The following is a 72,089-nucleotide window of genomic DNA, read 5'->3' on the forward strand; positions in this document are numbered from 1 at the left end:
GCATGTAGTGTCGGCAGGGTTGGTATTTGGAAGGATCCGACCATGGTTTTAGCAGCATTTCTGGATAACTTTAAAAGTTTTATCAACCTGATTACGTATTGATGGGATCTGTTCAGTCCCAATCAAGGTATGGGATCTTGTTTCGATCATTCATGAGGATGTTCTGTTAATGATTGTGGTTCATCATTTCATTAGATCTACTGGAACTTCATCCTTTGTGTAAGGCTGTGAGGAGAAAGGAATGCAGTAGATCTAGGGTTGCTTATGGGTTCCCTTAAGGGTGTGTATTGTGGTAAGTTCATTAGATATTGTTGTGAGGGTGTATGTGGACTAGACAATATCGCAATGGAGGATTTGGTTTGATTTTTATGCATGGTTCTTATTTAGGTTATAGCCTTTGAATTGGAACAAGAGTGCGACCGCCTATCTCATTTTCTAGTTGTGTGCGATCATGTTTTTCGTCTGATTCTGCATTTGTAGTAGCATGTGCTTTGAAAGGAATTGTGCATGATAAAGGGTATGGCTCGTGTTGTGTTCAGTTAGCGTTAAGATGGATGTTGTTTGGGTTCTTATAAGATGGTGGATTGATGGTCGAGTATCTTTAGGTCATGTGGTGTTGGTCGTGAGTCTTCAGGCAAGTGATGGACTGACAGCAAGTTCAGAATAGTACCATAAGCTTATCGTTTTAGTGGTTAGAAAGTGTCACGATGTATTGTGAACCAGTGGTTGTATTATTCATATGGATGGGACCGATACTCATTTGATTGAGACTCTTAGGTCTCATATCATTAGTCTTAGTGGCATGTTTGGGTGTTAGTGCATTGTTGGGAGTCGACAGAATCAATGACCAGCTGGTTTGGATCTTAAGGATAGTATAAGTTTTTTATGTGGATGTACACCTAAGCTAATGAGGGATTTGGATGCAACGTGAGATCTTTGAATTGACCATCACTATGATCGTGGGGGTAGCGGGTTGGTGATGACTTGTCAGAAAGTTAAGTATGTAGTGAAGTTTTTTGGGAACAATTTTCTGATTTGGGATTGGGAGAAATTCACAATTGGGATATCATGGGTATTTTCCTGCATGGTTTGGTGGTGTTCCTAGTCAGGAACTAGGTGCAGGTACGACAAATGAATGACCATCAGTCATAGATCATGGCTTTTGGAGTTTAGACTGACGAGTTCCCGGCTTTGGGAGTTTATTGATGGAATTAGTTGTAGTTCCATTTTTTTAGAAGTCTTCCGGTCTAAGTGGTTTTCACTTGAAGTTTGGTCTTTCATTTAAGGAGAGAAAGATAGTTGTTTCGGATGAGTACTTTTAAGTTATTGGGTTGTTGTTAGCAGCTATGGGTTTTTGAGTGATCTCTCGACTTCTCTGTATAGATGCCTTGATTTTGAAGTGGTTTGAGGGAGTTGTGGAATATGTTGTCGTTTTCAGTGTTCCAATACGACGATTATTTCGCTGAGACTCGTGTTGGGAGTCGCCTTTGTTTTCAAGTAGCGGGTTCAACAAGAATGAATAGTCAAAGGTTTTGTCTTCTATTGGTATCAGCAATATAATTCGGGGTCGGAAGGGTTTCGTATGGTTCAGTTTGTAGAGTGAAGTCATATTGACTATGTTCTGGGATGGTTTTGCCTACTTGAGAGTCAGACAAGGATTTGGATTTCCAAATTTTTGGTAGAGTAGTGATGATTATTCTTTATTGGTTAAAGTTAGTGGGCCAGGGATTCATTATTTGTCAGGTTATGTCAGTTTCACTAAGATTGGATTTTGATTGTAGTATGGAGGGCAGTCACCTGTATGCGTTGATTTCTTAGTTCGGATCGGGATTATGGAAGGATTGTATGAATAGTATAGGGTGTAGTAGGAAGCGATTTCGAGGACGAAATCTAACTTAAGTGGGGGAGAATTGTAACACCCATGTTCCAAGTTTGTTAAGCTAACTTTTATCAGGGACCAAAGATGAAGTTTTGGAGGAAATCTTGTGCCACGACATGGCCAAAGAGGGCCACGACGTGGAAATTATTTAATGGATTGTGTGTTATTAGATTGTCATGGTATGGCCAATGGTTGCCACGACGTGGGAGTTGTCCTGGCCCAAGTCTATCATTCTTTAGGGTTTGCTTCATATTTAAACCCCTCTAAGTCATTTTTAGGGATCCTTATCAACCTTCATCACCCTCAAGTTTCAAAAACCCTAACCCTAATTCCTCCTTGAGAGTTGTGCGTCCATTGTGGTGACCTTGGGTGCTTGTGAAGGAAGAAGAGGCATTGGAAAGGATTGTGGTGCTTTTTGGATGAAGTGAAGATCTCTTTTGGGTATCTCTGGACTTTTGTAAGTGTCCAATTCCTTGCTTGATGGCTTAAAGTGGTTAGATCTTGATTATTGTCCCATCTCCTTCATATTTAAGTAAGTTTGGAAGGAAGAAACTCATAAAGTTGGCAACCTTATGACTCTCCTAAGTCCCAAGAGCATCATATGTTGTAGATTTAGTCTTTGGTGGAAGTTCTCGTCATTTGCTTGAGTTTTGGTCTTTAGAGCTCATTTTGACCTAAAATAGATTCTAGTCATGTATTGAACATACGTGTCTATAAAGCTTCTATCTTTATGATGGATCTCGTATTAGAAAACCCTTCTGAAGTGGTTGGATTAAGGACTTTTCAGATTAAGGGATTAATGATTTAGTCATGGTGGTATTTGGCTTTATTTGGGCTTAGGGTTGGAGATCTGGATCTAGTTGGATGTCTTAATGGATAAAGTTGGAAACTTTATCCATTTAGACCACATAATGGACCAGATATGAGCTTTGGAGCTCTTGAAATCGAGGAAACCTGCTTAATCCATCAAACTATTGGAAACTCGGTGCCCACGCCATGGCCATAGACCGCCACGGCATGGCGACTGGAAATTTCCCTTATTTTTGGTTATATGAGGCCCACGACGTGGAGGTTGGCTAAAGTCAACATTGGCCGTTGAATTTTGGTATGAGTTGACTTTTGTTCAAATTTCTATTTTTAGCAGGTAGACCTAGGGTTTGCCTTGTGTGAATTGATTAGAAAAGTTTAACACCCATCCTTGGCGGTGAGATATGTTAGTTGTGCTCAGTGTGACATTGAGCTGGGTTTTAGTCGACTTTGTGATCCAGGTGAGTTTTCCTCACTGTACTTATGGATCGAAGGCACCAATGCCAGCCCACTGGATTATGTATCATGGTATAATGGATAATGTTATGCTAGTTATATGATAGACTGGTAGATCTGTATGATTACCTGTGTTACTGGATATGTGATAGATTAGTAGATATGTATGATTACTTATATTTGCTGGCTTTTGAATGTTACTATATATGTCGACATGTTATTGTTATTGTTGGGTTGAGGCAGTCCTACTTTGTGTTAAAGGCCAAGATACACGGGGTGGTCTGGATAGAATGTAGGCCCTGTGTGGCCGTCCAAACAAGTCGAAGGCCCAGAGAACGGTCAAGATAGGTTGTAGGCCCTGCAAGGCGGTCCAGTCATGTTGAAGGCTCGGATAGTGATCCATATAGGTTGTAGGCCTAGTGAGGCAGTCCAGTCATGTTGAAGGCTCATGTATGCATGTTGTTATCTGTTTGGTTGTGTGTGGTATTTTGGAGGAATTTACTAAGCTTTGACTTACAGTTTGATTGTTGTGGTTTCAGGTATTTCAGAGGTCAAGGGCAAGACACATGTTTGATCATGCACATCATCCTAGTTTTCATGTGTTTTACAATTTTGGGATACTCTGATTCATAATAACGACTTTTGTAAACTATGTTTTGTAAACATTTATGGTTTTTTGATTCGTTTCGAAAATGAAAATTTTACCTTGATTTTAGGATGTTATATCTCTTTTGTTATGTTACTATATTAGTGCATCTTCAAAGGCTTTTACAGACATTTCAATATTCCTTGATGCAAGGTTTACCCGGTAACTTGCATTATCCAGGTAAAGACAACTATGTAGTATGTTTGGTACTTTATCATTGTTAGGATGTGTACTTATATGCACCTCCTATGATGTGTCTTTTAAGGAAATTTTTGCTCATCATATAATGGTATTGTTTTGTGGGTAGATTATTTTGAACCGCTACACTTTTGTCGTTTATGCACCGCCTTATTGTGACTGAGTCGGTATCGGTCTAGCAGGCCGACCCGGATACACCATTAAAACTCATGTCACATCTTTCACACTCCGCTCTTACATTCTTATATAGAACACTCTTAGTTGTTATCAACAAACTTTTTAGCATTCGGTAACATCAATCACATTTGTAAAATATGTTTGCAAATAGTTGTTATCAACCAACTTTTCAATGACAATTAATTTTTTCTTTCCAAAAAATTTAATGATAAAACTACAGCTGAAGGGTATAAACATAGATCGTTAGCATTTATTTTCCTTTTTCTATTCTTTTCAAGTCAAGAACATGAAAACCGAATATTACACTTGTTTATTTCTTTCTATACTCTTAACTTTCACTTTCTATTCCATTGAAAATTGAAACATGGCGTAAGGGTGCATCAATCTTTTTATATGATGATATTCTTTTTTAGTTGAGTGTGATTTTTCCAATCAACGAATTTGATTAGTAATGTTTCTATTGGCAAGAGGGCCATTGTATTTGTATACATGGGCTCATCAATAGAAGATGGATGATTCTTGATAGGCGTACTACAAACAAAATAACAAATCCAAAGCCCTTCTTGATTCATAAAAGATAAAAACCCCTTTAATCGAATCCGGAATTCGTCAACTACTGAACAACTGCAACAATGGGTCTTTCCAGTTCAACCCAGAAAGATGATCAATCCACCACCACCACCGTCAAAAAACAGATCTTCATCTTATCCGGCCAGAGCAACATGGCGGGTCGCGGCGGCGTTAAGAACAAACGTTGGGATGGGGTAGTCCCGGACGATTGTAAACCTGATCCTTCCACTATCCACCGTCTCAACGCTAACCTAATCTGGGAAACTGCCCAGGAGCCACTCCATGCCGACATCGACACAAAGAAGACCTGCGGTGTTGGCCCCGGAATGTCATTCGCTAACGCCGTAAAGGATTACATCCCCGGAGTAATAGATCTCGTGCCGTGTGCAGTAGGTGGCACCGCCATCAAGGAATGGGCTAAAGGGCAAAAGTTATATGAAGACATGGTGCGGAGGGCGAAATCGGCGGCGAGTAGTGGCGGAGAGATCAAAGCGATGCTTTGGTACCAAGGCGAGAGCGATGCGCCGTCGCAAAACGCTGCTGGGTCTTATAAAACGAACATGGAGACTTTAATCCACAATGTTCGATCAGATCTTGGACTACCATCACTGCCAATTATTCAGGTCAATTACTATTTACTAATCTCACCGATCTTACATCTAATCTCCATGATTCGTTCAGTGAATTGATTGGGGGGTTTTGGGGGTAATCAGGTGGCGCTAGCATCGGGTGATGGCTACATAGAGGTAATAAGAGAAGCACAGAAAGCAATTGATCTACCAAATGTGGTGTGTGTTGATGCGAAAGGATTGGAATTGAAAGAAGATAACCTCCATTTAACGACGGCAGCTCAGGTTCAACTTGGACACATGTTGGCCGACGCATATCTCGCCCATTTCGGATAGGCGGCTCCTCCGCCGGAGCTTAACTGGATACTGTCTGTAATTCAGATGTTTAAAGTATCATTCACCAATCACTAGCAATATTTACTATCTATCTGTTATTATTGGTTTGATGTTCGTGAAAACCAAATGTGAAATCGGTATTGTTTATCGATTGAAGGATTGATATGTTTTTCTATTGTGTAATGTTATATTTGATACATCGTACTCGCTATTTATAAAGTGTAATAGGTAAATAGTTTTCTTTAACACATATATGTATAATTTTTTTTTTTTTGCTATGGGTTTTCTGAGTGATTTCATGGGTTACTTTTTTATGCAGTGATAATGTTTTGGGTAAATTACACCAATGGTCCCTTTTGGGCATATCAGAAAGCGTGTTTGGTCCCTATTAAAAAAAATTAACTTGGACCGTTCCTGAATTTCTTTTTTCTTGCACGCTTAGTCCCTATTGACATGAAATGACTATTTTACCCTTAATAATTTCTTTTTTCATTTTCTTTTATTCATTTATCAGTTTTAGATTATAAAATAAATTAAAAAAAAAATTCATATATATCCACCCCTCCCCTTCTCTTTCCCTTTTCCTTCTATCTTTCTTGGACAAGATCCACCATCTACCACCACCGACTACAACCGGAAACCACCCGTCCTCCTCCTTTTTCGACAAGATTAACTAGCCAAAATTCGTTTGTTTTCCCTGCCTTCATATCACCATCATCCAGCTCAAACAACCATTGATGAACATACCTGATTTTCAAACATCAAATATTCAACCCAAAACCTGCATTCTAATCTGAAAATCAAACCCCTCATGAATCTCAAACCCATTCAGATCTACATTTATATTTGAAACTCAAACCCATATCAGAAACTCGAACATCAGAAACCACACCATCTCATTCTCTTCACGTGATAGTTAGGGTTTCATGCGGTGATGTTAAAGTTTCTACACAAATCTATGGTGGCAGGAGACTCACAGCGAGTGATGAGGAAGAAAGCTCCAAGGAGATTTGCACCTGCACACCAAACCCTAGGTGTCTCTCGTTGTTCCAACGAGACGATAACGGATCTTCACCCTGGTTCAAGGGTACCATATATGCACTTCTCCTTAACCTTCTCCTTACTATTCAGATCTACACTCTTGTTTGGATCCTTCGTATGAAGAAACGCAGGACGAAAAACAAGTGCTTGAAAAGATTTAGAAGATTAAATTGGAGCTTGGTCAGACTTTTGGTGATGTTTTTGTGGAGGTCGTCAGAGTTTTATAAAGAGTCAATGGAGATGCTTTGAACTGGGGAGTGAGATGAAGGGTGAGTTAAGCGGTGACAGTGGTGCTCTATTTTCCAATGATTGTATAGATTATTGGTAGTGGTGGTGTGGATTACCGATGGCGGTGGTGGTAAAGTATTCTTCAACAACATATAAAAATAATTATAATGCTTTTTAATAATTAAAAATAATTAAATTGATAAAAATAAATGAAATTGAAATTGAAAAGGGCATTATAGTCCTTTCATGTCCCACAAGGGATAAGACGTGCAAAGTTAAACTAACGAGGGACGAAGTGTGATACTTTTAACAACATAAGGGACGGTCCGAGTTAATTTTTGAAAATAGGGACTAAGTACACTTTTTGGCATATACACGAGGGACGATTGGTGTAATTTACCCTAATGTTTTGTTGGATCAACAAGAAATGGGTTCAAGATTAGACCTTTCAGATAAGTCCAGTCCCTGAAAATGAACCTAATGTGACTCATAGGTAACATAAAAGCAACAACAACAAACCCTATTTATCACATTCAAATGGGGTAAAGCCATAAAGGTAGGTGGACCTCAGCAGTTATACCTCATAAGTCATAACTCATAGAAGAGCTACTGCATCATATTAATGACCTTCGGTATATGACAAAAACCATGTATATAAATGACCTTCGATATATGACAAAAACCAACATGCAAGGAAACAACATCAAGACACCAAAGAGTTGGTAGCTATTGAAAGCAAACAAACATTTAAAAAAAATTGCAACATGTATAACAGAAGAAAGTCAATACCAACAATATGGTGAAAGACAAATACATGCAATATGGTACAAGAAGAAACATATTACACATGGTACAACATAAAAAAGGGTTAGACTTAGACTATCCTAATAATAAGGCTATGTGGAATAGTCCTTACGGACCTTGTGTATGGGTGATTTGGCATATGTTTGATGCGTGAATACCATTTCTAGCTAGGAGTAATTGTGGTGTCGAGTTGGTGGTTTTACGTGAGAGAGAGAGAGAGACCTATTGTAATGATAAACGGCTTGTCTCGTCGTGGCCTCTTGAATTCTCAAAACTTCTGTCGCTTCATCCCCGCAGGGGCAGAGAACCCGTCGCTGTCTCGGCTGTGCTACCGAAGGCTCTGGGAAAGTAGGAACAGAAGAGCACTCATCTTGAGGTGGGCTTACTACTTAGATGCTTTCAGCAGTTATCCGCTCCGCACTTGGCTACCCAACGTTTATCGTGGGCACAATAACTGGTACACTAGAGGTGCGTCCTTCCCGGTCCTCTTGTACTAGGGAAATGTCCTCTCAATGCTCTAACGCCCACACCGGATATGGACCGAACTGTCTCACGACGTTCTGAACCCAGCTCACGTACTGCTTTAATGGGCGAACAACCCAACCCTTGGAACATACTATAGCCCCAGGTGCGAAGAGCCGACATCGAGGTGCCAAACCTTCCCGTCGATGTGCGCTCTTGGGGAAGATCAGTATGTTATCCCTAGAGTAACTTTTATCCGTAGAGCGACAACCCTTCCACTCGGCACCATCAGGTCACTAAGGCCGACTTTCGTCCCTGCTCGACGGGTGGGTCTTGCAGTCAAGCTCCCTTATGCCTTTGCACTCGAGGGCCAATCTCCGTTCGACCCAAGGAAACCTTTGCACGCCTCCGTTACCTTTTGGGAGGCCTACGCCCCATAGAAATTGTCTACCTGAGACTGTCCCTTGGCTCGTACGTCCTGACACAAGGTTAGAATTCTAGCTCTTCCAGAGTGGTATCTCACTGATGGCTCCGGCCCCCCGGAAGGAGGCCTTCTTCGCCTTCCACCTAAGCTGCGCAGGAAAAGCCCAAAGCCAATCCCAGAGAACAGTGAAGCTTCATAGGGTCTTTCTGTCCAGTTGCAGGTAGTCCGCATCTTCACAGACATGTCTATTTCACCGAGTCTCTCTCCGAGACAGTGCCCAGATCGTTACGCCTTTCGTGCGGGTCGAAACTTACCCAACAAGGAATTTCACTACCTTAGGACCGTTATAGTTACGGCCGCCGTTCACCGGGGCTTCGGTCGTCAGCTCCCCTATCATCAGGTCACCAACTTCCTTGACCTTCCGACACTGGGCAGGCGTCAGCCCCCATACATGGTCTTACGACTTTGCGGAGACCTGTGTTTTCAATAAACAGTCGCCTGGGCCTGGTCACTGCGACCCCCTTTGTGAGGAGGCACCCCTTCTCTCGAAGTTACATGGCTATTTTGTAGAGTTCCCCAGAGAGAGTTGTCCCACGCCCAAGAGAGAGAGAGAGAGAGAGAGAGAGAGAGAGAGAAAGAGAGAGTCTTTTTGACCTTTTCATGCATTTAAACAAAAAAATTGATATTAAAAAATACAATATCTTATTTTACTTTCACACTACAAATACCATATCTTTTTTACAAAAATTGCTATACATGCTACACAACCACAATTAAATGATGATCAATTTTTTATCTTCATCTTCATTGGACGGGGATGATATGTTTCTTCACTCATTCCTATAAACGTCAGTTACCATGTTGGATCAACAAGCTGAAACTTCAAACGCCATCAGGAATATTAGAATTTAAATAAGCATGGATCGTAACATCACACACACACACATTTTTGGTACGTGATTACTTTCCGATGATTGTTTATACAAACATATTCAATCCAAACGTCGTTTTCGTATCAGTAGGTGTTTATTCCTACGTATAACTAATAATTTGGAAGGTATTTACGAATATTCTCAACTAATATGGGATGCTAAAAATAGACGAGGTTTTATAATGTTAAGAAATTCTTATCATCTCGTAAATTTAATTTTGTAATATTTTATTTTCAGTACTAGAAGGCAACATTATTTTAAATATTTTAACTTAATTTTAATTTTGTAATTTATTTATTGTAAATTTGTATGATTTTAATTATATAATATTATATTAAAATAATATATATATATATATATATATATATATATATATATATATATATATATATGTTACAACCCATGGAGCAATTTGTATGATTCCCACCTTACCCTCTCATCAGCCGTTGAAGAAACCCTACTAATATTAGCTAACTACTTCATGAATAGAATGATGGGTTTTGAGCACTACATCAATCCTATGGTGTACAACTATACATGCAAACCCTAAAGCTTTGGATTTATTTTGTCTAATGAACATGCAGTAATCATCCAAAGCTCATAAACCCTAGATCTAGCATACAATAACCGAATTAACATATGAATTAGGGTTTAGATCTTACATTGATTGTTATGTAGCACTAACAATCTTAATTCCTTTTGATGTTGACTTTTGAAAGCTTAGTGCCTTAAATGTTGCACCTCTAATGGAGTCACAAACACCATATGTAACAAGACGAACAAGGAGAGAGGGAGGAGGCACCAAAAACGTCCTAGGGTTTATCTTATAAGGTTAGGGACGTTTTTGGCTTGCCAATGGTTCCTTCTATACTTAGGCTATTAAGGTTTTCAACCACGAAACTCTAATCTGACTGCTTAGGCCCTAAGCCCTTGGACGAAATCCATATGGGCTTCCCATAGATTTCGTCCAATCCTCTTTCCATTAGGAATCTATAGCCTAAGTACAACTATCATATAATTGCAATATCAGTCCCCTGTATTTAATTAATCTCTTTTAGCCACAAAATTAATTCTTGACTAATATTAATTAAACAATATGATTTCTCTTTTAATATATTATTCATATAATATATTAATAAATCATACTTAATCTTCTTTCTCCTTAATTCATCCTATCAGTTGCTATGACGAAGGCAACCCAAAAGGACCATGCTCACAATCAGGTCAAGTACATACCAAAATAGTTATGGGCTTAGACACCTAATCCAACAGTCTCCCACTTGGATAAGTCTAATAACTATTTTTCATATGACTTCGGAACCTGATCAGCAATCGTAGCTTTCAAAAGCCGCTGTCGAACTCTGATCTTATCAGAAGTGATCATATATTCCTCCATTCTAGATATCGTATAGACATGAGACATGGATTTTAATCATTCTCTCAGTCTATGTGTTGTTTCATGGTTTCCGATTTATGACGACTAACAACAGACTACAATTGAATGCATCAACTTAGTCCCGGCTTGGCCAAGCACTTAGGGTGTCACCACTGAATCATCGAGGGGCCCACAGATATCGCTTTTATCCCACTTTGGGTAAAGGGAACAGATAAACTTTGACTCAATGCTCGCTTGTACCTACTCATCAAATCACACACAACAATATGTTTAATAACACCAAGTTACTGGTGCGTTTACATATTATCAATGTGCAACCAACTTGCAGAATACAACTCACACGTCTCGGTTTTAAGAATATAAGATATTATTATCTCACCAATCACTCGTGATAAAATCCATGAAGCGATCCAAGTGAGCGTGGGTTTAATCCAATGCTCAAATCATATTCATAAGCACTCATAAACGTTGCAGCAACCCTTTGCTATGTCTAATACACTTTAGACAATCTACAAACCAATTCATGACAGTCTTCTTTCATACCTACTTCCAAAACATGAGCGACTGGGGAACGTTTGAATAATCTTATTATTCGGGAAGTCAAAACATGAAAAGTGAAACACAAGAATGATCGAATCCAATATGGCCCCAAACTTTAGAGTATAAATAAAACCCCTTTTATTTAATCACCATATTGATTACACATTATTCATTGTATAATGTTTCGGATAACCAACTTATTACTTGGATTATAATAGCAGTTGTCCCATGCACTAAGCATGCATACTCTGTTTACATGTGTTCCATACTTTGTGAAATAGATCAATTGAAAAACATTTCCAATGATGCTCATTTCACAATCCCTAATCCTTATCATTAGTGTAAGAACACAAAATTCTCGCCACTACTAGAATATGTTAGATTCTAACATTTTATGCAATGATCCTTTTGTAATCTTATTGCACAAAAGTCACCAAGACTTTGCCAATGATATTACAAAGTGCTCTATTGGGAATGTTACAATACAATTCCATAAATGTGAAGTTTCACATTCAAAGTACATTCCTTTGAACATCCTTGTTGCATAAAAGTTTCTAATCTAGACATAAATTCTTAACGTCCAACTCCCGATATGGAAACATTTCCATATTTTCCATATGACAACTTATTGTGAATAAAGTCTTATCTATTCATAATAATGTCGATATGGTCCATTCATTACTAAACTTCCAACTGCTCACAAGCGACCAATCCTTAGCGAGCCTTAGATTGTCATTGACAATTGTTCAATTATTTTTAGTCAAACCGGTTCTAGTCCTTTTTCCCTCTTAATGCCCTAGGCATTTGGAAAATTTTAGAACGGTCGAATATTACAGCATATGCAATCGATCCTACACCCGAAGCGTATGGGACACGATTCATAATGAAAAACATGATACTTTACCAGTTTCTTACTATAATATTGTCATATATAGAATGCCCATATGTTAAACCTTTTCAACATAACATTCATGTATATCTTTTGACTAAATTCAATTAAAATTTCTTGATTCAAGCTCTTGGATTTCGAAACTGGGTATAATATTCTCTCCCTTAATTATAGCGTAACACTTATTCAACCTCAATGAGTTGGTGGCTGATTAAGAAACCCTAATTTTTAGGGTGTTACACCCTATTTAAAGGCCTTATACCCTTTAGGTGGCCTCCTTACCAGTCTCCTCTGTCCAGAAACCCTAGTTCGTGCATCCTCTCCCATATTTGTGCGTGTGTGAGCTTGAAGAGTGATTTTTTGGTGTTCTTTTGAAGGAGCTTGAAGTTTGAGGTGGCTTAAGTGAGAGGAAGGCTACAGATCCAGAACCTACTCTTTTGTTGCAGTCATTTTGAGGTATAAAGTTGACACCTTGCTTATCTATTGCTTAGATCACGTCCTTGGAAGTCTATTGTCATATTTGGCTCATTTTTTCGATTGTTCATGGGTTGAGTATTTCATGAAGTTATCACTTTAGATCCGGACATTTTATGGCCTCGTTGGACTTAAAGTTTCAAGCTTTATCAAGTTCTAGGTCTCCTTCATGCTTTAGGTCCCTTGTTAAGCATTCCTTAAGTTTTGGAGCCACTTTATGATATACATGGATGTAAAGTTAGCAACTTTACGTGGTTTTCTAGCTATTGGGTATCAGATCTATATTTTAAAGCGTTAGACTTGATGAAAAAGGACTGAATGTGTTAAGCTAGGAAAACTCGGCGAGTTGGCTTAGGGTTTTCCCGATTCTTTGAATACTGTGGGAACTCGACGAGTTGGTAGGTACACTCAATGAGTTGGATCAACATAGACTATTGACCTTGACTGTTGACTTTGACTTTGACCATGGTTGGCCAAGTTTGACTCTTAACGGCATTTTGGGTATTTTGGGGTTTTGATGGAGTTGGTCACATGGTGGTTGTAGGTATCTGAGTCCGGAGTTGAGTTTTGGATTTGGATTTTATCAGTTCATCACTACTTGTGATGTGAGTGTTCCTTACTGTACTTGTTAGGTAAAAGGCACCAAGGCCGACCCTTTTGGATTGTTATCCTGATTATTGCATGATTGAGTATTGTAATGATTTCTTAGATTTGTATCTTGGTAATAGGTTGATGCTATGCTTAGTGAGCTGTAAAATTTGTATGTTTGTATGTTGACTGGTTATGTGTTTAATTGTTATGTATATGTTGACATGTTATGTGTCACACCCCAAAACCAAGAACGGCGGAAACGTTCTGGGGCGGAGGACGTCATGTACAGTATCACAACACAGTAAAATGTAAATAAGCAAACAACATCATCCATTGCATTAAATATATAATTTTAATACAAGCGTGTTCTGTACAGTTTTAGACACCAAAAATATAATGTAAATCAAAATAATATGATGAGTCTTGAAGGTGCTTCATCTTCTCAAAAGCTGGCATCGGTACCTGTCTACTGATGACTTGAGAATACAAGTTATTTTGAAAGAGTTTATCAGCATTAAGCTGGTGAGTTCATAAGTATTTTAGTGTCGATGTTTCTTATCAAAACGTTTGAACGTGTCTCAAGTATAAGTTTGAAAAATGTATGTAAGTGTTTGTAAAAGTTTGAATCTCTCAGAAAAACCTATATTTTCTATTAAAGTAGCCTTCTACCAAGGCTTAACTATTTTGTATGCTCGTTTGTTGTAAAAGTGTGTAATTTCCCAAGTGTAACTATCATTTAACAAATATAGTTTGTACATTAATGTTTAAGTGAGGTTATCACTAAAAATATGTAATGGGTAAATCATTGTAGTATTGTAGTTTTGTATTATAGGAACTACTGCTGTACTAACTACCTTAAACCGGATTTATATTAAGGTATAATGTGATAATTGCACCATACTATCGACTGGTAACAACGACATACAAATGGTCGTAATAACGGAATGACGTTTGGCACCCGCAGACCTGCAGGTCCGGCTGTAGCTAGCAGCAAGGTGTAGGATAGTCAATCCAGTGTAGATCTATACGCAAACTCACACTCTCCCTCCAAGAGAATTCTGGCTACAACTCGGGCCATGACATTTAAGGCATGCTCCGATCCAGTGGATCACAATTATTAACGTATTCTTGTATATGTAGTGTAATGTTTCTCGTTCCAGTATAGTTGTATATGTTCTCCTCCTAGTATAGTTGTATATGTTCTCTTTCTAGTATAGTTGTATATGTTCTCCTCCTAGTATAATTGTATATGTTATAGTAGTAATGTAATGTATAGACTCATGAATGAACTGACTCATTGATCTAGCAGTTGTAGTAGTATGATCCTGTGTTACCCCGATGGTAACTTACTAATGAAGTGTATAGTACGTATGAATATGGAAGTACTTTTATGTCTATATATGTATAATTGATATATAACTAATATTGAAACGATCTTCGGACGGTCACCCGAAATCCCACCAGACCACATCCAAATCGAGAAAAAGGAAATAGGGCGGATGGCCTTCCTAAGCCCTTTAAACATTGCTTATATATCTATACATATATGGGCATGCAATTTATAAGAAGTATAACAAAGTTTAAATAAAAGAATTTGATAAGTAAAAGAGTTTGTAAAACATTTTGAAGTAAAGCAGTTTGATAAACAGTTTGAACAGTGATAAAATCATTGGTTTTCTAGTTATTAATCACATGTGATTAATGTAATCACATGTGATTGATGCAATAAATATAAGCATTTAACTTGTATCCCCCCCCATAAAGAATTTAAAACATTTAAAGTATTTCAAAGGTTAATTAAAGGGGTATGAACTCACTTGTGGTGAGTGGTTTGGATTGTAGTGTCGGATACCGTGCTAGATGGCAAACGGAGACTTGTTCACACGCACGAGCCTAGTTATCATATAATGAGCATATATATAACTAATTAGCCAAATAATAACTTAATGAAATTAGTTGGGACACTTAGGAACATGTAAACACTTTGTATATGTGTTATAGGTCCTAATGGTTGCATCTAAGTTGTTATGGGACAAGCTAAAGGGGTTTAAAGCTTCCAAGAACCTTGCATAATAGTTTACTACCCATAAAACCCCACCCAAGGAGTTTACGGTCGTAAACCCTTGATTTTATGGCCGTGAACTCCACTCTTGGTGGTTTTGGGTGTTTTAAGGTGCTAAATGATTTCTAGAATAAGCCTAGCTTGGTGGTTTAATCCTTTGGGTAGTTTAGGCATAGATAACACTCCTTTGAGGATTTTACTGCCAAAAGACCATATCCCTTAGAGTTTACGGCCGTAAACTCTCATGGGATGGATGTTTTAATTCTTTTAAGTCTCTTGCACAAGTAGGATAATTTCTAGGCTTTTGATTTAGGCTAAGGGGGACTTTAGGCACACTTTGGTGCCCTTACTTGGAGTTTACGGCCCAAGAGCATTTCTTGGCCGTAAACTCCCTTTTAGGGATGATTTTGATGTGTTTTAGTCCCCATTTTAACTACAAGTAATTGAGGGTTAAAGTCTAAAGCCTTAGGGGGTGATTAGGGCTCATCATGCCCTTGGAAATGGTGTTTACGGTCCAAGAAATTCTTGGGCCGTAAAATCCTAAAACTTGGTGTTCTTGATTGATTTCTAGCCTCAAATGATCCTATATATTATGCTAAACTAGTTGCCTAACAAGGAATTGGGACTAGATAGCCTTAAAGCTCCATTTTGGAGTTTACTCCCCAAGAACGTTCTTGGGCGGTAAACTCCCGGATCTCACATATTAGACATGTAATCTATGTTAATAAGCATAAAACAAACATTATAACACAACTAGAGAAGTGTACTCACGATTTGGGATGAAAACCCGAAGATCCGTGAGAGAGAATATGGCTTTTCTCTAGTTGGAAATGTGAATAATGAATGAATTTAGTTCAGAAATCTATTTATAGTCCTGAAATATTTTGGCAGAAAATATTTTTATTCTGGAATTGGACTTTAACATTATGAAGTGTTGATATGCTCAAGTTTCACAAACCCAAGAGCATCCACTCTCCTGATACCTCCTTAAATGTAAACCCTAGTGTACACAAACTTATTCGGAAAAGTCTGAAGTTCATTGAAACTGGACTAGCTTCTATTGAATAGATAATGTTCGTACAACTGGAAATTTCGGGTTGTCACATTATGTGTGGTTGGGTTGAGGTGGAACTGCTTTGTGCTGAAAGCCAACAAACCCAGGGTGTCCCGGATAGACCGAAGGCTAGTGGGGTACCAGTTAGGCCGAAAGCCTGGAGAAATTTCTAGATAGGCTGAAGGCCCGAGGTGGCGTAACAGTCATATTCTAGGTTCTGTGAGCGTATGTGACATCCCCAATTTCACGGCCAGAAAAGACCGATTTGTTTATGCTTGTTTTTAAAATCAGAGTAATCTTTTAAAGAAAATAGTTGCGGAATTTGTTCCCAAAATATGATAAAGATTTATCAAACCATTTCTTTAAAGAAATGTATTTTTATTATATAACAAAATCTCGGGATGTCATGTTTCGATACAGACACATAAGCATAAACAGAACTTACATTATTTACACTAAAGATTTACATCTCCTTTAATCTCTCAGTGCAAAGCAGCTTCGTATCGATACCTGTGATACAATTAAACTGAGTGGGTCACGCTTGGGAGCCTGGTGAGCACATAGGGTTTTCGACCCACAATAATATAATTATTATATTCAACCATTAAACAATCAACCCAATTACCCATCACCATTATCTTCTTTATTTCTTAAGGTTTTACCCTATTAATCAACTATCCTTCCTTCATTCATTCCTAAGGATTGACCTAAGGAATTAGCACAAACTTCCATTTCTACATAAGGCGCATCTGCCAATATTATCCTTTAAGCGCCTCTGCCAGGATTACGTCATACATTATGAGGCGCGAATGCCAGGTTTATGACATTCTCTTTTAGGCGCATCTGCCGACATTATCTTATAAGCGCATCTGCCAAGATTATCCTATAAGCGCATCTGCCAAGATTACCCTATAAGCGCATCTACTATTGTTACGACAATCTCTATTTGGCACGTCTGCCAAGATCACGACATTTACTACTTGGTGCATCTACCGATATTATTCTCGAGCGCATCTGCTAGTTTTATGACATTCCTTAATTGGTGCATCTACCAATATCATTCTTAATCATCTTTCATACCTCATCATTTTATCACATACCAACTATCTCATCTACCCATGTTCTACCCAACATATTTGTAGATATAAAATACATATACAGTTTAACTCATTTAAAAACTATATAAAACATTCATTCCATACTCATCTCAAATAAACAACAATATATAAACACATAGCACATATTTTATAACAAATACTTCATATTTATGTGTTAGAAGAAAGTAACCACACACTCTCCCAAACATATACTTAATACATTCAAACAATACTTGTATTATACCCGTGTTTATGAAAGGGACTATACACCCACACGTATAAACAACTTTATATTATACACATAGCACGTATTTTATAGAAAATACTTAATATTTATGTGTTAGAAGAAAGTAACTACACACTCACTTGATCAGAAGATGATCGGACAACACTACGGCTTGTAGAAGTAGTATCTCTCCGCAGATCTGGAAGATCTTCACAAAAATCGAACTTCTCGCAGGCAGAGCTTCGGCTCGGGAATCACGCTCTTCGGGATTCTCGGGGCTTCGGATCTTGCTTCGGGACTCAGGAATGATACCGGGGCTTCGGGGTACTTCTGGCACGCAAATCGAGGTAAAACGGGAGAGAGAAGAGAGAAAATAGCAACCCTAAACGTCTGGCCCTTCAAATCTATTTATAGGGCAAATTTGGCCCTTGCCACGTCGTGGCAACCTTTTTCCACGTCGTGGGCTTGGTTGTCACTGCATGCGTCACCCCAAGTTGCATCTGGGGGCCTCCCGGAGGTGTCAGGAGACTTGCCACGTCGTGGCACTGCTTGCCACGTCGTGGTCTCTGACAGTTTTGGGGTTTCGCGCCCCGAACTTCAGAAACTCATAACTTTCGCATACGAACTCCGTTTTCGACGTTCTTTATATCGACGCGAAGTTGAGATTATGCTCTACAACTCTTGTTTAGACTCTATTGGCTAATTTTGACTTTATTTTTAATATATTATAAGTATATTACTTATATATTATCTTTAGTAGGCCGGGATAGGAAAACTCCGTTCGAAATTCATAACTCCTTCATCTGAACTCCGTTTTCGTCTGTCTTTTTATCGTTGGACTATTATCGAAGAAATCTTCAACTCTTGTTTAGATCACTAAGGATAGATATCTATCTACCTTAAGTTCACTATTTACGTCGCGTTGGGTCGTGCCGGTTCTGTCGCGAAACTTCGACCGGTCATAACTTCTTCGTTATAACTCGGATTTTGGCGTTCTTTATATGCACGGAAACCTTGTGACATATACTAAAACTTAGTTAAGATTAATACTTCTAAATAATCTTCCATCAAAAATTCATTTTTGATTCTTATCATCTCTAATTGACTAGCCCTGATCTACGGGCGTTACAGCGTACCAGATAGACTGTAGGCCGGTGGGGCATTCCAGTCAGACTGAAGTCTCTGAATGCATCTTGTTTGTGATATTATTATGGTTTTTATATTGTGTTGGTATTATGGGGGAGCTCACTAAGCTTTGGGCTTATGGTTTTGGATTTTGTTTCAGGTACCTCAGAGGATCGTGGGAAGGCGAATGCATAATCATGCACCTCCTCATATTTTGTTTCATGATTTCTGGGATTTCTTTGAGGTCTAACTTATTTTGAAAACAATTTATACACAATGATGGCTTTTGGATTTATGTAAAAGTTTTAAAATTTTCAAAATTTTATGAATGTTACAAGTTGGTATCAGAGCTTTGGTTTGAGTGAATTGGAGGAACACTTGTGTGAATCCAGTCTCAAACTAAAGAAAAGATTTTCAAATGGTTTTCAAAATACTCAAGGAGGATGCGACGTGTATGATCAGCCGGTGCGAGTAAGTAGACCCGAAATTACCATACTGTTATTGTGATATGTTATAACAGCATGCTAGTGATAAGTAAGGGATCTTCAGGAATTGCATGATAGAATTGCCTGATTATATGATGCCTAATATCCTAGGGTCTTTCCTTTATGAAATTGACATCGTTACGGTAATTGCTTAGTGTATGCATCATGGTTACATATAACTAAGATCTTATAGCCTGAGAATGTTTGGTTTGGCCTTATTTCATGTTCTTGTTTAATGAAGGGCTTAAAGTAGGATCATGTATTCGAATGTCTATAGGGTCTAGTGTTATGTATGGCTAGCATACACGAGTGTTGCAGAGTTGGTGGAAGTTTCATGGATGAGTCGTAAGGGGTCAGTCGATCAGTTGTGAGATGTTTAGCCTTTCCTCTAGGGAGTGACGACTGAGTGTTCATCTATGCTTATAAGTATTGTTAGGGCGAGGTGATGATCCTTGAGACAAATAGGAATAGGTGTGGAAGGTAGTATGGGCCCGTACTACTGGAAGCACATGACCCGTATGCGTAGCAAGGAAGTCACAACCCCTAGGGATTTGTTGGGAGTTGGTTCCCCGTTATTTATGTGGATTATCTAATATCTTCCTAGTGTATTTTCAACATGGTGACTACGAGGCGAGTTGAGATTGGATCTGGTTCAGGATAAGGGACTGACAGTCAGATGAGATCAGATGAGTTGGATGTCAGGATCAGGAGGATTCTCCATGAGGAGGTTGTGGCTATAGTCCAGGATTAGATTCCGTAGATGTTCGGGTCTAGCAAGACCGCAATGATGGAGTTCTTTGATGATCGTTACGCAGCCATTGCTGAGACGGCTGCTGCTGCAACCTCTGCAGCCGTGGCGGCTACAGGTGTTAAGACAGGGCAGGATTTTCAATATAGGGATTTCAATAATATGAAGCCCCCCAACATTCGATGGAGTCCAGGACCTGATCGTAGACATGAGGTGGCTATCTAATGTGGAGGGGTTTTTCTTCACGTGTTCATGCCCTGCTGACCAGAAGGTCAGGTGCGCTCTAAACCTTCTGAGGTCCGGAGCGAAAGATTGGTGGAGACTTGTTACGGGATCGTAGTTTGATGAGCAGAGGGCTGCGGTATCTTGGGATCAGTTCAGAGAGATGTTTCGTACCCACTACATTCCATGGGTTGAGCGGGAGAGGTTGGCTCAGAAGGTTTTAGACCTGAAGCAGGGATCAGAGTCGGTGACGGAGATCACCTGGATGTTTACTGAGAGGGCGATGTTTTTCCTTAAGTTTTCTTTAGAGCAATCTCAAATGACTTGTTATCTAAGCATGCTCAAGACGGACACCAGGCAGTTTGTTTCTACTCAATGGTGTGATACTTTGCTGGAGTTACAAGAGGCCGCCAGGCAGCGTGAGCTTAAGATAGAGCTTCAGTTGAGAGAGTAGAGGCAGGCCCTAGTATAGTCGCAATCGGCGCCGAAGCAGTACAAAGTCGTCGATTCTTGGTCTAGAGGTCAGCGAGGCCGCACTTGTGGGAAGTACGGGAAGGTTCGTGTCAGAGCTTGTCGATCTAGTGGTGTATGCCACAAATGTGGCAAGGAGGGGCATTATGCGAGGGACTGCTGCCAGTTCGCCCTGGTTCAGAGTATGAGGATTTGCTATCATTGTGATCAGGTTGGCCATGTGAAGGTCAACTGTCCGTTGCTCGCCGCCAAACCGACGCAGGCTCCCATGCCAGCTACATTGAGGATCGCTGACAGGAGTTAGGGCAGGGCGGAGCCCCTAAGGGCTCGAGGTCGCGCTTTCCAGCTTACTGTCGAGGTACGTTTCTATCTCTTATCTTATAGATTATGGTTGTTTTATGCTCATATGTTTGTGCCACTTTTAGGTACGTTCCTAGTAAACTCCTTTCCTGCTTTAGTGTTGTTTGACTCAGGTGCGAGTCGGTCTTTTGTTTCTCGGTCCTTCAGTAGGGAGTTTGTTTTGCCCATAAGGGAGTTGGAGTGTCAGTTGCAAGTTTCTATCGCCAACGGACACGGGGTTTCTACTTCTTTGGTTTATCAAGGTTGTGTTCTAGAGATCTTTGGGTATCCTTTCCAATCAATTTGATTTTGATTCCCATGGGGGATGTCCATGTGATTATAGGTATGGACTGACTAAGTCGTTTTGGTGCCATGATCGACTGCGAGGGCCAGCGTGTGGTAGTTCGAACCCTAAGTGGGGGAGAACTAGTTATTTATAGAGAGGGCACCAGGTCAGTTTCAGGGTTTTGTTCGGCAGCGAAGGCTCGACAGTATATTCAACACGAGTGTGCAGGTTATTTGGCTTATTTAGTAGATACGCAGGTTGGGGATCAGGTGTCGGTTGCTGATGTCCCGGTTGTTAGGGAGTTTGTTGATGTGTTCCCAGAGGAGTTACCCGGTGTACCTTTTGTCAGGCAGGTCGAGTTCAGGATCGACCTTGTGCCAGGTGCGACCCTTATTGCCAAGGCGTCGTACCGATTGGCACCGCCTGAGATGCAGGAGCTATCATCTCAGCTGCAGGAGCTGTTAGGCAAGCAGTTCATCCATCCGAGTAGTTCTCCATGGGGAGCACCGATTTTATTCGTCAAGAAGAAGGATGGTTCACACCGGATGTACATTGATTTCCAGGAGTTGAACAAGTTAATGGTGAAGAACTGTTAACCCCTTCCTCGGATTGATGATCTCTTTGATAAGTTGCAGGGAGCATCTTGGTTCTCCAAGATAGATCTGAGGTATGGGTACCATCAGGTCAAGGTGAGGGAGTAAGACGTGGAGAAGACCGTGTTCCGAACTCGTTATGGGAATTACAAGTTCGCGGTGATTCCGTTTGGGTTTACCAATGCGCTGACAGTATTTATGGATTTGATGAATCGGGTATGCAGGCCAATGCTCGATAACTCGGTCATCGTGTTTATTGATGATATCTATGTGTATTCCAAGACCAGGGAGCAGCATTAAGAGCATCTTCGCGAGCTTCTGGGGGTTTTGAGGTGAGAATGGCTTTATGCTAAGTTCTCAAAGTGAGAGTTTTGGTTGCGGGAGGTTCAGTTCCTTGGACACCTCGTTAACCAAGATGGGATTTTGGTCGATCCAGCTAAAATCGAGGCGGCGATGCAGTGGGAGGTTCCGAAGTCTCCCTCGGATATCAGGAGTTTTCTAGGTTTGGCAAGGTACTACCGGAGATTTCTCCAAGATTGCAGTACCCCTCACTCGTCCGACGAGGAAGGGGGTGGATTTCTGGTAGGGCCCTGAGCAGCAGTCTACATTTGAGACCCTTTGACAGAGACTTTGCCAAGCCCCAGTTTTGACCCTCCCGGGGGGAATTGAGGATTTTGTAGTTTTCTGTGATGCATCCATCACCGGCTTGGGAGAAATCCTCGTGCAGAGAGGACGGGTGATAGCTTATGCTTCATGGCAGTTGAAGTCGCATGAAACGAGATACCCCATGCATGATCTTGAGTTGGAGGCGGTGGTTTCCGCCCTCAAGATTTGGAGACACTACCTTTATGGGGTCTGCTGTACTATTTACACGGATCATAAGAGCTTGAGCCATATTATGGATCAGCCTAACCTGAACATGAGGCAGCGCAAGTGAGTGGACGTAGTCAAGGATTATAACTGTGTGATCCTTTACCATCCAGGTAAAGCGAATGTGGTGGCGGATGCCCTGAGCCATAAATCGGATGGACCTTCTGTTCCGGTGACATGTATTGGGATATTTATGGATTCTCCACTTGTGGATTTGATTAGGGAGGCTCGGACTGAGGGTATTCAAGAGGAGAATTGGAAGATTGAGAGGATCAGGGGTGAGATCACCAGATTTATTCCGGATAGTCGAGGGTTGTTGACTCGTTGCGGTCAGGTATATGTTCCTGCGTCTGGTGGAGTCAGACAGATCGTGCTAGAGGAGGCTCATAGTCTCGTTGATCTATTCACCCGGGGGCCACCAAGATGTATCTAGATCTGAGATTGAGTTATTGGTGGCCGTGCATGAAGAAAGATATAGCTTGGTACGTCGAGAGGTGCTTGACCTGCAGGATGGTCAAGGCCGAGCATCAGAGTCTGCATGGCAAGCTGCAGCATCTGGAGGTTCCCATGTGGAAATGGGAGCAAATATTGACATACTTTATCACCAAGTTGTCAAAGACAACAAAAGGTTTTGATGTTATTTGGGTCATTGTGGACCAATTGACCAAGAGTGCCCACTTCCTCGTAATTTGGGAGAGCTCGTCAGCCAAGAAGTTAGCCGATCTGTACATTCACGAGATTGTTGCTCTCCATGGGGTTCCGGTCTCTATTGTTTTAGACTGTGATGTTCGGTTCACCTCCCAATTTTGGCAGGATGTTTCATGAGGAATTGGGCACGAGGCTGCATTTCAGCACGGATTATCATCCGACGGCCAGAGTGAGTGGACCATTCAGACACTTGAGGATATGTTGCGAGCATGCGTCATAGATTTTGGTGGGAGCTGGGACTCCAACCTACCCCTTGCTGAGTTCTCCAACAACAACATTTTTCACTCCAGCATCGGTGTTCCGCCTTTCGAGCTCTTATATGGATGGAGATGTCGCACCCCAGTCTGTTGGGGAGAGGTTGGGCATAGGGTCATGGGTCAGACTGAGATGGTTCTACAAACTATAGAGATGATCCAACAGATCAGGCAGAGATTGCAGACTACACAGAGTCGGCAGAAGAGCTATATCGACCGACGCCGATCTGAGTTGGAGTTTCAGGTCGGTGACATGGTGTTACTCAAGGTCTCACTTTGGAAAGGTGTGATTCGCTTCATGAAGAGGGGGAAGTTGGTTCCCCGATTTATTGGACCATTTCGGTTTATTGCCAGGGTTATCAAGGTTGCCTATAGATTGGATCTTCCAGAGGAGCTCAATCAGATTCATAGCACTCTCCATGTCTCGCAGTTGTGGAAGTGCGTTTTGGAGGAGGATGAAATGGTATCATTAGTTGATATTCAGGTTGGTGAGTGCATGAACTATGTCGAGAGACTGATAGCTATTCTAGAAAGGAAGGTAAAGGTTATGCGCAGCAAGGAGGTGGCTTTGGTAAATGTACAGTGACAACATCGGAGGGGATCTGAGTGGACCTGGGAGTCGGAGGCTGAGATGCGGGAGCATTATATGGATTTGTTCACCGCAGTAGGCTTCGAGGATGAAGCCTTGTTCAATTGGGGGAGAGTTGTAACATCCCGTTTTCCATGTATGAGATTTATTATTTTTAAAAGTTAAGTTTTCCTTGGAACTCATCGAGTTGATGGCCTCAACTCGACGTGTTGAAGAGCTTTGGGCCATGAATCTTTTTGGACCAACTTGACGAGGTTGAAAGGCAAACTCAACGAGTTGGTGGCTGATTAAGAAACCCTAATTTTTAGGGTGTTACACCCTATTTAAAGGCTTTATACCCTGTGGGTGGCCTCCTTAGCAGACTCCTCTGTCCAGAAACCCTAGTTCGTGCATCCTCTCCCATATTTGTGTGTGTATGTGTGTGTGAGAGCTTGAATAGTGATTTCTTAGTGTTCTTTTGAAGGAGCTTGAAGTTTGAGGTGGCTTGAGTGAAAGGAAGGCTATAGATCCAGCACCTACTCTTTTGTTGTAGTCATTTTGAGGTATAAAGTCGACACCTTGATTATCTATTGCTTAGATCTCGCCCTTGGAAGTCTATTGTCATATTTGGCTCATTTTTGGGATTTTTCATGGGTTGGGTATTTCATGAAGTTATTGTTGGATTAGGTGTCTAAGCCCATAACTATATTTGGTATGTACTTGACCCGATTGTAGCATGGTCCTTTTCTGTTGCCTTCACCATAGCAACTTGATTGGATGAATAATGGAGAAAGAGGCTATTATGGTTTATTAATATATTATATGAATAATATATTAAAAGAGAAATCATATTGGTTAATTAATATTGGTCAAGAATTAATTAGGAATTAATTTTGTGATCAAAAGATATTAATTGAACCTAGGGGACTGGAATTGCAATTTTAAAATAATTGGATTTTGGGTTGTGGATCCCTTAGAAAGGGATGGACGAAATCAAGGGGGAAGGCTACATTGAGTTCGTCCATGCCTTGCTTTTGGAAGGATCCTAGAGACTGCTTAAGGCCTAAGCAATCCAATTATGGTTTTGACCGAAACCCTAGCATCTCGCCTATATAAAGGACCCTAGGCTTTACAATTTTGGCTACCACTTGAACCCTAGAGATCATAGAGCTGATTTTGAGCTTCCTTCCCCTCTCTCCTAGATTATCCAACTTGCTTTGGTGTTTGTGATTCATTAGAGGCATCGCATTTGAGGTGCTAGGTTCTCCAAGCTCAAGATCTTCAAGCTACAATTGAAAGGTAATTTCCTAACCTTGGTATAGTTATGATTTTCAGTTTTTGTATGCTAGAATTAGGGTTTACAAGCTTTGGATGATTTGCGTGTACAATTAGAGAAACCTAGATCCCAAGCTTTAGGGTTTTCATGTGCACCATTGGATTGATGTAATGCTCAAAACCCATCAGTTATCACTTCATATTTGGACGTTTTATGGCCTCATTGGACTTAAAGTTTCCAGCTTTATCTAGTTCTAGGCCTCATTCATGCTTTAGGTCCCTTATTAAGCCTTCTTTGATTTTTAGAGCCTCTTTGTGACATGCATGGATAGAAAGTTAGCAACTTTACGTGGTTTTCTAGCTCTTAGGTATCAGATCTATATTTTAAAGCGTTAGACTTGATGAAAAAGGATTAAATGTGTTAAGCTGGGAAAACTCGGCGAGTTGGCTAGGGTTTTCCTGATTCTCTGAATACCGTACGAACTCGACGAGTTGGTAGGTGCACTCGACGACTTGGGTCAACATGGAATGTTGACCTTAACTGTTGACTTTGACTTTGACCATGGTTGGCCAAGTTTGACTCTTAAGGGAATTTTGGGTATTTCGGGGTTTTGATGGGGTTGGTCACATGGTGGTTGTAGGCATCTGAGTCCGGAGCTGAGTTTTGGATTTGGATTTTACCAATTCATCACTACTTGTGAGGTGAGTGTTCCTCACTGTACTTGTTAGGTCGAAGGCACCAAGGTCGGCCCTTTTTGGATTGTTATCCTGATTATTAAATGATTGAGTATTGTAGTGATCTGTTAGATCTGTATCCTGGTAATAGGATGATGCTATGCTTAGTGATCTGTAAGATCTGCCTGTTTAATTGTTGACTGGTTATGTGTTTAATTGTTATGTATATGTCGACATGTTACTTGTGGTTGGGTTGAGGTGGACCTACTTTGTGCTGAAGGCCAACAAACCCATGGCATCCCAAATAGACTGAACGCCAGTGGGGGTACCAGTCAGGACGAAGGCCCGGAGAACATTCCAGATAAGCTGAAGGCCCGAGGTGGTGTAACAGTCATGTTGTAGGTTTTGTGAGCGTACCAAATAGATTGTAGGCCGATGGGGGCGTTCCAGGTGCATGCACTATGCAACTACACTAATGATGTCAATTTCATAAAAAAAAGGCCCTAGGCTATCAGGCATCATATAATTTTGCGAACTCATCATTACCGTAGTTCCCCAATACGTGTGTACGACTTCTCATTTTCCTTTTTTGATAGCAAGGATCTCTCTGCGAAGGTTTGATACTCGTGCTTCTGGAAATTATTTTTCTAAAGATAATTTTGCGAGCTCATTCCAGGTGGTTATGAGGTCGGAAGGAAGATCATATAGCCATTCTTTAGCTGAATTTTGAACTTAAAAGAGGAATGCCCTTAATTTTATTTAAACTTCAGTAATGGGGTGTGGCTTCATTCCTGGAGATATCACATGAAATTCCTTGAGGAAGTAGGTCTTCATTTTCTAAGCCTCAGATTGTGGAAAGGATGTGTATTAGCCCATATTTGAGTTTGCAGTTATGGGATTATGAAAAGGTAATGCAGAGAGGTTTTTGAGTAACCTCTTGGGTGACACATTGTCTAAGGGTTTTCTTTTTGCCCTCTTTTAACTCATGGTTGATTTGTCAGAATCGGTTTTAGAAGAGTTTGTAGTTTCAGATTTTTCGATAGGTGGTAGGGAATATATATGTATTTTTAAAATGGGATGTGAGAAGTTGAGGATAAAGGTCCATTTGGGAATGATGAAATAGTGATTTCTAGCAGTAAGGATGATGATGGAATTGAGGAGCCCCTCCATTGCTTTTGAAGTTTTATTTGATTCTTCAGCTTCCTTACGGTTTTCTTAATTTGTGGATAGTGGACTAGATTACCTATACGAAAAGACCTTGGTATAAAACAGTTAGCAACACCGTATGCCCTAAAACGATGTCAATTCGTTAAAACATTGTTGCAGACGTCTTAAACAAATGATAATCACTGCTTTGTTGCACTATTGGGTAGCATAGGGAAGCAATGTCGAATCTTCAGGGACACAACCTAAAAGTCAATACCTATTTGCATAAGTCACATGCTAGTTATAAATAATAAATAAAAGAAAATGGGCAGGGGGTTGATTATTAATTAAAACTAAAATAGCAGTGAAATAAAGTAAATAAAATTCAGTAATAAGAAACGAATTCAGTTCTGCTGCGACTTTCCTAATCATGCATTCAACCCAGACCTGATTATTCAAAATGTGTTTTATCTAAGTTGGTATTGAGAACAACTAACAAGCTCTCATACATTCTCTTTACCTAGTTAATTAACCAAAACAAGCTCTTTAGTTAATCCTAACTTTTTACAAACCTAATTAAACAAGCTCTTAATCAAGTCAGAAAAGCAGCATTATGATTTGTGTAAATTCCCAGCATAATTCAACATTTCTCACAAGCTCGGAAGCGTAAAAATATGAAATTTCGGTTTATATCATAATTAAATCTCAACACGGAACCAATCTAATATTTGTTACTTATAACCAGTTTATCAAAAAAATTACGGATTTCAACAATTAATTAACTAGATTGATTCAATCCTAAATTAGGTGATCAGGCTAAAAAGAACTAAAATCAAACATTCATTCAGATCAAAACTAAAATATCAAGATAAAATCACAAAACAAAAACCAGGTCTAATGATTGAGTACATGAAAAGTACTGATCTTGCAGAACTTAAATCTAGGGTTTAGCCAGAAATGGCTAAAAATGGGTCTATAATAATAAAAAGAGACGTTAAATAGCTCAATCTTACTAAACTAAATAAAAGAGATGATTCACGACCTTCAGATCTCCATAATCTATGTAAAAGTGCAGAAATCGCCCTAAAAAGTCGTTTGAAAGGGTTTTTCTATGTCTGGGAACGTCTAGGATTTTAACTGATCAGATAAGGAGTATTTATATATGATCCAACAACAAAAAATGCGAAAAAAGTGAAAAACATGATCATGCTTTTGAAAAAACACAGTCACATTTTTTATCTGAAGTCCCAAAAATTTCCATTTTTTGCATTTAATGAACTACAATGTTGCTTCGGGCATGTTCACAAAAAACATGATCGTTGTTTAGCAAAAACACAATCGCATTTATGCTTCAAGTGATTAGAAAATTAACTTTGGCTTGTGTAACATCCCGAAATTTAGAGCCAAAAATTTCATTTTTCAATAAGTGATTATACAAAGCAGTAGTATGAAACATCAATAGTGCCAACTCATTTCAAATTCAAAAACCAGTATTTCAAATAACCCAAAACATGTCATAGAAAGGTAATATAAGAGTACAACTCCCAAATATCTCATAATGCGGAAAACCATAGTCTGATGCGTTGCGATCATGCCGACTCCTTTCCTTTTGAAGAAGAAGTACCTGAAACCAAAAATGAAAACCATAAGCACGAAGCTTAGTGAGCTCCCCCATCATACCACATACCATACAATAAACATATTGTCAGGCATATCTGGGTGCCCAACCTACCCTGTTGAGCATACCTGGGTGCTCAACCTACCCATGTCAGACATATCGGGGTGTCCGACCTACCCCTGTCAGGCATACATGGGTACCCAACCTACCCATGTCAGGCATATCTGGGTGTCCGGCCTACCCTCTGGTTTATTTCAACCGGTTACGGGGTCCAGTTTGCCCCCTACCTGTAACACCCGGTTTTGAAAGTGTTCGATTGTGTCTTCGGAGGAAAAGGGAAAAAGCATAATCTGATGATTTAGTCTTTTATGGGTCCCAGGTTCTATTCAAAAAGTTTTTAGGCTTGAGGGTGTAGCTAGGAGCGTAGGGCTTCTCGCCACCTTTTCGTGGATATAAAGTTCGTCGGAAATGGGCTTGGGACGAAGACGTTATAGCACTTTGAAGTTATTGGCAATATTGGTCCCTAGCGGAGAAAAGTGGCAAGAAGGTACCATGCATGCAAGGTGGTAGGCGTGGAAGTACTCCCATCGTACGAGAAGTACGCCCAGTGTAGGGGTGTAAAGTGGATGCGAGTGTTGGAGGCGTACGCCCAACGTACGCTCAGAGTTTTTAAACCCTAATTTTAGGGCTATGCCACTAAAACAGGAATAATATCCCTCATTGGTTAGCCTCCATTTCATCTTTAGACAGCCACCGCGAAACCCTAATCCTCCCATGAGTGTTCTTGGAGCTTTGGAGGCCATTAGAGAGCATTATGGTGTTGTGAATCCATTTTCCAAGCAAGTGAAGAGCAAAGCAAGGTGGTGGTTCATGGGATAAGTTGTAGATCCGAGATTGTTGCTTCATATCAAATCATCTTGAGGTATAAAGTCTTAAACTTGCCCCTTGAATGCTTAAATCTATTATGATGGGTTTTTGGGCCTTTTTGGTCCTAAGGATGGAGCTTTGTGGTTCAAATCTAATTCCTAGGCTCAGAGTTGCCACTCTTAATGTTAAATGAGTCCCTAAGGCAGAAAGTTGCCATCTTGAAGGTCTTAATGGGTTCATGCATGATTTAGGGTCCCTTTTATGAAAGAAGAATGCCCTTTTTGGAGTTTGGGTTTGTTTGCGGCATGCAAAGTCACCAAGTCAGTGACTTTATGGATTAAGACCTTAGGTAGAGCTTAGATCTGTAATTTGGTTCCTTGGTTTGAAGCATTAAGCACTTAATGGATTTTGTGCATCGGCCGTTTGTACGTTGGGCGTACAATGTAGTATGTTGCGCGTACAACCCTTTTGCCCAGTACGCTAAGCGTACAGAAGAGGTACGTTGGGGGTACGCTCTCAAGAAGACTTGGGCCTTTGTGGACTTTGGACCTTTAGGCCCTAATGATTGTGAGACTGGGTTTGCTGATAGTTAGGCCTGAATGTATCTTTAGGCCAATAATGGAATAGTTGGGCCTATTGGGCCTTGTGTCCCAATATAGAAATGGACTTCGCATTATAGGCCTCGGTTTGGGCCAATTCTTGGATTAGGTTGTTGTGGGCCTTCGTGGGTCAGGATTATTGACTAAGGAGAATATTGGGCTTTAGTATAAGGTCCATTAGAAAGTTCTGGGCCAAATTTGGAAAATTTGGCCATTGATGGTTTTATGGACATTATAATGTTGGGCTTTTGTTTTGTGTTTGGGCCTTAGTTTTGGATCATACTGGTCCAGGGGTAAAATGGTCATTTTACCCCATGCATGGATTAAGGATTATGGTATGGGACCCAATTGCTAATTTGGTATATTGATTGGTAGTGACAGCTCGGGAAGCTGGCGGGGCAGCAGCTAAGGAATTCATGCGGGAAGCTTCCACAGTGCGAGGTGAGTCTTTTCACCATATCAATGGGTCTATGGCACCAAGGCCGGCCCATTATTTAGTCGTGATGATTATTATGGATGTGCTATCGATACATTATGTATTATGTATGTGACCATGTGGGGGTTCCCATGGCAATTAATTGTATGTGGTATGCTAGTTGATTGTGTAGTATTTGATATGTTAGTTGTCTTTGTGACGCTTGCATGGAAGACCCCGTGAGGTTCCCGTGGCAGTGGATTGTGACCATGTGGGGGTTCCCATGGAACATGGTATAAGACCCTGGAAAGTTTCCATGGCATCCCAGTACGTTTATTTTGCATGATTTGTATTTGGTAGTAGAGACCTCAGGGGGTTCCCGTGGCAGTAGTTTGTGACCATGTGGGGGTTCCCATGGCACATGGTGTAAGACCTTGGAGGGTTTCCATGGCAACCCATATGTTTGTATGCATGGATTATGTGATATATGTAGCTTTTATAACTAATATGGTATGTGTTCTGTGGATTGTGTGTGGGGTATGCTCTGGGGTACTCACTAAGCTTTGTGCTTACAGGTTGCAGTTTCGGTTTCAGGTATCATCGATTTGGAAATTAAGAGCTCAGATTGAGCAGTACATGTGACAACCTGAAATTTACTCCGTCGTTGTAACCCATTTCCGTTAATAGAATATTTTTTTATTATTATTGTTATTAAAATTTCCGTTAACATTTGGGTTAGACAAATCAATTAATGTTTTATTTTATTTTTATTTTTAGTGTCGAAATGAAATAAATAAAAACACGTGTAATACCCTCAAAATAATTTGGGAAAAATTTTAGTTTACGACTAAGCCGGGTTACGACCATTTAATCGGGTAAAATTTTAAATTCCGTTTAACGTCAGTATGGGGTGGATCCCCACCTGGTCGCCAACTCAAGCCATATATAAGGGTTGAGTGGCTTTCACTTGAACCTTTTCTCACTCCTAGAAGCTTTCTCTCTCTAGTCTCTCTCTCTCTCTCTACAAGTGGGTTTAGCCAAGAAACACCTCATTCAAGCTCCAAAATTGTAAGTAATCCTTCCTAGCTCGTTGTTTAGCTTTGTATCCATGCAAATTCAGGATTTAATCACTCACATACCTCGAAAACTAGAGTTTACGGTTTGGGAACACCTCCCAAAACCGTGAACTCCCTTAAGGGGGTTTTTGAAGCCCTAAAATCCCTCCAAAACCCTTATAATGCTCATCTTTGACTTAGAAACTTGCATGAATGAAAGTAGAAACCCAAAATCGTGCCTTTAGGGGAGTAAACATGAGTTTACAGTCCATGAACATTCATGAACCGTAAACACCAAAACCATAAACACCATAAAAGGGTGTTTTGGTGTCCCTAACTCCTTCCTTAGCATGTTTAATGGACTAGAAACTTGTATGAATGAGCCTAGGACCACAAAATACAAAGGAAATGTTGTGCCCAAGGGTTTACGGCCGTAAACCCTAGTGTTTATGACCGTGAACTCCCAAGGAGTGGTCCAAGGACCGCAAACTCCAAGGGAGTACCCCTTTTCGACCCTAATCACTTCACAAGCCTTGGATGTGATCTTAGAACCCTTCTTAGTGATGCAAGAGACCTTAAAGCACACAAATACACTCCTCCCATGAGTTTACGGCCATAAACTCATGGGGAATTGGTCCCTCAACCGTAAACTCACCTAGGGTGAGTATTTGAGGAGTAAACTCCATAGTGAGGCCTTACATTCCTTCATTTCAACCCAATAGCCTCCTAGCACTTGACCAAAGCGTTTTTCTTCGCATTAGGACGTCTATACGTGTTTAATTAGTGTTTTAATCACTAATTATATGTAAACATATGTATGCATATGTTATTAGGGTCATTAAGTGTGTTCAAGTCTTCACTTGACCCCAAGCACTCAACCGACACTTCCATTCGATCCACTCGCTGCAGGTGAGTTCATACCCCTTAATTAACCTTTCAAATGTTTTTAAAAGTTTTTATGGGGGGAGGAATACAAGTTGAATACAACAAGTTATAGTATCAATCACATGTGATTTGTAACTTACAATAAAAAAGGATTTCTATACTTTTAACCGTTTTGCCTTCAAAAACTGCTTTCAATGTTTATCAAACTCATTTTCATGTTAATTTGTTATAAAAACTATTTTCAAACTCTTTTAAACTATATCCGCACCAATATACTTATATAAGTAAGACTTGAAGGACTTAGGACTGATAGCTCGCCTTATTACATGTTCTTGTTTGATTGGGGTCTTAGGGTATATTGTTATCTGTCCGACTGTTGTTGAATTCTTAGTTATATATTATGTATTTGTGTTGGATATGAATGCCTTCACTCAGTTCAATACTTATGAGTATCCAAGAATGACTGCAACATGCCAGATAACTATAATAGGTATAGTTAAGGTTTACCACTCCTCGCTACCATTACTATGATACTTACCACAGTTAGTGCTATTATGAGTCACTACATGTTAAGTACTATACAGGAAGAATACTAAATGCTATACAGAAGAACACGAATTACATTATACCGAGAAGCACACTATACACTAATACAAGAGAACTAAAACAGAATGTGAGACACTATCTCTCAATACGGCACTTTACTACGCCCTCACCGTGTAACCTTAGTCTCCTGGAGGGAGAGCGGGTTCTACGTGTATAGATCTATACAGGGCGGACACTCACACATCCCGACTGCTAGCTACCGTCCGAGCCGACTAGGCCCAGGGATGATAACATGTTATCATACTATGTATGACCTGGAGGGTCATGATACATTCAATCGCCTATCCGCCTGGTTACATACAGATTCACATTCGGAACCCTAAATTAACAAATTATGAATTAAGGGTAAAGTAGACTCTCTGAAGTGTATTAAATACATATCGCTACCTAGAGTCTGCGGTTAATTACTATCCAGTCGGCAGTAACACTGCTGGAATAATACATTATTTTCCCATTTACTTTGTTCAAACGAAGTCCAAAATACATTTTTATAATAATGAAGAGTCTAATGGGGAAAACTTTTACATACTCAAAGGATCAAACCTACAAGTAACTGAGTCTTGGCAGAAGATTACATTTAGTAGAAAATATAGGATTTTCTAGAGATTCACACTATTTTCAAACTTGATAACAACTTTCATGTTACACGATTGTAAACACTTTTATACAAGCCATGACACTAAAATCTTATGAACTCGCCAGCTTTATGCTGATACTCGTTTTCAAAATAACTTGTATTTTCAGGTCGGCAATAGACAGGTACAGATGCTGTTTTGAGAAGATGGAGCGCATACAAGACTCCTCTTTATTTTTTATTATACTTTTTTTTGGTGTCTAACAAACTGTACAGAACACGCTTGTATTACAATTACTATATTCATGCAATGGATGTTGTTGCTTGTTTTTACTATTATGCATTGTTATGATACTGTACATGACGTCCTCCACCCCAGAAAGTATTCCGCCGTTCTAGGTTTTAGGGTGTGACAGTACACACACCTAGGATTTCCGCAATGAATGATTTTAGGATGAACTCTGATAAATGTTTTACTTAATAATGATTTGAAATGTTTGAAATAAATGGTATCAATGTTTTAGCAATATTAAAAATGAAATTTTTATCCTTGATTTTTGGGTCGTTACAAGTTGGTATCAGAGCCTTAGTTTGAGGGATTCGGGGATACCTTCGGGTGTGTCTGAACTCAAACTGAGGATCTATAAAGTTTTCAAAAAAATTCAAAAGAAAATGTTTTCAAGGAAAAGGTTTTCTAAGACAAGAAAGGGTGTGGTGCATGCAATCAACCGAGCTCAAGTAAGTTTCCCAAGAATACCCATATTTGTTATCTGTTATGATTTGATTATGAATCTATGAATCACAGGCTAGTTAGGGCTTGGGGAGATGCTTGTATATGTTGCATGAGCTGGTAGACTTGCATGTTAGTGCCGAGTAGTCAGCAATAGGTTGGCCATTTTCAAACTTGATAACAACTTTCATGTTACACGATTGTAAACACTTTTATACAAGCAATGACACTAAAATCTTATGAACTCGCCAGCTTTATGCTGATACTCGTTTTCAAAATAACTTGTATTCTCAGGTCGGCAATAGACAGGTACAGATGTTGTTTTTGAGAAGATGGAGCGCATACAAGACTCCTCTTTATTTTTTATTATACTTTTTTTTGGTTTCTAACAAACTGTACAGAACACGCTTGTATTACAATTACTATATTCATGCAATGGATGTTGTTGCTTGTTTTTACTATTATGCATTGTTATGATACTGTACATGACGTCCTCCACCCCAGAAAGTATTCCGCCGTTCTAGGTTTTAGGGTGTGACAGTACACACACCTAGGATTTCCGCAATGAATGATTTTAGGATGAACTCTGATAAATGTTTTACTTAATGATGATTTGAAATGTTTGAAATAAATGGTATCAATGTTTTAGCAATATTAAAAATGAAATTTTTACCCTTGATTTTTGGGTCGTTACAAGTTGGTATCAGAGCCTTAGTTTGAGGGATTCGGGGATACCTTCGGGTGTGTCTGAACTCAAACTGAGGATCTATAAAGTTTTCAAAAAAATTCAAAAGAAAATGTTTTCAAGGAAAAGGTTTTCTAAGACAAGAAAGGGTGTGGTGCATGCAATCAACCGAGCTCAAGTAAGTTTCCCAAGAATACCCATATTTGTTATTTGTTATGATTTGATTATGAATCTATGAATCACAGGCTAGTTAGGGCTTGGGGAGATGCTTGTATATGTTGCATGAGCTGGTAGACTTGCATGTTAGTGTCGAGTAGTCAGCAATAGGTTGGCCTGATATGTGGTGCTTGTAGCCATGAGGATATTAGATGTCATGCTGGAATGAGAATGATAATCGGCATTTGTAACTGTAATGTGTATGTTTTGAAAATTATATACGGTTAGGATCTTATAGCCTTAGAATAGCTGATTTGACCTTATTTCTTGTGTTCTTAGGGTAGAGTCTACTATTCGACAGTCTATTAGATCTTGTTCTGTGTATAATTTCCATGCATAAGGCAGCCAACAGTGAGGATTGATGGATGTGGACAACATGGGTTGTGGTATGTGGGTCGAATGCTTTATGATAGTTCTTTGGATCAGAGTGCTACTGCACGAATGCTGTTTGCTTTGTGCTTTATAGAACTCTTAATGATGGGAGTCAGCCACTAAGTGGATATGATGATATCCATGAGGTGGATGGTTGGCATCACGGGGAGTTCTTCAACAGCTGATGGCAGAGCGAGGTTGGGAACCTAGGAAAGCCTAGGATATGCTCCAATGAGATTAGTGGGGCGATTCGGTGAAGTTGGGAACCTAGGGGGAGCCTAGGAGGTGCTACGGTAGAGATCGTCTTGTTGTTTAGCAAACATTTAGTATACCGGTGGAGTAAGCAACTTATCGGATTCGGGAGGATTGTTGAGGAAAGTATTGTTGTTTAGAAAACATTTAGTATACCGGTGGAGTAAGCGACTTAGAGGACTCGGGAGGATTGTTGAGGAAAGTATGGATAGGTGTGGAAGGTAGTATTGGGCCCGTACTACTGAAAGCATAGGATCCATACTCGAATCGGTGAGAGTCTTGGAGAATCTGAGAAACTTATGGGAAGGAGAATTCATGGTTATGCCTTGATCATGGGAATAATTGTTTTGCAGAATGAGGACGAGCATGTATGGATGGGACCAGGGTTTTGGACCCGGCTCCGGTGGTGAGCCAGTTAGCGGAAGGACTGTCAAGATTTTGAGTTCACCTTGGATCTCTTGTATCAGGCGGCAAGGGTTGATTGTGCGATTTATTGCGCTTTGGGATTTGAAACTATGTCTTGGGAATAGTTTATAGTCAGTTTAGAGCACAGCTACTGTAGTTCAGCCATTAGCGTTTGAGCTGGTGAGTGTGTCAAGGTGTGAGACCATGGATGATATGGATCTCAAAGCCGAGGACGGAAGATTGATTAGGAGCACCTCAATGAGACAGGCTCAGGTCAGGTGAATTTATTGGAGGGTCTCGGGCGGAGACCCAAGAGTTTGGATCAGCTTTTGAGAGGCCAGCAGGGTCGGATCCAATGCAACGCTTGCAGAAACTAGGCGACGAAGTTTCATTCCAAGGGTTTGGATTGTCATTGGGATCGGAATGAGGTGTTACATCATGTTCTCAGGATGGTCGAGGTATCAAAGGAGGTGGTGGTCAGGATTCCTTCAGATGTTTGCGGATATGTTATCTTCAGCCATTTCCGGTGGATATCGGGTATTTGTATCGCTTGGGAATTGTGATAAGTTGGATCTCAGGTCGGTTTTCTACTATTGGCTGGGTTAGCAAGGGTTGTCAGATGTCATTCAGCATGTCGAGGAATCTTTGAGAGATCTTCACACGGATGTATCTCGCGAAGCGGATTTCGCGTGCACCGTGATTGCTCCGAGTTGTTGTCGGAATTTGTTCAGTGATCAGGGGTGCTGCGAGTGTAGCAGGTTTGGTCACGTTTTCAGGGATTTCCCATAGGGGGCAAGCCCGTTATATTTTTGTTGTGTTTAGGTAGACGACGAGGAGGTCGACTGTCTGACGATCAGGGAGGAGCAGTAAGTGCACCTGCTCCAGTCATTTTCGGGGTTGGTTCAATGGCTTGAACGAGGGAGTTATGACTAGTTTTCAGTAGCCTTAGTATTTATGTTTGGAAGAGCCATCGAGATTGCCAAGGGAAGAGAGAGTTGTCGCTGAGGTTTTGATTAGACTATCCGTTCGTTGGACTCCGAGATCTGAGTGTGATAGCGCTTTTAAGCGTTTGAAGTCGTTGATGTTGTTGGGATACAAGAAGTGTTAGCTAGATTTCAGGAAGTGTGTTGTTTGGACAAGGATATTTTTGGTGTGCTAGCTTTGGTAAGCACCGGCCGTCAGCAAGGTGAACATTGGAACGTAATGAGGATTAGGAATCCTTCAATTTTCGTGTGCCGAGCGAACTTAGTTGAATCTAATTGGGGGAGAACCGTCCAGGTATCCAGGACAGAAGCAAGGGTGAAGGTGTTGTAAAACTATGGGGGAGTCGTAGCATTCACTAATTTTCAGTTGCGGTGAAAGTGATGTAAGACTACGGGGGAGCTGTAACATTCAATAATGGCCAATTAGGGCATAGTGTTGTAAGATTGCGGGGGTGTCGTAGCATTCACTAGCAGTAGAGAGTGTTGTAAGACTGCGGGGGTGCCGTAGCGTTCACGGATTCTTTCAGGTGATTTGTACTAGGGCAGGTTAGTTCGCAGGGTTGTGGGGCAGCCACAACTTAGTTAGGATCTGAACCAGGGGTGATTGATCGATCAGTTATCCAGGGGTGAGCCGGACGATTATGGGAATTCAGGTTGGAACCAGTAGAGACTATTGAGTCAAGGGTTGGATCTTGAGATACAGGATCATGTGGATGAGTAGTGTATGTCTTAGTAGGGCTACGGATGGGTAGCCCTGATATTGGATCTCATGAGAACCTGGTGGTTGGATCGGGTGCGAGACTGGTAGTCTCAAGGAATCGGCTAAGGGTATTTATTAATCGGTCGAGTAAAGGATGACGAGAAGCCGTGGTGCATTATGAAAATGCCGATTCGACGATCTCTAGATAAGAGCGGAATAATAATTCGGATTTGGATAAGAACCCGAATCGGAATTCGTGCAGGATTTTGTTTCAGTGAGATGGGATGCGTGGCATCTTTATGCCAAGGGCATCAAGGGCAGAATTCCAGGATGATGAACGGGTTGGTTTGATGGTAGTTTAAGCCATTGTGATGTGTCTCGGGTGGCTCTATCTGTAATAGAGCCACGACATGTCGGAGTCAAGAAACGGTAGGTCGAAGGAGACCGGGTATGACGTAAGACTACAGCTATTCTGGTAGTATTCACCTTTTTGCGACGGATTCAGTGGCGACAGGTTGTCAGCCTATTACGGTCGGATGAATCAAATGGATTAAAGGAGATACGACAGTTGTGGTTAGTCGAGGTGTCCTTCGAAGGTCGCAGGGAACTGCCGCGTGTGTTTTTGGCTCAGCAATCGGGTAGGTGTCCAGTGTTCCGGACAGTTAGCAGACAAGTTGGGACCAGGGAGGTCCCCGGTTGTCCGTCAGGAAAGCAGCTATGGGGCGACAAGAGGAGTTGGAGCGACTACAACGATCTGGGGTCTGTGTGTGGAATTGATTGTTATTCGGTAGCCGCAGTTGACCGGTGATTTTGTCCTTCTGGTAGCCTCAAAGTATTGCGGGTGGAAAGTATTCTATTTAGGCTGGTTCTCTTGTGGAATCAGTTCTATGATTATTCGATGTGAGCAGTCTGTTAGGGAGACAGACCATCTCGAAACTTCAGATTTCAAATGGAGCAGATGTGATCAGGTTGTTTGATATGTCGGGGATGGTGATGCATGATTTCGAGGACAAAATCTAATTTAAGTGGGGGAGAATTGTAACACCCGGTTTTAAAAGTGTTCGATTGTGTCTTTGGAGGACAAGGGCATAAGTGTAATCGAATGATTCGGTCTTTTATGGGTCTCGGGTACTATTCAGAAGGTTTTTTGGCTTGAGGGTGTAGCTAGGAGCGTAGGGCTTCTCGCCACCTTTTCGTGGATATAAAGTTCGTCGGAAACGGGCTTGGGACGAAGATGTTATAGCACTTTGAAGTTATTGGCAATATTGGTCCCTAATGGAGAAAAGTGGCAAAAAGGTACCATGCATGCAAGGTGGTAGGCGTGGAAGTACGCCCAACGTAGGGGTGTAAAGTGGACGCGGGTGTTAGAGGCGTACGCCGAGCGTACGAAAAGTACACCCAACGTACGCTCAGAGTTTCTAAACCCTAATTTTAGAGTTATGCCACTATAAAAGGAATAATATGCCTCATTGGTTAGCCTCCATTTCATCCTTAGACATCCACCACGAAACCATAATCCTCCCATGAATGTTCTTGGAGCTTTGGAGGCCATTAGAGAGCATTATGGTGTTGTGAATCCATTTTCCAAGCACGTGAAGAGCAAAGCAAGGTGGTGGCAGGGGCGGCTCAACCAATTTGAGGGCTTTAATCGGCCAAAAATTTGGGGCCCTTTGGCAGAACTATACTTAACTTTATAAATTAAACCCTCCTCTTATTTATGGGCTTGGGACCGATAATAATAAACTAAAAAGTCTATAAACAGTGGAGTTAAAAAAAATTATGTATATATTTTTTGTGAATATATTTAAGACATAAAATTAATTTTCCTTTTTGAAGCCCTTGATTCGTATTTTCTTTTTGACATGATGATTAATTATTTGATTAATAATAACAATAAACAATGACCAAGACAATAATTATAAGTATATAAAATATAGATTAAGAATTTAGAATTATATCACATCTATGATAATGGAAAACTCAAATCGAAAAACTAAAAACAAATTCCTTCCAACTATTGTATATTTGTAATATGTTGTAAGCAATTAACAATGAAATAAAAAAGTAGAAAACTAAAAAAATAAAAACCGAAAAGTATTAACCCTAATTAGATTATCACTAAATCAGAATATCATATAACATCATTGATCATTTTTGAGAGCCTTTAATGGGAAAATAAGAACCGAAAGTGAAAAAAATTGCACATATATTACCGTTTTTGCGTCTTAGTGTGTTGTAACAGTGTTGTAACAGCCTTCAATGGAGAAGGAAGAAGCCGACAATGAACGATAACAAAAAGAATAGAATGCAGAGAAGAAGAATCGTAGAATAAAGAAGAAGAATCCTAGAATCGTTATTTGGATTTCAGAGTACAAGAATGGAGAAGAAGAAGACACGAGACAGAAGTTTAATCGTCGATGTCGCTACTTGTTAATCGCTTGAATGAAGACATAATTTTGTGTTTTGACTTTTGAGGCTGCATCGATCCATCAATTTTTTGTGGAATATAGACTTGGAATTTGGGTTAAATTGGGCCCCTTAAAAGTGGGGGCCTAAGCCCAAATTTATTTATTTGAATATAAGGCCGACCCTAGGTGGTGGTTCAAAGGAGAAGCTATAGATTCGAGATTGTTGCTTCATTTCAAATCATCTTGAGGTATAAAGTCTTAAACTTGCCCCTTGAATGCTTAGATCTATTATGATGGGTTTTTAGACCATTTTGGTCCCAAGGATGGAGCTTTGTGGTTCAAATATGATTCCTAGGCTTAGAGTTGCCACTCTCAATGTTAAATGAGTCCCTAAGGTAGAAAGTTGCCATCTTGAAGGTCTTAATGGGTTCATGCATGAGTTAGGGTCCCTTTTACGAAAGAAGAATGACATTTTTGGAGTTTGAGTTTTTTTAGGGCATGCAAAGTCACCAAGTCAGTGACTTTATGGATTAAGACCTTAGGTAGAGCTCATATCTGTAATTTGGTCCCTTGGTTTGAAGCATTAAGCACATAATGGATTTTGTGCATCAGCCGTTTGTACGTTGGGCGTACAATGTAGTATGTTGCGTGTACAACCCTTTTGCCCAGTACGCTAAGCGTATAGAAGAGGTACGCTGGGCGTACGCTCTCAGGAAGACTTGGGCCTTTGTGGACTTGGGACCTTTAGGCCCTAATGATTGTGGGCCTGAATGTATCTTTTGGCCAATAATGGAATAGTTGGGCCTATTGGGCCTTATAGCCCAATATAGAAATGGACTTCGCATTATGGGCCTCGGTTTGGGCCAATTCTTGGATTAGGTTGTTATGGGCCTTCGTGGGTCAAGATTATTGACTAAGGAGAATGTTGGGCTTTAATATAAGGTCCATTAGAAAGGTTAGGGTCCAATTTGGAAAATTAGGCCATTGATGGTTTTATAGACATTATAATGTTGGGCTTTTGTTTTGGGTTTGGGCCTTAGTTTTGGATCATACTGGGCCAGGGGTAAAATGGTCATTTTAACTCATGCATGGATTAAGGAGTATGGTATGGGACCCAATTGCTAATTTGGTATATTGATTGGTAGTGACAGCTCAGGAAGCTGGCGGGGCAGCAGCTAAGGAATTCATGCGGGAAGTTCAGCAGTGCGAGGTGAGTCTTTTCACCATACCAATTGGTCTAAGGCACCAAGGTCGACCCATTTATTTAGTTGTGATGATTATTGTGAATGTGTTATCGATACATTATGTATTATGTATGTGATCATGTGGGGGTTCCCATGGCACTTAATTGTATGTAGTATGCTAGTTGATTGTGTGGTATTTGATATGTTAGTTGTCTTTGTGATTCTTACATGGAAGACCCCGGGAGGTTCTCATGGCAGTGGATTGTGACCATGTGGGGTTTCCTATGGAACATGGTATAAGACCCTGGAAGGTTTCCATGGCATCCCAGTATGTTTATTTTGCATGATTTGTATTTAGTAGTAGAGACCCCGAGGGGTTCCCGTGGCAGTGGTTTGTGACCATGTGGGGGTTCCCATGGCACATGGTGTAAGACCTTTGAAGGTTTCCATGGCAACCCATATGTTTGTATGCATGGCATATGTGATATATGTAGCTTTTATAGCTAACATGGTATGCGTTATGTGGATTGTGTGTGGGGTATGCTCCGGGAGACTCATTAAGTTTTGTGCTTACGGTTTACAGTTTCGGTTTCAGGTATCATCGATTTGGAAATGAAGAGCTCGGATTGATCGCAGTGCACACACCTATGATTTCCGTAATGAATGATTTTGGGATGAACTCTGATAAATGTTTTACTTAATGATGATTTGAAATGTTTGAAATAAATGGTATTAATGTTTTAGCTATATTAAAAATGAAATTTTTACCCTTGATTTTTGGGTCGTTACACTACCACTACCACATAATATCATATCATAAACATATTGTCAGACATATTTGGGTGCCCGACCTACCCCCCCCCCCCCCCCGGGTTTATTTCAACCGGTTACGGGTCCTACTTCACCCCTCCTACCACTACCACATAATAACATAGAATACAAGCACATAAATCCCTACGGATAGTGACATACCAGACAATTATCATAAAGACAATCATCTCTACTATAAACAACTACTAGTGGACCAGTATTGGTGCCTTCGACCCACTCATACTGGGAAGGTGACTCACCTAAAGCAACACGCCACATAATAAAACCTCTGAATTTGTTAAGATGGGTTCCGGCTCTTTTCACACCTACATCATAATAATAATTCTTACTTATGTCATACTTAGTACTCGATTTATATGCTCAAACCTTACTATATATATATATATATATATATATATATATATATATATATATATATATATATATATATATATATATTGGCTTTCTGTTAATCTAATTCTCCCATGCAACCAAACATTTAATTTTAAAATACATAATCTAACTATCGACGCTCTTGTCTTTTATATTATCAAAATTCTATTAAATTGTCAATCGAAAGACCTAACAATTATTAGTCAAGTTCACAGCCCATTAATAATAATTATGGCTACGCTTTACTTGCACTAAGGTCCAATATAGTTTGGCCCATAAAAATCAACAACTGAACACTACAATTGACCTAAGTATCATGGGCCCAAACACTAGTTTAGATCCATAAGTTTTAAGTCCAAAAGAAATACCAGCCTAACTATTAATGAAGAGTCAATTAGGTCAAGGAGTAACTCACCCCACCCAAATCGTTCATCAGATGCATTGTGGCTGGTGGCTCATCTTCTCCGGCGAACTTCTTGACTCCGGTGGTGCCCACTCCGACAAAGCCTTCTTCCCGGAGTTCTCTCTCTTTTGCTTGTGACACCTTCTTGCTAGAAACACAACCCAGATAGCTCAAATAATTCACCATCACTGATGGAATGGTTTGGCTGAAACCTCTGTCGCGGGAATCTGAGATGCAACCACAGACTAGGACATTTCAAACATTGGAAATTTCACCGGAAATCAACATGAAAGGGATAATGGCATGTGGAATTCACCTGAGATATCTCTGAAAACCAAATCAAATCATCACCGGAGTTGATGGGTCTACTCAGTACTCGATCACTCTCAACCTTTCCATCAACTGGACCAGTTATCGGAGGGATAACTGAACATCCACAAAAGATTCAGCTCGATTATCTCTTATTGTTGGATTATGCTCCTTCATTACGCTATTCTTCTCCATCCTTTGCTGTTTCACCCTTACTCCAACGTCTTCTGGAGAAATTCCGATAACTCCGGCGGCGACAGCCGAAACTTCTTACTCTCCTCGTCTTTCCGGTGGACAATTCGACGCTCTAAATCTCTCTCTCCATCTCGTCGCAGCCACTAGCACACACTCACACTTATGGTGGATTAAGGAGGACGGGACACGATAAGTTGATAGCGGGAGGGGCTGATGCAGGTCACAACTGGAAACGGAAGGGGAGGGCAGTATCACACAAGTTCTAGAAAAAAGGCAGATGTATTCCTTGATGTTTGGCATAATGGCGAAATCTACCCTGAGTTCATATTCTCTTTATGAAATAGGCTCCTGAAAATTACAATTTAGTCCCTAGATATAAATATATATTCCATTTATTATGATTATTATTGATGTTATTATTTTCTTTATTAAAGTATTTAATTATGTTATTAATAATTAAAACATTTATATTATCTATATACTTCTTCGCATAATTATACATCTCTTCAAATAATAAAATGTAAAATAAATTGGAGCGTTACAGCTTGGAAAAGTTGCTAAGGTAAAGAACAATTAGATGGTGAAAAACATGATCGTGTTTTTCATAAAGCACGCGATTTGGAGACGAACTCTTTTGTTTCAGCAATCCAACCCATGTTCCAACTTTCTCATATATTTTAGCTCCATTAAACTCCAAATATGCATTCAAGCTGCTTCCAAAGTACCGCTCTACTCGAAATATCTGGAAATGACTTAAAAACTTGAGCAGTACGAGAATTTTGATGATAAACATAACTTAAACATTATTAAACTAATGAAAATGAAAACCAAAAAATATGACGCAAAATGTAATCAGGGCCGGTCCATTGGTTTTCAATGCCCTGGGCAAGATATAATAAATCATGCCCCTATATTTTAGGATATATATAAAAAATAGTTATAAACTACATAAATGTGATATAATAACTAAAGAACAAAATAACTAGCAAATAATTAGCATTTAAATATGTTATTTTAGAATCTATACGTTTCACTTTTATCTTTACTTTAATCAGTATACCCACTTTGGTTCCAACCATTAAGAAACAAGTTACTTGATGTATCCAATTCCAAAATCTAATATATTGATGTTCTAGAACTGAGAGATAAATCAAAATATTCCATTTTACAATAGAAGTAATATTAGTTTGTAGAAAACCTCATTTCCATTTGGATGCATAATATAGTCTTAACGTTTAAAGCGTTGTACGTTCATGTACATAAATAGCGTAAGGATTTCAGTCGATGATTTTAAGAGATCTTACCAATTATGACCACTAGAATAGTTTTATTAATGGAAAACAAATATATAGAAATTAAAATGCCAACAGCAAGCTGAACAAAGATACAAGGAGTTCAATCAATTACTCAAAATATACAGAGACATTAAAGTGCAAAAGAGAGAATGACAATTTGAGAGGTAACTAGAGTAGCAGGTTAGGTAGTAGAATCTTCAACCATAAAATAATAGCAATGAACTCTTAAAGCCTCACAAAAAATACCAATCAAGTTTTGATTTGATTGTAAGTAAGAATAACCAATACAATAGTTACACCATAAACTCTTTTAAAAGCCAATATGACAACATCAACCATTAAAATGGACAAGGGCATAATGGTCAAAACTCCATATTTACCACTTCAGCAAAGCATAAGAATTTTCAAGAAACTCGTTAGAAATCTGCAATCATCAAAGGGCAAATAAGTCCAATTTTTCAGAAAATTTCCGAGCAACATCAATTTAAAATACAAGATTATAAGGTGCAAAAAGGTCACTAAACCATTACGCCACCAAAAAAAAGAACAGAGGGCAACAACAGCCCCACCAAAGAAGCGAAAGTATACCAGGAATAGAGTGAATGGCAATAAGATCAAATAGCCCAAATAACATTAGAATTTAAACTTCCCAATTCGAGATTGTCCAACAAATACAAATAGCAGTCCTTTAAATCCATCGATGATAGCAGGCATGAGGGGCAACGACAGAGTCTGATTGCGTGAAATAGTCATGTCTCCTCGTTTCCTTAAGTAGCGTGAAACAAGGTCGTCTCCTCGTCTTCTGATGTTTGAAATTGGCGCTCCATTCTAGTTTTCTTTTGTCGATACGGTGATAACCTACTACCGGACTCACTTGGACTTGGTGGATCAAAATTTAGGTCAAAATAATATTAGATCTCTAATATGTGGACCAAATCTGATGCCCCTTTTATTGTGATGCCCTGGGTTGTGGCCCAGCTCGCCCAGCCCTTGGGCCGGCCCTGAATGTAATAAAAAACTAACATAAAAGATGCATAAAATGACATTTATCAGCGTGTGCAACCACATTTTTGTTAGATTTATTTTCGTTAGTTTCAACTTTTGTAACTAAATGCATTAGAGGTTTATTAATGAGATTTAAGAAACAATTAATTCTTTTACTTATGAATGTTGTAATCTTCATTGTAAATAGAGACCTTTGGTTTTTATTCTAATAGAGTTGCATAGCTACGAAAATACTCTCCTTACATACGAATTGTCCGACAATATTTTCAGGCAAGTGGTCATCTCTGTTTGTTCATCTGGTTAGACTCTTGTATCCCGGGAACAGACATCGAATATGTTTAAGGGAATCGTGTCAAACACGAGTCCCAATCAATTGGCGTGAATTTTTTACTAACATTTTTTTTTCCACAAATTCAATAATTATTTAGCAGGAATTTATTATCATTACTAATAATTGGTAGTTGGAACTAGAGGTGACAATAGGTCGATCTGGGTTGGGTTCGGGTCCAACTCATTTAATAATTTGGTTGAAAATGTCAACCCAACCCAACTAGTTTATTTAAATGTGTTGATATTTCTTACTCAACCCAACCTTTTAGATAAATGGGTTGTCACCGGATTGACCTGTTTATGTAGTTCCGGACCCAACCTATTAAATAAATGGGTTAAACTTGGGTTCACTCATTTAAAATCAATTAAATAAATTATATTAATTAAATATTATACCACTTAAATTATAAAACGTAAATAAAATTCATAATTATGACAAAAACATAATCGTAATTCATAAATACAAATAAATTGTTAAGATAACATAAAAAAAAAATTAGTTTCACAATGAATTTAGAGAGTGACCACTATTATCGACATTAAAAAAATGTTAGAAATTAGGATTGAATTTTATTAAACATAGATAATAATAATGCAACATTATAATTTACAAATTAATACTTTGATTACTACATGAGAGTATTCAAATAATATTAAATTAAATAAAAAATATATTAAAGTTAAATGAGTCGAGGTTTGACGACGGGTTGATAATTTTTATCCAATCCAACCTATTTAATTAAATGAATTAGACGGGTTGACCAATTTAAGTTAAATGGGTTGAAAATCTTAACTCAACCCGCAAATTTTGGGTTGGGTTCGGATTAGGTTGGCGGTTTGGATCGATTTTTGACAGCTTTAACTGGAACGTGGTAATTGATAGTTGAAAGTTGAAAATTATTGTTTCTGTTTATTTAAAAGTTTTTATAAGAATAATTGTTAGGTTTTAAATGTATATAACGCTAAAAGTTATGAAAAATCTAAAGAGTTTTATTTAAAATAAAAAGTAAAACTTCATATTGTTTTTTTAGTTTGAGTTTATTCTTAAAACTTTAAAAGTTCTAAATTATCAACACCACTATCTTTTATTGAGAACTTAAACATCACTATCTTTTATTTAATTCATGTGGTTTTTAAAAACGCTGATTTGTATCAACACCTTCAACAACATTTTTATCTTTTTTGCAAAAAAAAATGTCTTTAGTCAACTTTCAGTCCATGTTCATTCATGTAACTTTTAAAGATTTTAATTAGTATTCTCTCTCCTCTTTCTGTTTTAAAACCTAGAAAAGTAGAAATAGTAACCGTAAGTCCTATTACTAATTAAATTTAATTAATATATAAATATATATTCTAGTTGTGTAAATACATAATTTTTTTTTTCAAAAATGTCTTCCAAAGGACAAGCAAACTCACTTGTCAATGTATTCATTCAAACTAGAAGTCATAAATAAAATATGTAAAACTCGATGGATGTCTATTAAATAAGCCATTTTGAATTTCTGGGCTTTATATTATATACTATTTGTTTATATAGACAATCAACTTTGTTTTAAAATATATTCAATATAATTTGAGTCTTGAGGTAGGCAGCAATAAAGAAGGAGAAGTCAAAATCTAGTAATGAAGAAGGCCACCACCTAACCCTAAATTTGAAGGCTCAAGCAACTTCCACCCACCCACCAATAAAAGAAAATAATAAAAATTTACAATTAAGTACCTTGGCTTAGTATATTACCATATATATGCTCCCAAAGTTATCATTATATGTTATTATTATATAACCATATATAGCAGTTTGTTGACGATGATAGGAACATCATATTTTGGGTGCGATGTAAGTGGAGAGATTTTCCCTTATGGGATGTGTTTTCTGCACTCTTTTTTTTTCTTCAGATTTTAAGATATATATATACACACACATTAACATACTAAAAAATTTTAAAAATATATTAAAAATTATGGTTTTTAATTTCCTACAAATGAAATATATATATATATATATATATATATATATAATAAAAAGTAAAAAAAAAAAATTATCATTTCTTAATTTTAAAAGGTAAGAGGAAAATAAGTAAGCATTGATGTGATAAAAAAAAAAGTAGTAAAAGATAATACACCGGTCTAAAAGATGACAAATTTGCATCCCTTTTATTATGATATAATTAATGGACCTAAAGAATTTTAATGCTAAGACAAATACAATTCCAAAATGACTAAATAATTTTTCTTAATATCAAATGCATTATATAATAATGAAAACACAAATATAAATATAATTTATAACATAATTCACCATGATTTTTAGAATAAATGCTTTTTTACAAAAAAAAAAATAAGAAAGGGACATCTCAGAATGCCTTGAAATATCTAATGTGTTTTTTTTTTATTTGTACCAAACAAATGTCTCTATACATATATGAAATGGTCATTGAAAATGTTTAATATTACTCAATTTTCAATAAAATTTCACATTTATAGCCCTTATATTATGTTGACTTCTCATTTTTCTTTATATTTCTTTAACTTTTGTTAAATTTTAATAAAAAAACAAATATTTTCTAAAAATTCCAAACTTGTTTATAGGATCTCTGATTTGTTCATAAAGTTTTGGAATAGTTTTTTGTATATGAATCATGAAACCTAGAACTTCAGTCTAAAATATATATATTTTTTGTCAACAAAAAATACATTTAATGTAACATAAAGTTATATAGGAGTGACTATTTCTGATAAAGATATTATTTTTCAAAAAGAAAAAAAAAAAAAAAAAAAAAAAAAAAAAAAAAAAAACTTAATCATTTTGGTTAACATTCATGATCATTTAGAGAGAGAGAGAGGAGGGGGGGGGGGGGGGGGGGGGGGGGGGGGTGGAGTATTTATCATATCAGATTTATGTTTATACCACTTTTGATTTTAAAATGGATAGTATATATTACTAATATCTTGAAAAATTAATGTTTTAAGTATTAATTTTATAGTTTTATTATTATAACATAGTATCGTAGTTTACTTTAATATGTATTAATACAGAGCTATAATTATGAATATTTTAGGTTAATTGCAACATATGTTTTTTTCATCATATGCATAAAACATGGATTTTTTTTTTTTTTTGAAAAGTTAAGGATCATATTTATCTATTCGTCAACTACTATGACTACTTATATATTATAGCTTGCATTTATTTATTTTAACATTTTTGTGCAAAGTAGAAGCTAAATGTAAATGGTGAACAAAGGGGTGTTTTTGTAATTTTGGGAATCAAACAAAACAATAGCTTCACCAACCCTAAGTGGGACCCGAAGTTAGATCCGGACATGATGCGGCTGGTCATTTGTGAGTGACCCGAAATTAGTTTGCGCTCCCCACGAGCAGTTCAGCGCGTGAAGACCCTCTCACCTACCAAGTGACGTCGCATTTATTTTAAAAAGAAAATCAATAAAAGTAATTTACATTTTTGGTAGATGTGATATGTATTTTTAGGGGTGCTTCAAATCAAATGAATTTAACTTGATTTTAATTTTTAAAACGTGATCCGAATAATCTAAATTCAAATTCGACCTATTCCAACTAAATTGCAATTCGGTTTGATTGATTTTTATAATTTGATTTTAAAATTTGGAACATTAATCTAACAAATAAGAGGATTTTTCCCACGTGGCATTATATTAGCTTCCCCACAAATGTTTTATCGCTCATTTCACAATAAATATATTTACTGAAATACCCTTCTATTGCTTTGAATCGGAATTGCATGTTATCTCAGTTGTTTATAATCCTTAAATCTCGCCCAAGTTATAAGCCCCGCTTATTTCAAATACATTCAATTTAAGGAAACTAATTGTATTTCCAAATGAATTAGGGTTACTCAATCTCCATCCCCAATTTTTGTTGGATCGATCACCATTTTTCTTCAAACTCTCTCCCTAAATCGGAGACGTGAAATCTATATATCATTTTTTTAAATCTCTCTCTCTCTCCGATTTCTCTCTTGCCTACACATATCAAATTTTGGGTTTCGCCTACAACCACTACAATTACTGCTTTGGAAGGGCTTTAACCATAAGCTAGGATTTCCTTTACCTTTTCCCTTTGTTATTTCACTTCTATACAGTCACTACAGTTGTAGAATACCAAGCTTTTCATCCGTTCACTTTAATATCTTAGGTAAGTCCATGGATTTGATGCCCTTGGTTATGAATTAAGTAATATCTTGGTTTTTAATTGGTTTTTACGCTATGTGGTCACTTGTGGGATAGAAATATGCAAAGATCAATATGAAAATTTAACCTATTTACTTTATATTAGAAGAATATAACCATGTTAACAAATTTACAATATGTAGCAATTAATGAGAAAATTGAATCCATTTGTTTATGTTTGATCTGTAGATATGCCCTCAAATAGCAGGTAATCATGAAGCTTTCTAGTACATTGTATTATGTATTGTGGTGTTCGTAACTTTGACCTTAATATGTTTTTTCATTTCTCCATAGAAGACAATAATGTGAAGTTCAGCAAAAGATACACTTAACAACACCTGATGTTTCAATTTAGAGAGGGTCCGAAAACTACAATTTGATACATGCAATTGATAAGAATTAGAATGTAAGTGATGCGACATCGAACTCCGGCGAATCTTCTGGTCTTCTGCTCCGGCGGAGATCTGGACATCACAGTGCAAACCTGTTAGAGTCGCCCTAGGGACTGTGCCCCGGGAGCGGACTCCGACGGTCAAGTTAGATCAGCTAGAAGATCTGAGATGGTCTTCCATAGCTGGAGAGAACCATCTTGGTGCTAGTGGTGGTGTATGGTGGCTGACGGCGGCCGGTGGCGGCTGAGCCACCCGGCTGGAGTCTAGAGTGGCGGCTGAGCCATGGGGGAAGAGTCTAAGGAAAAGGTCCCTCTCCATGGAGAAGATACTATTCATTATATAGGGGACAATTAGGTCAAGGGGGATTAGGTCAGGCCTTGGGCCAACCCAATTAAGGCCCAACTAGCAAGGAGCTGGGAAAGGTCGTCCGGAGGCGCCGGGCGGGGCTGGCGGGCGCGCCCCAGGCAAGGCTGGCGAGCGCGCACCAGGAAAGGTTGTCAAGGGAGCGTCAGGCAGGGCTAGCAGGAGCGCGACAGGCCAGGCTGGCGCGCTGGAGCAGTCTAGGCCATGCTAGTGGACCATATATCATCAGTAAGTTTTGCAAAAAGAAAAATGCATGTTGATTTGTATGACTTCAAACTCGCAGATCTTAGCATCACATTTGTATGATTTGTATCTAAGTTTTTCCTTTTTTTTCAAGGTCGGTCAACAGGGAAATGTGGCTACGATTTAACAGTGAATATGCTTTTGCATATTGAAAATTTTGGTATGTATTTTCGCCAATTGATACATATTTATGTTGGTTTTTTGATTGGAAACATTGTTGTCGTCTATAAATCTGAATCTTCTGGAATGTGTTTTGATGGTTTTATTAGAAAGAAAACGATCTAGATGTGAGCATTCTAGAGGAAAATGAATTTTTGGAGGAAAAAAATTATATATACAATTGTAACCTAGAATAAAATAAAATCGAATGTTACAGAATGATATCAAATTTAATCCAAAAGAAAACTATATTGTGGAAGCCAGAATAAATTGATAAATTGAAGGGGTTTTGTATAAAAGAAATATTATTATATGTTGAGAGTTTTGAATTAAAAGTTTTGTTGACAGTGATCTTCAAAATTTGTTGTTGTAGACTTGTAGGAACTTGATCTTACAAAAGGCGTTGGAATCTTGCGTTCTTTCAAGGATGTATAACTCGGTTGTCATTGATATTGTATAGAATGAATTTTGAGGTATGAAGGATTGATGAGATTGAAGATTTTTACAAAAGGGATTAGGATTATAATGAATGTTGATATTGTGTATAACAATTTATTATCACCAACTTTATCACTTTGAAGATTGATGTCTAGACTTTGGCCACTAATTCTGGTTAGAAAACACCCTGAATCCAATATAGTAACAATACTGGTTTTATTATAATTTATAAAATAATATTAACTGTACACTTTTTAAAATTTATATCATCGTGTTTTCAAGTGGTTGCAGGTAGAGGTGTGGTTGAGGATGTGTTAACTATGTATTTGGAGTACCTTGCTATAACATGTGATCTCAAAAATAACTGGTGTAGAATATGCCAAGTCATTGTTGGGTAAACTTTGACCATTTTGTCTAAATTTATGTGTTTTCTTATGCCTTTTTAGTTTTTAGTTTAGAAAATCTTACACATATTGTAACACTTAGTTTTTAGTTTAGAAAATCTTACACATATTGTAACACTGAGTCATGTTTCTAGCCATTAAAAATAATATTTTTGTTACACATCAAAGTAATTTTTTTTATTAATTAATGTATATTTTCAATAATAGATAATATTTTGTTAATTTCACCACTTTAATTAAAAATAATTAAATAAATAAAATTTTAAACATATAAGTAAATATATGATTACTACAACATCAAATTTTGGGTTTCCCTATTTAACATCGACCTAAAAAATAAAAGTTGCAGAAAAACAAACAAAACTAATATACCCTAATAAATAAAGATGTTTTTGCCACTTGTCATATTCTTATTCATTTTGTCACATGTAATTTAATGGTTATTTTAAATTAATTTTTATTCCACATGTCATTTTTATGGTTTTTTCTATTTTATTAAATTCCACATATTATTTAAGTCTAATAATAAATGCATCTTAATTTCATTAATGGACTTTCCTTCTAATTTCAAAATTACTAAATTAAAATTAAAGTTTTATTAATTTCTTTTATTTATTTATCTAAATTATTTGTTTAAATTGAAAAGAAAAAAACACTTTAATTTATATAATTCAATATTTTTCTTACTTTTCTTATAAATTCAAACTTCTCAAATATTTTGAATAATATATTTAAATTTTCTTTTAAATGAACTCATGTAATACATGGGTCTCACACCTAGTAATGTAACAAACAATATATTAATGTTTTTTTTACTACAACATATGAAGACAAATATAGGCTTTAAAAAATGGATATGTTATATATATATATATATATATATATATATATATATATATATATATATATATATATATATATATATATATATATATATATATATTAGACGTTAGAAAATGTATCTTTATTTATAGGTAAATATATAAAGATAAATAGGAATGACTTAATGTATATATATTGTCTTAATGGATAAAGTGAAAGGATGTATGTTCTTTTTAACTTGATAAGGGTACTATGGTCATTTTTAAATAAGAAATAATTTTTGTTTTCATAAAAATTACTTGAACACTAACATTTATTTTTCATACGACACAACACCTAATAAGAAAGAAAATGACAAACCCTTCAAGGTATTCACTTTCAATTTAAAAAATATACTTATTTTTTTTAACAATAATAAAGATGTATTAATATTATTTTATTTTCCTTAAATCATTTGTCATAAATTATATTTGTATATCGAAAAATATTAAATGTATATTCTATGCAAGATAAATTATTTTAAAAATATAATAAAAATTACAATAAAACAATAACTTTTTAAATAATCTAAATAAAGTTATTAAAACGGTAAATTTAAAAAAAATCTACACATTGGGTTGATTTTTAAATGTACATTGCCTTAACATGGACGGGTTGATTTTTAAATGTACATTGCCTTAACGTGGAAGATACAATGATTCATTTCTAGAATAAAAATTTGAACTTTTATTATGTAACATTTTATATCCCAGATGGTTAAGTCAATATATTATGTATTTTATGGTATAGTAATTAGAATTCTTCGTCACTATATGTTTCATTTATTTTGTAACACTTTTTAGTTCCTAGATGGTTAAGTTTACACAATTTTAAAATTTTATATTCTAACATTTTTTCATTGATATAATAATTTTTTTCAATTTGTAATATTTTTTGTGATTTGAAAGAAAATTATTTATTTATAATAATATCATATATTTATTTCTTCTGATTACAACATTATACTTTGAAAAATCTACTTATTTGGGTTAATTTCTCGAAGTATATTGTCTTCACATGAAAAGTTCAATGTTTTGTTTTATTATATGTTTAGGGTTGGAATGTTTTGGTTTATTATAAGCACATTGCTATATTTTTAATTAGATGATTATTTCTGTATCTGTGTGTATAAGTTGGTCATTGCTGAATAATAATGTTAAGATTGAGTACGTTGTTGATATTTTACATAATGATTTTGAACTCTTGTATCCCATTCACAAATGGAGATGATATACAAGTGGTTGCTTGACTTGCTTTTTTTGTTATTTATCGACATCTTCCAAATGGTTTCCCAAGTTTGCAAAAAAAAAAAAACTATTACTTACTTTAAGAATTATATTATAATATGATCGCTACATAAAAAAATTTACAATGATATAGTATATTCAAGGAAAATTTTCTTTACTTTTAAATTTAAATAATAGATTAAAGTTACATGATAAATACCAATTAGATTATATCTATCAAACATAGTATGTTAATTTATCAAAAATATCATTTTCCATTCTATTAGTGTACTTAAGAGACACTACGTGTTAATTTGATGATAACATTTTACTATATAAATCTCAATTGTCTTGAATGTTATAAACATGGATGCACATGGCTTGATTTGGGTTGTTTTTTTTAGCTAAAACGGAACCAAAGCCACATATGTTTTTTTTTTGCAAAACCCATGAGTTTGGTTTTCAGTTTGGTTTACGGATTTTCAAAATAATGTATATATTAACTTTTAACTAATCATTATAAATTTATAGGCAAAAGTTATGTCGATCTAAAGTAATAAAATTTTATAATCTTTTATTTTTCATTATAATTTCTATTTATCAAGAGTGTTTTTATTTCTTAACCCGTGGTTTCCACGGGTTTTAACTTAGCAATTTGAATATTAAACACCTTTATAACAAAAAATAAATAAATTATTTAGTTATGATTTAAAATTTATAAATAACTATAAAAAGATATATATATATATATATATATATATATATATATATATATATATATATATATATATATATATATATATAGGGAAGAGTTATATGGAAAATAAATGATTAGGGCAACACATATTTGAACCAATGAAAACATGACAACACATCACTTCCACAATAACTTCCACAATACATTACTTGTGATGGGTTTTATACAAGCAATCCTATGTGTGCATGCAACCCTAGAGTTGGATCTATGTTTTCACTATTAGTTATACAACTTTATGAACACAAAAAGAAACCTAGCATGCTACTACTATTTTCGAAATCCACATAAAAGAATAGAATACATACCTTTTGTTGTTATATAGCAATAACAACTAGTTCCTTGAATTTCCTTAGCTCTTGAAAGCAAGTACCACAAGTGTAGTACCTCTAATGGCTCACAAACACACTAGGTGAAAGGATGAATATAGGAGAGAGGAGAGAATGGTATCTTGCCCTAGATTTCGTCCCTTTTAGGGTTTCCCAAGGCTTGGACGAAATCTTAGTGCCTTAGGGTGCTATTTATACTTAAGGCTAACTATGGTTTCAAGGTGTAAACCCTAATCCCTTAGCTTAGGGCCTAAGCAAGTCCATAGACTCCTTTCCTTAAGCCCTTGGACGAAAACTCCTAGATCCTTCTAGGATTTTCGTTCAAGCCTTAATAAATGTGATCCAATGGCCCAAAGCCTAAACTATTGAATAATTACAAAATAGCCACTGCATTTTCAGTCAGTTCCTTTAACCCCAAAATTAATTCTAAATTAATTTCTGATTAAATACTAATTAATAATATGATTCCAAATTAATATATTATTCATATAATATATTAATAAATCATATTTATACCCTAATTTATTATTCTTAACAATAAACCAGCCTCTCTCCTCAACAATCATCTTGTCTAGTCACCAGTGTGAAGGCAACCCAAAAGGACCATACACAATCGGGTCAAGTACATACAAAAAATAGTTATGGACTTAGACATTAATCCAACAACTTGTGAAGAAAGAAATGGACACGTGTCATTTGATTATTGGTTCCGATAGATGTTGCCCTAGTTATTTGTTTTCCATAGAACTCATTCCTATATATATATATATATATATATATATATATATTAAACTTTTGAGAGATCATGATATTAATATTTTTTATTATCGTGATACATTTTAAATCAATTTGAAAAAATAAATTAATAAATAATTATAGATATATATATTAAAAATTAATAAATAATAAATTGTTATTCGGTTTTTTTGGATTATTCAGTTCTTATTTTATAAACCAAAACAATTTAAAATCTAAAATAATAATTTGGTTTTGTTGACAACCAATCTAAAAATCCAAATATTCAAACCATATAGTCCAATCCAAATTGGACAATTCAATTTATCCAAATAATGAACAACTATATGTATTTTCCTACAAGTTTGATCACATGTTTTAAAAGAGTATTGTTGAGAAATTTCTACTATATTTCTTTTCAAGTTAAGATGTGAGAATAACCCATGTACATTTTGAACTGTAAATATCATCACGAAGGGGTGTTTGAGAATGCTTTTTTAAAATGACTTATTAATTTAATGACTTTTTAAAATGCCAAAATAATTAAAAAGAAATTGAAAAACCACAAAAACCCACCAACCCATTTAGTCCACCAAACATATAATTAAAAGATATATTTGTAAACCCACCACTCTCTGTCATTTATCTAGTTTTCCTTTTAGTTTAGTTTTTTAATGTATTTACTTTATCAATAATTAAATGATATATTTATAAAATAAATAAATAAAATATATTAAAATATGTAGAAAACAATTATTTACAAAATGATATCACCATTGATATATTTTTCTGATAATTTTTTATATCTTTTTTTAAATAAAATGTTAGATTGGGTTTGGTTGGATAAAGTTATTAAAGGGTGTAAAAATATGAGGATAGTTGGTTGTATAAGTGTAAGAGAAAGAAACTAATATTTTAATAGATAATTGGGTTAGATTTTGTTATGAATGGGGATAGTCTAAAGACGGGATTTTAAAGGCACCTCTAAAAGTCAAAGTAAAACCTATGAAGAGACTCTTTGCAGAGAAATCAAATCTTTCAACCGTCTAAAATCAAAATTGATTGATTTATTTACACATTGCTCCTAAGCTATATAAAACCTTTAATTAAACATTTATATTTTATAATTTTATTATTAAACCTTAACATAAATATATTTATTTTAAGCTTAATAATATTAAACCTTAACATAAATGTTAGATTTGGTCCACGATTGAGCACATAATCGACAAACATAAGACCTCCGGTTCCACCAACTCAAGATCCTTTCGCATATAGTTTTGATACGCCGGATTACATTGCGTCAACCCAAGATCCTCGCATATATAGTTTTGATTCGTATACGCCAGATTATATGTAATGTAATCAATTTGATTTCAACCGAGAACTGAAGAGACACAACACATATCCACTTCTAAATGAATTTCATCAATACGTCATAAACATTGATGATGCATTAGGAGATGGAAATTGTGGATATCGAGCAATAGCACTTTCACTCGGTTACAATCAAGATAACTGGCGTCAAATTCGGACAGATTTATACAACGAGTTATTAGCACACTCTGAAATGTATAAAATGATGAATGAGAATGATTTCAATAGCTTAAGTCGCTCGTTGAATTTCTTTGGATCGGGTTTTGCGTCAACTCCATATTAGTTGATTATGTTGGACGTCAATTTTCTTATAGCTAACAAATATGGTGTAATTGTACATTTTTTAGACAAGAAATATGGTTCGTCGACATGTTTTCCGCTTTGGCAGGGTCCACAAGACATCCCACACCATGAATCTATTGTTATCGCCCTCTTTCATGGTGCCTAATATGTGAAGGTTGACTTACAAGGAGAGTATCTAATTCCTTTGGATTATTATTGTAAACAATATTGAATCCTCCTTCTTTGAAACTTTGGTAGCTAGCACCACAAGCATCATGCCTCTGATGATTCACACCCAAGACTAGCAACTAAGGATTATGGAGAGGGAGGAGGAGAATTTCGACCATAAGTCTCTCAGGGTTAGCAGTGCTGAAATTGTGAAGGCCAAGGCTCTTTATATAGTTGAGGTAGCTTAGAGCCAATGTTAGGGTTTAAGGGTGGAAAACCCTAATCCCTTTGCTTGGTTACAAAGCAGCCCACAAGCCTCCATTCAAGATCCTTTGGACGAAAATTCTAGGCCCTTCCTAGAAGTTTTCGTCCAACCTCTTTCCAAGGAGGTTCTAGGGCCTTTTCCTTAACTATCAATAAATTTCCAAATATCCCCTGCACTTTAGATTAATCCACTTAATCCCAAATTTAATTCCAATTAATTTCAGATTAATTATTAATCAAATATCATAATTTCTAATTAATATATTAGTAGAATATATTAACAAATTATATATTCCAATTTATTAATCAATTAATAAATCATTCTTTCTCTCTCCAAAATAATCTTGTCCAATTTCTAGCTTTGAGGGCAACCCAAAAGGACTATGCTACTATCAATTCAAGTTTATACTGTAACGCCCGTAGATTAGGGCTAGTCAATTTAGAGACGATAAGCATCAAAAATGAATTTTTGATGGAAGATTATTTAGAAGTATTAATCTTAACCAAGTTGTAGTATATGTCACAAGGTTTCCGTGCATATAAAGAACGCCGAAATCCGAGTTATAACGAAGAAGTTATGACCTGTCGAAGTTTCGCGACAAAACCGGCACGACCTAGCGCGACCCAGCGCGACGTAAATAATGAATTTAAGGTAGATAGATATCTATCATTCGTGATCTAAATGAGAGTCGAAGATTTCTTCGATAGTAGTCCAACGATAAAAAGACAGACGAAAACGGAGTTCAGATGAAGGAGTTATGAATTTCGAACGGAGTTTTCCTGTCCCGGCCTACTAAAGATAATATATAAGTAATATACTTATAATATATTAAAAATAAAGTCAAAATTAGCCAATGGAGTCTAAACGAGACTTGTAGAGCATAATCTCACCTTCGCGTCGATATAAAGAACGTCGAAAACGGAGTTCGTATGCGAAAGTTATGAATTTCTGAAGTTCGGGGCGCGAAACCCCAAAACTGTCAGAGACCACGACGTGGCAAGCAGTGCCACGACGTGGCAAGTCCCCTGACACCTCCGGGAGGCCCCTAGATGCAACTTGGGATGACGCATGCAGTGACGACCAAGCCCACGACGTGGAAAAAGGTTGCCACGACGTGGCAAGGGCCAAATTTGCCCTATAAATAGATTTGAAGGGCCAGACATTTAGGGTTGCTATTTTCTCTCTTCTCTCTCCCGTTTTACCTCGATTTGCGTGCCAGAAGTACCCCGAAGCCCCGGTATCATTCCCGAGTCCCGAAGCAAGATCCGAAGCCCCGAGAATCCCGAAGAGCGTGATTCTCGAGCCGAAGCTCTGCCTGCGAGAAGTTCGATTTTTGTGAAGATCTTCCAGATCTGCGGAGAGATACTACTTCTACAAGCCGTAGTGTTGGCCGATCATCTTCTGATCAAGTGAGTGTGTAGTTACTTTCTTCTAACACATAAATATTAAGTATTTTCTATAAAATACGTGCTATGTGTATAATATAAAGTTGTTTATACGTGTGGGTGTATAGTCCCTTTCATAAACACGGGTATAATACAAGTATTGTTTGAATGTATTAAGTATATGTTTGGGAGAGTGTGTGGTTACTTTCTTCTAACACATAAATATGAAGTATTTGTTATAAAATACGTGCTATGTGTTTATATATTGTTGTTTATTTGAGATGAGTATGGAATGAATGTTTTATATAGTTTTTAAATGAGTTAAACTGTATATGTATTTTATATCTACAAATATGTTGGGTAGAACATGGGTAGATGAGATAGTTGGTATGTGATAAAATGATGAGGTATGAAAGATGATTAAGAATGATATTGGTAGATGCACCAATTAAGGAATGTCATAAAACTAGCAGATGCGCTTGAGAATAATATCGGTAGATGCACCAAGTAGTAAATGTCATGATCTTGGCAGACGCGCCAAATAGAGATTGTCGTAACAATAGTAGATGTGCTTATAGGGTAATCTTGGCAGATGCGCTTATAGGATAATCTTGGCAGATGCGCTTATAAGATAATGTCGGCAGATGCACCTAAAAGAGAATGTCATAAACCTGGCAGTCGCGCCTCATAGTGTATGACGTAATCCTGGCAGAGGCGCTTAAAGGATAATGTTGGTAGATGCGCCTTATATAGAAATAGAAGTTTGTGCTAATTCCTTAGGTCAATCCTTAGGAATGAATGAAGGGAGGATAGTTGATTAATAGGGTAAAACCTTAAGAAATAAAGAAGATAATGGTGATGGGTAATTGGGTTGATTGTTTAATGGTTGAATATAATAATTATATTATTGTGGGTCGAAAACCCTATATGCTCACCAGGCTCCCAAGCCTGACCCATCAGTTTAATTGTATCACAGGTATCGATACGAAGTTGCTTTGCACTGAGAGATTAAAGGAGATGTAAATCACTAGAACAAATAAATATATGTTCTGTTTATGCTTATATGTCTGTATCGGAACATGACATCCCGAGGTTTTATTATTAAATGAAAATACATTCTCTTTGAGAAATGTTTTGATAAGTTATTATCATATCTTGTTTTGGGAACAAATTCCGCAACCATTTTCTTTAAAAGATTACTCTGATTTTATAAAACAAAGCATAAACAAATCGGTCTTTTCTAGCCGTGAAATTGGGGATGTCACATATACCAATTATATTTACAGGCTTAGACACATAATCCAACAAAAAGGTGGTTTGGGGAGTACTTTGGGCGTACTGATCCCGGATGGAGTGCGCTTAGCGTACGAGCTAAGTACGCTCAGCCTACTCAGCAGATGGAAGTTTGGGCTTGGTATTCTCACTTTGGACCAATGTTTGGTTTCTTTAGTTTAGGCCTTGGTGGGCCATTAGATTTATATTTTTGGCTATTGGTTTGTATTTTTTTGGGCTCTTTGGATTTAGGCCCATGATGGGTTTTTGACCCAATTTAGAAGATTGGGCTATATTGGGATTTGGAACATCATTTAGGAATGTGGCCCTTGGAAGTAGTTGAGTTAGGCCTTGGCTTTGGGCCAAGTGATATAAAGGGTAGAATGGTCTCTTACCTTGGTTATGGGTCGGAACCCAATTAATAATTGGATATCATTTGATGTTGATAGTGCGGGGATTCTCCGGAACAACAGTGAGAGATTTATTTAAGTGTTTCAACAGCTTGAGGTGAGTCTCTTCACTGTACTCGTGGGTTGAAGGCACCAATGTCGGCCCATTAGGTTCTGATATGTTAGATGTCTTTGTGACTCTTGCATGGTATGTTGGGCTAGGCCTATAGGTATGTTGGGCTAGGTCCATGGATCAAGAAGGGATATACCCATTGTATGTTATCTAGGTGCTAACTGTCTTTGTGACTTTTAGATTTGTATGATTAAGCTGGGCCCATTGATTTGGCAGGGCTAGGCCCATTATGGTGGGTTAGGCCCAATGCGAGGGTCGGGCCCAAAGGTATGTATGGTATACAATATTTTTGGGAACTCACTAAACTTTGAGCTTACGGTTTTTATGGTTATGGTTTCAGGTACTTCCAGTTCGAAAGGGAAGGGCCCGACATAATCGCAACCATCCACCCATGTTTCCACATATGATGATTTTGGGATTGTACTCTGATAATTATTTTCTTATAAAGTATTTTTTTAATATTTAGAAAAAAGGATAATGAATGTTTGACTTAAAGATAATTAATGTTTTGGTTGAATTAAAAATGAAATTTTTACCTTATAACTTTTGGGACGTTACAAAATCGGTTGACTGTTAGATAAAATAATCTAAACGAAATTCGGAGTTCTCATAAATACAAAACCGTCGATATAGAGAATGTCGAGAATAGAGTTTGTATGAAGAAGGTATGAATTTTACACAGTCTTTTACAGTGTAATCCTCATAGAATGTAAATTAAAAGTATAATAAGAATTAGTTGACAAAGTCTAAAGGAAAGTTGTGGTACTCATCGATATGAACGCATGGATATAAAGAACCTCAAAAAACGGAGCCCGTATGTGAGAGTTATGATATTTAGAAGATTGAAAGTTTTACCCGCAAAGGCGATGACGTGGCACCAACGGAGGGCGCTACGTGTGTGACATCCCCATTTTTTCATGGCCAGAAAAGACCGATTTTGTTTATGCTTTGTAAAAATCAGAGTACCTTTTTTATTAAAAATGTTGCGAAATTTGTTCCCAGTAAAACATGATAAATACGTTATCAAAACATTTCAGAAGAAAAATATTTTTATTCATTTTAAAACATTTGGGATGTCATCGTCAATACAGAAACATAAGCATAAACAGAACTTACATTCATTATCACTAGTGATCTATATCTCCTTAATCTCTCAGTGTAATGTGACTTCCTATTAACACCTGTGACATAAATAAAATGAGTGGGTCAGGTTGGGAAACCAGGTGAGTACATAGGGTTTTCAACCCACAATAATATAATTATTATGTTTAAATAATCAAACAATCAACCCAACTACCCATCCCCATTATCTTCCTTAGTCTTAAGGATCTACCCTAAGAAGCAGCTATTCCTCGTTCATTCATTCCTAAGGATCATCCTAAGGAATCGGCACGAAGTCCATCGTTGCCACGGTTTACACAACGGGCACTAATTCTACATAGTCGTCGGGGTTTAGGCATCAAGTCTGCATGATCACCAAGGTTTAGGCATCAAGTCTGCATGATCACTAAGGTTTAGAGTATACCGGGTGAACACATCATTCACAACACCTACAGGTTGCGAGCCTGCTAGTGTTCCACTAGACTGTCTAGAATAGTCCGTGGTTGTTATCCATACTCTGCTGAATGATGGGGCCATCGTTTGGGAAAAGGTTTCTCACATCGTTCACCTCCCACCCTCACCTCACGTCCTATAACACCTCTCAACTCATCGTCCAACTCATATTTCATCTATTACATCTACCCATGTTTTACCCAAACATTTTTGTAGATATAAAATACATATACAGTTTAAATCATTTAAAACATGTATAAAATCGTTCATCTAGCATAGACAACAAGTATTCAGATAATATGCACACATAGCACATAATTTATATAAAAATACTTCATATCTATGTGTAAGATGAAAGGGACTATGCACTCACCTGAAAGGTGGTGACTCTGCACTTGAACAACGCTTCGTTATCTCAAAATAATTTTCCCTTGACAAAACCTAGTATCAATACCACTAGGGTTTAGTCTAAAGTTAAATGTGACTAATTAATAGTCTAGCTATTATTATTATTATATAAGCGTTAAACAACGCTCTATATAACTCATAATAATAGCCCAAATAATTATTTTAAGGGACCTAATAACATTACTATAATTATTTAAAAGCTATATTTAAAATAGCGTAGGCGTAGCTCACTTACAGCGGGTTTTAAAGAAAACCGGGATCCACTGGAGCAGCGTTCCTGAGCCAAAAGGCTCTTCTTCTTGGAGTCGTCGGGCGCTCTGGGGCTTCCGCCTCGTGCTAGGGAGTTTCCCTAGGCTTTTCGGGAGGTTTCGGGGGCTAGAGAGAGGTTCTAGAGAGAGGGAAAGAAGTAGGAAGGTGTGAGAATGAATGGAGGCCTCACTGCTTATTTATAGGGGCTGGAGGAAGGTTCACATCGTGAATTTTTAATATTCACGTCGTGAGCCAGGCTGGCTACAGCCAGGCGCAACCTGGTGCTGACACGTGGCATCGCACATAGGGTGGAAATCAGCCGATTTTCAAAAATTCATAACTTTCACATACGAGCTCCCTTTTCAACGTTCTTTATATCCACACGTAGATAAAAACAAGATCTACAACTTTCATTTAGACTCCATCGGCTAATTCTCGACCGATCTTAAATTTAACAGTAGGAGGAGATTATACTGCTAAATGACCGCGAAGAATTCATAACTCCTTCATACGGACTCCGTTTTCGTCTATCTTTTTACCGTTGAGTTCCTATTAATGAGATATTCAAATCTCATTAAGGTTGCATAAGCCAAAAACCGCTCGAACTAAAATTCGAGTTTCGGGTCGTGCACTGCTAAGCCAAATCTTAGAAAAATCATAACTTCTTCATACGAAGTCAGATTTGGGCGTTCTTTTTTTGTATGTTCTCAGTTTAACATATACTACAACTTTCATTTAGATTTCTAAGGCTAAAAGTCTCTCCATCGTAAATTTACTATTTACGTCTCCTGGTGCTGTGCCGGTTTTGCCGAAAAACTTCGACGGGCCATAACTTCTTCGTTATAACTCTGATTTTGGCGTTCTTTATATGTACGGAACCCTTGAGACATATTCTAAAATTTGGTTAAGATTATTTATTCTAAATAATAATTTGTCAAAAAGTCGTTTTCGACCCCTATTATCTCTAAATTGACTAGCCCGGATCTACGGGCGTTACAACGTGGCATGACCAAAGACCAAGTCTCGATGAATATATGGAACAAAGAAATGGTTGTTGGGTTTTATAGTATACAAAATCATGTACAATGTAGAAAACAATTAACAATTAATAAGGTACATGCATCCTATAAAAGATCTATGTCACAACACTTTGAAGAAAACATACTACGAACAACAAAACTAGCACAAACCCTAATGAAATCGAAATCATTGGATTAGGGTTGCATACCTTTGATTTGTTGTAGTACATAAATCACTTTAATCTCTTTGCGGTTTAGGTCTTGGAAAGCTTAGCACCAAAAGGATGATGTCTCTAACGGCTCACACCCAAACCCTAAAACTATACGATAAGAGGAGATTTTCAGTAAATGAATCCTTCAAGGAAAAGTATTAACAAATTTGAGGCCCCAAGGCATCCTATTTATAGTTTAGTTAACTTAGGGACAAATCAAGATTTGAATAATTAAATAATAGATTCAATCCAAATTCAAATCCTTTCCTTATTTACTATCAGGCGGCTTTGGAAACCCTAGAATCCCTCATAATTTTGTTCACCACCTATATGGGTTCTAGAATCTTCATTCATTGCTCAATTATGAAGAATTACAATTCAACCCTTGGACATTTAATTAATTCTAATTAATCCCGAATTAATTCCAGATTAATTCTGATTAATAATTAATAATCTAATTGATTTCATATTAATTTATTAATCATAATAAATTAAAAAATCAATTTTTTATTTACAATTAATATATTAATCACATAATATACTAACAAATTATTTTCTCATAACTTCCAATTAGTTTATCAATAATATAATAATCTAATAAATTTACCTCTCTTTACAAATGTCATTCTAACCAAGTTCTAGTTATGAGGGCAACCCAAAAAGGACTTTTTTTTTTCTAATTACAAGAATATACCAATTAAGTTACTGGATTAGACACCAGTCTCCCACTTAGATAAGTCTGTAACTACAATTGAAAGTATAGACCTAGAACTAAACAACAAATATTGCTTTCCAAATCCACTGCCAAACTATGATTCGAATCAAACGTTGGCCCTATGATAAGTGATAAACTGATCCTTTATTCTACAAGATATCTTGTAGACATGAGACATGGATTAGAATCAATCTCACAGTCCAAGATTTTGTTTCTCGATTTCCAGATTTATGACTACTGGATTTAGACTACTAATTGAAAACATCAATTTAGTACGGGTTCGTCCAAGCACTTTAGATGTCGGTCAACAAATCATTGAGGGGCCCAAATATATCGCTTTTCTTGTTAAGGCAAAAGGAACAAATTACTTTGATTATATAGTCATACATTTCAGTTACCAAATCATGCATGGAATTATAACACCCAGTTACGAGATGTGTTTGGGTAAACCAATGCACAATTGATTCGTAAACTACGAACTATATATCTCCGCTTAAGAATAGTAGATATTATCATCTTAGAATTACTCATGATAAAATCCATGAAGCAATCTCTAACATTGGGTTAATCCAATACTTAAAATCTCGATTTTCAAAGTACTCATAAATATTAAAGCAATTCCAATTGCAATGTCTTAACCTCAATTGACAATCTACAATCAACTCATGACAATCTTAATTCACTACTTAATTCCAAAAGCATGAGCAATTGTAGAGTTTTGAATAATATTGAAATTACACATGGAGGTAAACATGCAAAGTAAAACACAATAATAAATTAACTAACTATAGTTTCAAACTTATTGAATATAAATAATTCCTATTATTTAATCACCATAACAACTACAAATTTATTCATTGTATAATATTTCGAGTGATCAACTAACCACTTGAATTTGATAACATCACTGATGTCTATGTTATGAACATGCATACTATGTCTCTCTATAGTCATTCCCTTGTGAACAAATCCATTGGACATTATTCCAATGATGCACATTTCACAATTCTAAATTCTTATTATTGTCTAAGATGTAGAGGAATTCCAACTTTACATGCATTGCCTTTCTATGATGTCAAAGTTCTTAAGTCACCGAGCCTTTGATCTTACAGAATATTCCACTTGAACTTGTCACTAGAAACCATTTCATGGTTATGAAGTCTCAAATTCAAGATAAATTCCTTGAACACCTCTCCTGCACTAAAGGTTCCAACTCACATATAGATTTTGCAAACATATCCAATTATGAAAATATTTCCATATTCCATATGACCATCAATTCTGACCAATAATCATCTCAATACAAAACGTGTCACTATGGTCCGTCCTATTAATAACATACTTTCAACTATCCATAAGCAACCAATTCTTTGGTAAAACCTTATAATGTTCTTGATAGTTGTTTGACAACTTCAATCACATGCAATTCTAATCCTTTTCACGTAATGCTAAAAGCATTTGAAAAATAGAACAAGCGAATATTATAGCAGATGTGATCGATCCTATAACCGAAGCATATGGGACTCGAATCATTATTACAAAGGTCCAATATATATTCATCTCCTTGCTATAATATTTCCATATAATGAATCCCCAATGTTGAAACATTCCAACATGATATTCATATATTTCTTTGACTAAGTTCTATTAAACCATACAATCTAAACTTTTAGATTCGTAACGAAGTATGAGTGCCATATCCCTTATGTCCACTATAGCAAAACAGTTCCCAACTTTTGCAACTTAAAAATTAGAGACATTGTTCCTTATTGATAGTATTTTCAACATGAAATCATAACAATTTTGCTCCCACTAGCTTCGACACATACTCAGAAATCAACTTAACTTCTAGAACTCAATAACATTTGACTTTCTCATGGAAATGCAGATTTATATTTCGCGATGCTTCGGTAAACCTCTAATTAGGCTTCTTAATCTTATGCACTTTATCTGGATAGTGTATGTGTTCAAACTCTTTCAATACATGATAAACATATCTCCTGAAGGTCTAAAAAATTCCTTGTTATTCCTCACAATTTGAAATATGAAGAGGGATGTTGTAATCATATGGTGAATTTTAAAATGCAATTAATACAACCAATATCCATATTGATCTTTATCATATCTTTAAAATCTACCAACAATAGTATTTCCTCATAATTATAGAGCGAAACCTTTTGTCACCTAGATTTAAAGGTGCATACGTTCCCATACATGTGGATCTATCATTTCCAACCTATAGTCATAAGACAAAGTTTAGGACAAACCAAAGTCAAAATCAGTTTTCCTTCATGGACTGAACTTCACTATTTTTATTTGTATTTTCTTGTCTTCTGGCATCTCAAGGGCCAACCACTACTTCCATGTTGTTAGTAGGTCACCCAAATTAACCACTATATTTTCATTGACTAATGCGCTTTTGATTTTGCAGTTAAATGAAAACATAGAACTCATAAGCATAGCTAAATCAACTAGAAGTTCACTTAAATAAGAATGTTTCAATCAAACACGACATGTTATCATCCTCAGGTCGTGTGCTAGTGATAACTAAAAGGTTTGTTGTTGATTAACTCTTGAAACTATCAAGACCAATATGACACCCACTGACTTCTTGACATATGAGTTTTTCTCTCAAGGAACATTCCTTGATGAGCTAAAATAAATATACAAAAGTTCGTTTGGATTCTCGATAAGAAAAACACTTCATAGAATATGTCTCAGTTTATATTTTGTTTCTCGATTAACGAAAAGATCACAACTCCAATTCTATATATGTGACAACCCGAAATTTCCATTTTGTACAAACTATATCACTTCAATAGAAGTTATAGCAGTCACAGTTAATTTTCAGACTTTTTTGCGTAAGTTTGAGTAATTCAGGGTTTACACTTCATGAAATATCAGGAGAGTGGGTGCACTAGGGTTTTGTGCAACACTGTTATTCCAACACTCTATTATATTAGAGATCATTACAGGAATAAAAATATTTTCTGCCAAAAATATCTCAGGACTATAAATAGAATTCTGAACCAAATTCATTCATTATTCACATTTCCAACTAGAGAAAAGCCATTTTCTCTCTCACGGATCTTCGGGTTTTTATCCCAAATCGTGAGTACCTCTTTTTAGTAATGTTAGAAAGCTTTATATTTGTTTATAACATGATTTAGAAGGCTAAATCACTAGATTTAGGATTTTACTCCCCAAGGTGTTCTTGGGCGGTAAACTCCCGAAACAAAGCCGACACCGACCCTTGTGTTATGCAACTGCCTTAGACTCATATGTATGTGTGTTAGGGACAAGAAAACAACCAAGAATCACCCAAGTTTGGGAGTTCACGGCCCAAGAGTTTCTTAGGCCGTAAACTCCCTTTTAAAACACAAAATGGTGCTTTTAAGGCACCTAAAGCTTAGGACTTTTATCTAGACTTATTCCCATTTAATCTAAGGCCTTAAGCACATCAAAATCACTTATCAAAGTGAGTTTACGGACAAGACTTTGTTCTTGGGCCGTAAACATGAAAGAAGGGCACCAAAGTGTGCCTAATGTCTTCATATGCTTGGAATAAAAGCCTAGAACTTATACCACCTATGCTTGAGGCTTGAAATCAACAAGAACACCATTCCAAGGGAGTTTACGGCCGTAAACTCCAAAGGAAATGGCCTTAGGGCCGTAAACTCCTAAATGGAGTGTTTCTAGACCTTAATCCCTTCCAAGAATTTAACCACCAAGTTGGAATAATCCTAGGAATCATTTGGAACTTCAAAACACACCAAACACCCATGGTTGGGAGTTTACGGCCGTAAACTCAAGAGTTTACAACCATAAACTCCATGTGTGTTAGTATATGAGGAGTAAACTCATATATGGGGTCCTTTGGAACCCTAAACACAAGTACCTTGTCCCACAATAGCTTAGATGCAATCCTTAGGGCTTAAAACACTTATATAAAGTGTTTATTATGTCTAGGATGTCTTAGATTTATCAATTAGTAACTTAAGACTAATTGAGTGCATATATGTGTGATTATATGTTCATTAGGATCGTAGTGTGTGTACAAGTCCTCGCTTGACACCTAGCAATCCTATACCGTTCAGTTCATCCCAATCACCATCTACAGGTGAGTTCATACCCCTTAATCAATGTTTTAAATGATTTTAAATGCTTTAATGGGGGAGGGGATACAAGTAGAAAACAGTATGTTATTAAATCAATCTTATGTATTTTATAACTGTGTTTTCACTCAGTAGATTTCACATATTTCAAAAGGTGTCACATGAAATGGTTTTCTATCTTAAAATACTTTGATAACAAAAGTATTAGTTTTGAAATGTTTATTAAAATGACATCAATTCACTCTGATTTATTGTTCAAAACTCCTAGATATCTTGCAAAACCATTATTTTACCTTCTTGAATCAAACTATACTTATGCGCATATGTTCATTTATATGTTAGAGATTTTAGTTTTCATCTTTCGTTCAGTTTCCCACACCCTGGTGTATCGAGGGTGCATAAATCTACTTGAACAACCACTTACTTTCCAGTTAATTATCATAGGGATAGTTAGAAGAAACAAAACATTATTCCTATTACAAGGAATCACACAAGAGTCAGTTCATTCATGAGTCTATACCAGTACATTACCTGATACATGAGTACATTTACAGTTGATTACATGATACCTGAGTACGTTTACACATACTTACATGATACATGATCACGCTTACATGAACACATTACATGAATACCATACAGGAACACTGTTACTTAGGTGCATTATCCTGTATTTACTTACCTGGATACTTGTACTTAGAACTACGAATATGATTTATTAGTACTTACTGTGTAAATTATCTTTCCTATCCCAGTTCAATGGGATAATTCGGCAGGACTTACCACTCCGAACCCCACTGATTAGCACCAGTGGTCGATGAATGTTTATGGATGTTTAAGGTTGTTACTTACTTAGTAGTCAGTGACGGGACTAACCATCCCTCTGTCCAACTGTTGCAACAGTGGATGAGATGTGAATCTTCGGAGGATCATTAGGTTAACGATCGATATTAGGAGATCGATGTCGGGACTAACCCTCCCTCCACCCTACTGCCGCTACAGAGGATGAGTGGACAATCTTCGGATGTTCATTAGGGTATATCTTTCGCTTCGGCGATGTCGTGTTTGTCCTGGTAACCCGAGACAATAACACTTACATGATTATGTTTTTCCTGTTTACTTTATTTTGTGATACTTTCACATAAACGAGGAGTTAGACTAAGTACTCTAGTACTAGTCAATAGAAAGGAAAAGCTATCATATTACTTACAAAACATTCGGGTCTTGGTAGAAGACTACACTTCATACTTATAGAACATTCGGGTCTTGGTAGAAGACTACATAGTCATAACAAAACATTCGGGTCTTGGTAGAAGACTACATAGTCATAACAAAACATTCGGGTCTTGGTAGAAGACTACAATTCATACTTATAGAACATTCGGGTCTTGGTAGAATACTACATAGTCATAACAAAACATTCGGGTCTTGGTAGAAGACTACACTTCATACTTATAGGAAATAAGGGATTTTCTAGGGCTTTTCATACTTACATCAACATTTTCATTTAAAGGTTT

The 72,089-nt window shown here is 37.2% G+C and overlaps 1 protein-coding gene, 1 long non-coding RNA gene and 1 pseudogene across 2 annotated transcripts; 1 reads left to right on the top strand and 2 right to left on the bottom strand.

Moving 5' to 3' along the window:
- Positions 1–4,506: 4,506 nt before the first annotated feature.
- On the top strand, positions 4,507–5,916 carry LOC145054049 (carbohydrate esterase, putative (DUF303)). Its single transcript, XM_079002179.1, has 2 exons — positions 4,507–5,356; positions 5,447–5,916. Exons 1-2 carry the CDS (start codon positions 4,796–4,798, stop codon positions 5,636–5,638), a joined length of 753 nt encoding a protein of 250 aa, XP_078858305.1. The 5' UTR covers positions 4,507–4,795; the 3' UTR covers positions 5,639–5,916.
- A 2,147-nt stretch (positions 5,917–8,063) lies between these two features.
- Positions 8,064–9,191, bottom strand: LOC145056273 (25S ribosomal RNA; annotated as a pseudogene).
- A 19,827-nt stretch (positions 9,192–29,018) lies between these two features.
- LOC145051575 (uncharacterized) lies at positions 29,019–44,570 on the bottom strand. The gene is made up of 3 exons (XR_013683709.1): positions 44,100–44,570; positions 43,796–44,010; positions 29,019–29,247 (listed from the first exon to the last, which is right to left on the bottom strand). It is a non-coding gene; the product is annotated as an uncharacterized LOC145051575 (long non-coding RNA).
- Positions 44,571–72,089: the final 27,519 nt, after the last annotated feature.

This window comes from Lactuca serriola, chromosome 5 (assembly GCF_051521515.1).
Source record: "Lactuca serriola cultivar US96UC23 chromosome 5, Lser_US96UC23_V15, whole genome shotgun sequence".
Classification (NCBI taxonomy): domain Eukaryota; kingdom Viridiplantae; phylum Streptophyta; class Magnoliopsida; order Asterales; family Asteraceae; genus Lactuca; species Lactuca serriola.

Coding starts and splice junctions, on each gene's coding strand:
- LOC145054049 (XM_079002179.1), top strand. CDS start 4,796: ATGGGTCTTTCCAGTTCAACCCAGAAAGATGATCAATCCACCACCACC. Junction 5,357..5,446: donor CATCACTGCCAATTATTCAG/GTCAATTACTAT, acceptor GGGGGTAATCAG/GTGGCGCTAGCATCGGGTGA.